Source organism: Podarcis raffonei, chromosome 3, assembly GCF_027172205.1.
Source record: "Podarcis raffonei isolate rPodRaf1 chromosome 3, rPodRaf1.pri, whole genome shotgun sequence".
Taxonomy (NCBI): Eukaryota; Metazoa; Chordata; class Lepidosauria; order Squamata; family Lacertidae; genus Podarcis; species Podarcis raffonei.
In genome coordinates this window covers 118,369,603-118,441,322 of record NC_070604.1, presented here as the reverse complement: position 1 = coordinate 118,441,322, position 71,720 = coordinate 118,369,603, and the positions used below count along the sequence as shown (strand labels likewise).

Below are 71,720 nucleotides of genomic sequence, written 5' to 3'. Positions count from 1 at the left end.
CCGGGTCACTCTTGAAAGAAAAGTGGTTTCGGGGGCTGTAGCCAATCCTGAGCGCAGAGTCCTCTCTCCTGTTTTGATACTCAGCTGGCCAGAGCTTAATTTTGTGTGTGTGTGTGTGTGTGTGTGTGTGTGTGAATATGCCAGTGTTTTAAAACTGTTCCTATAGATGCGGTAATTGTACATCTGCCTGTTTGTCGTGTTGTGAAATTGCTTTGAGATTCTCCATAGGAAAACGAAAATGAAAATTCGAATGCAGATTGTAGCCAAACAGAGATCTATGAGAGTGATGTATTCACGAGAATAAGATTTATGCATAAAAATACAAATGTATTTGAAAAGAAAATAATAATACGGTGGCAGCCGCATCCAGCTGCCTCGTTCCTTCAGAGCAAGGATTTTTGCGTGTGCCAGGGAACTTTGCCTGCTCTCCTCTCCCTCCTCCCTGGGTGCGCCTACTCCCTCCCCAAAACTGTCCTTTGAGAGAACCCCCGAAAGAAGATTTAAGGGGGACATGGCGAGGAGCAGAAGGGGAAACACCTAGTGTCATTTATAGTACTGCATTGCTGCTAGTCTGTTGTTGTGCGCTTCGGATTTAATTCGGTTTCTCGTGTGAACGTGGCTGGGCCATTTAACTGGGAGGAAAGTTGCAAAAGAACGAAATAGCTTGGAGCAAGTTGCTAGGGGTTCGACAGAGTGGCGATTGATGTAGCTTAAAAAAAAATGCCCCACTAATTGCACAATTTATGCATTAGGTAAGCTGAGGTTTAAAATTAAAACATCTCCAGTCCCATTGAACTGAATAGGGCTTCGCTCTGAGTAGACGTGCTTGCAGACCCGTCATACAGGCTGCAAGGAATTCTCCCCTGAAATCAAATGTAAATTTGCTTAGGGTTTACTCAGGATTTTAGCATATTTGTCTTGGGAACAAATTAGAGAACCTCTGTTGAAAGGTGGTCTGCGCATAGTGTCAACAAACAAACAAAAAAATGAGTATTTGTGGAGGGGGGAAAGAGAGAGCAACTATGTCCGTGGCGTTCTGCTTGGATATTTCTTCTTGAAAATGAGAGTCAGCATGAGGTCTATTGGCTAGAGAGTCGGACTACGACCTGCGAGACAGGGTTCAAATCACCACTCGACCATGAAGCCCCTGAGTGACCTTGGGACAGTCACTACCTTACAAGGTTGTTGTGAGGAGTCAAATGTGCCAGCGGAACTCCTTGCAGGGAAGGTGGGATATAAAAACAATATTTATTATTATTATTCAAAATTATAACAAGAGAAGACATATTATCCAAAAACATATTATCCTTGTTTCCCCCCCCCCCATTTTTCCTCCCTCCCACACAAAACCCACCCACCCACCCACCCCACCCCCCCGACTTGCCTCAGTTCCAGTCTTTGGTTTCTCTAAGAATGCTGTTTTCTGCATGTTACAAAGCTGTATAGATCCTCAAACTATTTAGCTGATTATTATCAATAAAAAGTTTGTGAATGTTTATTCAAAACCTGCCAAGGAGTCCAGTTCGCTTTGTTGCGTCTTCAGATACTTTGTAAACCCTAACCCTAACCCTTTACAAAGTACCCTTTACAAGATATAAAAATAATATTAATAAATGTAAATAACAAATAAAATGTGGGCTGCCATCACACTTAGTTAAGTCTCCACTGAATTCAGTCATCACTTACTTCTGAGTAAATATGTTTAGGATTGCATTAGTGGAGAGCAATAGTTATTGATGCCGAGCACTTGAAATGACTGACATCAGCAGAGATTTACTTTCAAGAAATGAAGAGTCCCTCTTTTATTTGGATATACCCCAAACTCACTAATTCACATTACAAACGTGAATTATACGAAGTAGCAAATCCCGCAGCGGCTCCAGATGATCTGTTTGTCTGTTTCTTCAAATGCATTAGGGCAGATAAACATTTTTACAGCCTGATGCTAAATATTTGATTTTGGAAAGATCAAACAAAGGGATCCCAACTGATCCTGTCTCTCTTTGCCAAGAAGTAAACCCCACTAAGCTGAACGAGTCTCTGCACAGTTTATTCCAAAGTAAAACCTATTGTGTTCAATGGTGCTTACTCCGTAGGAAGTACCGTAGTAGGATCCTGCCCCCTTTTCTCCCAAGAAAGTGTGCAGCGGATTAAACCCGAACACTCCCTCAAATCCTGTGCCTTTTTCTTAGAAAGCGAAAGCTGCAATTCTACACCCATCTCTCCTGGAATTCAATGGGGTTTAATTTTCAAAGGACAGGACTGCGCTGAAGTCTCAGAAAGATCCTATACACGTTTTCTCAGTGATAACCGCCCACTAACTGCAGTTGGATTTACTCCCAAGTAAACCTGGAGAGGATCACATAGCCTGAACTCACTCTTTCTTTCTTTCTTTCTTTCTTTCTTTCTTTCTTTCTTTCTTTCTTTCTAAAAATGAAAGCTGTATTTAATTGTCATCCCATAACCAGAAAATAATCTGCCAGCTAACACTATGTGAAAATGGGATCCTAACCTCAGTATCCCAATATAAAGCAGACGGGCCCCATCCGGATTAACAGTTAAATTGGTGCTGTGTTTGTAGGCGACTGGGCGGCGCCTAAGGCCGCGATCCTAAACGCTTTGCTTGGCGGTCGCGCAAGAGAATTTCTGCGTGCGCTCCTGGGGGATTTGCGCCCTCCCTCCTGTTTCTGAGTAGGTGCGCATTTAATTCCTCCCCACCGGATCAAGCGGCCTTGGAAAACCGGCCGCCCTCTAAACGTTGCTTTGATCTGTAACATCCACCCGCGGTCCCAGCCAGCTGAAAATCCAAAATAACCGGATTGTCGAAAGCTGCAATCCTATGCATACTGACTGATTGGGGAAGGCCATCCCGCCGAGTTCTCCAGGGAACTTGCGGCCCGGCCCAAACCCCGAAAATAAAACCCCATGAGGCTTGCTCCCAGCTAAGTGGGATTTAGGATCGCAGCCCTTCTCGGGGTTTGTAATGGGTGCGATCCTGTGCGCTTAAAACTTTGTATGGCTCACCTAACCGGCGCGGGTGGTGCCAAAGTCTTAGAAAGGGCGCCCCCGAATCTCACTGGGGCAGTTTCAATTCCACCCCGCCCCCGGACCTATTGGTTCTCTGATAGCAGAGGATCAGATTTGCTAAAGTGTTGGCGAAAATAATCAGAAGTTGGGAAATTCATCAGACTGGACACTCTTTTTTAATTGCCATACGGTGATATCAGTAATGCTCCGAGTAGACCTTTTGAAACCAATGGACTAAAGTTTCACAACCCCATTGATTTCAATGAGCGTATTTAATGACTTACATATCGCCCTTTTTACTATGATTAATTTTTTTAAATGTCGAGGAACCACCATCAACGCGCCTGTAAATAAACAGATACAGATTTTGCAAAGCCATTTCTCTAACTAAGCTTAACGTCCCACTGATCTCGGCGGGAGAGGTTTAAGCAGGTGCTTATATTTCCCCTCCCCCCCTGAAATAAATAGAACATGCACCACCATCTTGGCCACGTTTTCTCGGGAGTAAGCCCCACGGCTTGCGCTGGGAATCAAAAGGCATGAGACTGCGCCCTTGGCAATTTCTCTGGATGCAATCTTACTTGAAAGCAAGTCCCATACAACACATTTAATTTACTTAAAAATGTTAATTTTTTATATGACTTTCCTTGTTTTCTTTTATTGTATGATGTATTTATGATTATGTTTTTAAATGAAAGTCGCTTGCACTTTTTTTAGAGAACAGGCGGAATAATAATAATAATAATAATAATAATAATAATAATAATAATAAATAAATAAATAAATACAATAAAATAAATACAATAAAAACAATTGAATTTTCTTCCAAGTAAACGTTTCTTTCTTTTTCATAATTTGTCCTTTCCAAGTTTATTGGCACTTTTTCTTATCTCTACTTAACTTTCTTCGATTCTTTTCTTTCCCAGCAGAAATCAACTCGATCTCTTCCTATACGTGGTGTATATCTTTCCCGCAGCTTTCCCGCAAGATTTTCCCCCTTCTTTACACAAGACTGGGCGAAGTCCAAATTCATTTTTCTCGGTGTCAAGAGAAGCCCTCTTCTGTAAAAGGCGACAAAACCGCCAGCGCTGCAGATTTTACACTGTTCCGTCTTTCGTACGTGTGTCATGTTGTAAAAATATTACCTCTAAAGGAAGAAGCATTTTTCCTTAAAAGCCAAATTAATAACGAGGAAGTTTTGGAATAAATTTTAAGCGGCAGGGCTAAAAACCGAAAAAGTCATTATTTTCCATTGCATTCACGAAATTTACAGGAGTAAATTTGCATTTACGGGGGTTATTTGGTTATTGATTTTATTTTGATTATATATTTTGTGGTTTTATATTTTGATTTTGTTCTGTGAACCGCCCTGAGACCTCCGGGTATAGGGAGGTATATAAATTCTAATAACAATAATAATAATAGAGAGATTTCCTTATGAAATATCTACGGCTGTATATTTATTTGTTTGTTTAACGAATGCATTTAAAAATCTATTTTTCCCACGTATCTTTATATTCAGCAAAGATATTAAGAAGACTAGTTTGTTTTTATCTTATTACAATGTATAGAATTAAGGCACATTCAGTGTATTTGCCGTTCTTTCATTTCTTTCTTTTTTAAAAACAAAACAAAAACCCTCTTCTTATTGAATATTCCATAAGAAACTACAGTCACACCGTATAAATCCTTACTCGGGAGTTCCATTGATTTCAACGCATCCTACTACCGGGTAAACATGGGACTCCCCCATAGAAATCAACTGGACTTACTTCGGAGTAATCCGACGGCGGGCAAACCTGGCGCAACCCTACCGAGAAATCCTCAGTGGAATGAAGTTAACTTCCGAGTAAACGCATATAGTATGGATGGATCAGGCCGTTAGGTTTCTTAAGAGCAAAAATACCATCCTGTTATTTCGGAGTATGTGTATATGTTTTATATTCTTACAGCCACGTTCCGCGAGGACGGAGGATTCCCTTCGAAGAAAATGAAAGACTACTCTTACAGTTTATAGGAAATTCACCCATTTTCCTGGAGCGTCAGAAAAGCTTTGCTCATTGCAACGTTTCAAACAGATTCAGCCGGTCTTTCGACACCGCGCTCTGAAAAATATACAGTATATATATGCGTAATTTTGCGCCTTCATCTCTGCCTCCTTCAGCCTAAAGTTAGACCTCGAGACGATCGCAGACTTTCCCCCACTTCTTCTTGGCTGTTGTTAAAGAGTCTGTCTCAATTTCACAGCCGATTCTCTACTCTCTGCCTGTTTATCTCGAAAAGATTGTAGCTCCCCCCCCTCTCTTTTTTTTACACACCCGCGCTCAACTTCATACGCAACAGAAGCTGACCACCGTAATCACCGCGTGCAATTTTTCCAGACGCTGCGTTGAACACTATATTATGCAAGCCTCGATATTCTCCTTGGGAAAAATTAATTATTGCCTCCTGGAAGAGCAGAAACCACCATTAAAAAAAAAATAAGACATTTAATTCTCTCCCTTCGAATTGCAAAGCAAAATGTTGGCTCTGGAGCCAGATCAGACACCATTAAGTCATAGATAATGCATTCTGCAGCTCCATGATTAATGTCACAGCTCTGATATGAATGTGCTTTAGAACCACAGTGATTCTTTCTCCTATGAAGAATGCAGTTGTTTCCATTTCACAGAAAGGGCAAACTGAGACCAAGCGGTGGCAACTTACTCAAAGTAATGGAGGGTGTTGTAGCCCAGCCTAGAACCCTGAACTTTATAGCAGAAGTTACCAAACTGTGGTCCATGAACTTGGAAGTGGTCCAGGGCATGTCTGTGAAGAAAACTTGTGGTTTCAATTCTATTCTATAGGATTCAAACTGCAATACAATAAAATGCATTATAGGAGAGAAGGAAGGGATAAAAATGCAATTTAAAATCATACAGCACCTAGCACAGCACATTACAATTGCTACAACGGGCAGGGGAAAGTCATTAGGTGGTTCTCCAAAACTCTCAGCAGCTGTCGAGTAATCTGTAATAGGGGGTGTTGAGAACCACAGCCTTATTGGGTTTCATTGACTCTTGAGGGTCCCAGGATGTTAACACAATTCAAACAATCCACTTAAATACAATTGTAAACAGGGGTTTTTTTGGGGGGGTGGAGAAGCATAAGACCAGTTTACAATCTCATAATAAGCTAAACAGCAGGTCAGTTTAGTTTCAGGTTAGGAAATAAATCAAAGATAAACTAAAAGAAGGTATATCTGCAGCCCATGCTAGATCGCAGTTTGCATTTGATTTCAGTCTTGATGAGCTTCGAGACCCCAGTCTTAAATAATTTACTTCTACATAAAACTTTTTTGTAGCCGAGCGATTTACTTTCAGTTGATTTGTTTGGGTGGATCGTGGTCTTCTAAGTAGATAACGTTTTGATGCAACTCTTGTTCCTTTGTTATGTGTTTTATACCGTACTGATGCTTGTACACCAAAAATGAAGGAAAGCATTAAATCATAGAACTGTAGAGTTGGAAGGGACCCTGATGATCATCTAGTCCAACCCCCCCCCCAATGCAGAAATATGCAGCTGTCCCATACGGGGATCAAACCTGCAACCTTGGCATTATCAGCACCTCACTGTGACCATCCAGACAGTGTGGAAGGGAACCATTAATTTCAATAATTAAAAACTTTAAAAGCTTTTGTTTAGGCAGGCCTCTCCAAGCACGTAGAAGTCAGGTGTGTTTTAGTTCTTTTTGGCTACTGTTGATTTTAATCACATTTTGAATATTGATAATACCTGTTTTTGACTGTTTTTGACTGGTCAATGCATCCATGTTTTTTAGGACCTACCTTATTTCTATGATTTTAATCTCAAGTGTCCAAAGTCAGGGTAAAAAGGTGCATCTTCAGCATTTGCTGGCATCTGTACAATGAAGGGGCCAGGCGAACCTCTCTCGGGAGGGTGCTCCACAACTTAGGGGCCGCCACAGAAAAGGCCCTTATATGTTAGCTACTGAGAAGATTTGTAGAAATGCATAAATGATAAAACGGTATAGAATGAGGCAAGATCGGGGCCAGAATTATGGGCAGGCTAATTCTGCGCTGGGCTCAGGAGTTTAGGGTTTCCCCATCACAGATGATTTACTGAAACTTCCACTCAACAGCTGAAGCAAACCGTGCATATTCACTTGTAAAGATGAAGATGCAAAGCCAGCATTGCATTACCATTCTTATTCTATTTTTAAAAGGATTCTTATTACAGGATTATTAGTTACAGGGAACCTGGCAGAGGGCCTTCTCGGTAGTGGCACCCACCCTGTGGAACGCCCTCCCAACAGATGCCAAAGAGAAAAATAACTACCAGACTTTTAGAAGACATCTAAAGGCAGCCCTGTTTAGGGAAGCTTTTAATGTTTAATAGGTTGTTGTATTTTAGTGTTTTGTTGGAAGCCGCCCAGAGTGGCTGGGGAAAACCAGCCAGATGGGCGGGGTATAAGTAATAAATTATTCTTATTATTATTACTTAGAAGAAACTGTTGTAGCTCTGGAGCCATTCCACAGACTTGTAAGCAATCCTGCATGAGAATTGTGTGTCGGTTGCAAAATAAGCTGGGATAGAGGGTATTCATCAGCTGCTGAACAAACAGAGGGGCGAGAGGTGATATTGAAGATGCTAGGATCCTAGGGCGTCGTTTGGTCTAGGGATGGCCTCTGCCATGATGATGGGATTATATATTATTTTGACTTAGTCAATGGGTAGATCAGAACCAGGATCTAGGCACCCACCCCCTACCCCCAACAAAGGGACTTGGGTACCTCCAAGAGGAGATAATCTGAATTGTTTGAGAAGGACCTGATTAGGGTTGCTAGACCTTCAGGGTTGACCTGGAGTCTCGGCTTGCCTGCTGCACTCCAGGTGGCAGGGGGAGGGTTTGAATCTGGGTGAGAGCACCTTAACATTTTTTTTAAAAAAAAAAGAAAACTGCATGCAGATTGCAAGCTTCAGGCTGCAAATTTTTGCATAGACCCTTTGGGGAGTCTGATCTCCACCCTCCCTGTGGCTAATGGTTCATGTGATTTGCTTAATGACATCACCAGGGGCTGCCCCTGCCCCCATGAAATCACTGGAGACCCAACCCATGACATCACCAGGGCCTGCCCCTAGGCCTCAGGCGCTCCTGAACTGACAGTTCTAGACCTGATGTGGCAACAGACAGGCTCCTCGGGCATTATGCACAAACTGCACATATTGTTAAAAAAAAACCCTCTAAGAATTATTGCACATAATAGGTCAGATCATTGACCCATCAATCTCAGTTTTGTCTACACTGGTTTGCAGTAGCCCTTCAGGGTTTGGATTTGAATTTCAGGCAAGAAGTTTTTCCCAGTCCTATCTGGAGACACCGGGGATTGAACCTGGGACCTTTTGCATGCAAAGCAGAAGCTGTACCATTGAGCTATGGCCATTCGCCCAAACCATTCTGATTTTCAAAAGTGGTTCAGGAACCATTTCCAGCCCGTTTACTTTCTCCAGCCCATTGCATGGGCTTATGATGTATACCTCCCTGGGATCTTTTGATAAAGGACTGTACATAAATTGGAGACAGAGAGAGATAGAGATAGAAAGAGAGAGAGAATGACCTTCCCTCCTTCCTCAGAGTTGCTGCTTCTGCCCATCCATTCCACACACACCCCATTTATAAGGGCTGAGCACCAGATTCAGCCAAATCCCAAACCAAATTGGGCCAATTTGGGCCCTTGTCCAGGTCAGGCCAAGGCAACTGCAGATCACTATTGAGTGTAATGATTTGTGCCCATCGTAGATAAATATGGTCTCTAAAAAACCCCAGACAGACTGTCTCCAAACTGTTGCAATTACAACACTATATAAGGAGAATGCCAGGGTAAGGAGAGAGGGAGAGGGGGAGGAGAAGAGAGGGACTTTGCTTAATGAGAGCTGTAGCCTAGAGAGCTATCAAGAGACCCAACCCTCTCCATTCACAGGGCATGGGGGTTGCAGAAATGGGGAAATCTTAAAATGCAGAACTCTTTTGTAAGTTCTGTCTTGTGGAAAGAGTTTGATGGCATTTGTTTAGCTTGTCTTTTGTCTCCTTCCCAGTATATAGCTTTTTGTTTCCATCGTTTCCCAATCAATCCTAGCCCCACCCTTGTTTTAAGTTTGTTGTCTTAATAGTCCTCTTGCCCGCACTTCAAAAAAAGGCTCTTCTTTTTAGGTTAGGTTTACAGCTGTTTTCCACATCTGTCTTTATTCACACTTGAAAAAGAGAAACCTTTAAGAGTGTCTAACACACACACTCTCTTGAGCTACCTGTTTTCAGTTTGGCAGGGTTAATACACTCCTGAGGTCCTGTCATCTCCAAATTCCATCCACCTAGGTGAAGCAACAAAAAAAGTTGTGGCTTTTTAATTTTAAAAATTAAAAGGGGATAGCCACCAAAACAAAAACCCCTATACCTACTTGCCTGCAGTGTGACACAATACTATCCTGAGAGGTTACCATCGCTCCAAATTTCATGCCCCATATGAAAAAAAACAGAAACAAAACTTTATGGCCATTTTGAAACATGTTTAAGTTTAAAGTTGTTAGTATGAAAATTCCTTGATCTAGCTGTCAAAAAGCAACAACAACAGGATTAATCCCTTATGTAGGGACTAGCACATCTGCAAAATTCACAATCCTATAGACCCAAATTTATTGTATTCATATGTTTGTCTGTATACACCACTCTTCTTCTCAGGGCGGTTCACAGAACATTTTGGCCATTTGGGCTACCCAAAGAATGTCAAGGATTTGCATTTTCCAGACTGTGATCTGGATTCAGTTCCAGCGCAGGACAGATTGGGTCCAGTCCAAATCAGGTCTGATCTGGATTGACAAATCAGACCCATGAATCACACAAAGGCTACTTCTTTCTTCAGAGCAGTCTCCTTTGTATTTTTTGAGCTGCAGCGCTCTAACAAACGCATTACAGTGGTACCACTGGTTAAAAACTTAATTCATTCTGGAGGTTCGTTCTTAACCTGAAACTGTTCTTAACCTGAGGTACCACTCAGGTACCACTCAGGTTAAGAGGTAATGGGGCCTCACCCCGCCGCCGCACCACGATTTCTGTTCTCATCCTGAAGCAAAGTTCTTAACCCAAGGTACTATATCTGTGTTAGTGGAGTCTGTAACCTGAAACGTCTGTAACCGGAAGCATCTGTAACCCAAGGTACCACTGTACAACCACTGGGAGCTGCAAGAGAATGTTGCAGCATGGAGTCCCCCAGCCAGAACACTCCATTCCATTCCACCTCCCCACTCCTGGTTTTCTGCATTCTCCCCTCTTCCAGCTGTCTGTCAGTGCCTTCTGCGCCCATAACGAGTGCTTAACCCAGGGGTCAGCAAACTTTTTCAGCAGGGGGCCGGTACACTGTCCCTCAGACCTTGGGGAGGGGGCTGGACTATATTTTGAAAAAAATAAAATAAAATGAACAAATTCCTATGCCCCACAAATAACCCAGAGATGCATTTTAAATAAAAGCACACATTCGACTCATGTAAAAACATGCTGATTCCTGGACCGTCCGTGGGACAGATTTAGACGGCAGTTGGGCTGGATCCAGCCCCCGGGCCTTATGTTGCCTACCCATGGCTTAACCCTTGCTGGACTGCATAGTTACTTAATTCTGTTGTCCTTCTACAAAATTTGGGGGTTCCACTCCCCAACTTGCTTATCCCTCCCTGTGTGGATGATGCCTTTAGGGCTACTTAAGAACCAGCACACAGAGAATTGAGTTTGCATTTGTCATGGGTGCTTTAGTTGAGATTCCTGCATCACAGGGGGCTTGGATTAGATCACCCTCGGGGGTCCCTTCCAACTCTGCTGTTGTTGTTTAGTTGTTTAGTCATGTCTGACTCTTCGTGACCCCATGGACCACAGCACACCAGGCACTCCTGTCTTCCACTGCCTCCCGCAGTTTGGTCAAACTCATGCTGGTAGCTTCGAGAACACTGTCCCACCATCTCGTCCTCTGTTGTCCCCTTCTCCTTGTGCCCTCCATCTTTCCCAACATCAGGGTCTTTTCCAGGGAGTCTTCTCATGAGGTGGCCAAAGTATTGGAGCCTCGGCTTCAGGATCTGTCCTTCCAGTGAGCACTCAGGGCTAATTTCCTTCAGAATGGAGAGGTTTGATCTTCTTGCAGTCCGTGGGACTCTCAAGAGTCTCCTCCAGCACTCTTCCAACTCTACCAATCTTTGCTATCCCAGCAGACAAAGTTCAGAGTCATTGGGGGTGGGGGTATGGGGCTCTACTCCTCAGCAGTCTCTTATCCAGGCCTTGACCCCTCAGCCCCCCACTTTGCTTCAGCAAGGGATTGGTATCACGTGCCCTGAAGCTGTTCTCTGTCGTCCTTGGTTGGACCTGTGCATGTGATTATACGTCAGGCAGACAGAAGGGTCTAAAGGTTAATAGGGTAATAAGAGAGCAATATTGCTGCATTAAAAAGGGGGGGGAGGGAGGGATATCATCCATTATTATGCAGCCTTCAATATTGATAACAGGAAAAAGCAGCCCTTGATTCTGGGCAACCATGATTTATCATTTCCTTACTGCTGGTTTTCATACACTGGTTTTTTAAAAAATAAATAAATAAATGAAAAGTTGCTATCTTAATACATTCTGTCTCCATTTTTTTAAAATTTAATTTATATGCCACTTTAGTTGCCAAAATGCCAAACTCCTGTCTGCAAGTTAGCAGGGCTAAACCTCTGTTATGTACTGAGTTGAATAGGATCCAAAAGGCAGTGGTCTGATTGGTCCTAGAACAATAGGGCCCAGAATGCGGCAGTCTGATTGGTCCACAGGAGCCACCCAATCCAGCTCCAGGTGGACGTGAATCCGCAACCTGATTGGCCTACAGGTGAATCCCGGAAATAGCCAATCACGTGGGGCCCATTGTGTAACTTCCTAATGTATATAAAGCAGACATTCTGGGGGAACTTCCATTCCTCCTCACCACTATGAGCTGAATAAAAAGCATGAAATCCACTCTCGACTCCGAGCATATTTCAATCCCAAGTAGGAGGCTAGGCTGGCAAGTCTGCAAATCTCATGGACAAGAAAATTATGGCTATTTTGGTTCCTCAGTGCAAGTTAATGGGATTTCTGAAGACTTGTGTCCACGTAGACGGACTTTCTCTGCCCTTAAAAAATAACTGATATCGATTCATTGGAAACGTATAGCTCAGTCAGTACAACATGAGGCATTTGATCTCAGGATTGTGGGTTGAGCCCCACACTGGGCAAAAAAATTCCTGCATTGCAGGGGTTGGACTAGATGACCTTCGTGGTCCCTTCCAACTCTATTGATTGTACGAGAATACCATGGCCCCCTTCCATCAATGGCTAGAAGACATGACAGCTCTTGCAACATACAAATGGATTGCTTTTAGGCGCAGAATGTGCATGGATAAATATAACAACGTTTGGAATCCATTTTTAAATAGTATAATGACTTGTTCATAATCTTGCATTTGTTGGAATAGCTGTATTACTTTCACACCCATATATCATATTGGATCACAATTTCAAGCTTTCTTTGTTAGTTGCTTTCTTTCTTTTCTTTCACTTCCTCACTGAAAACTTTCAATATTTTGTGTGTGTGTGTGGATTAAGCTCTGGATATCAGTCCGGATGAAATAAGGTCTGATCCAGGTTTGCCAATCAGGCTTTTCAAATTTTATGTATTTAATAACCCTGCCCTGCATAATCAGTCACAAGACACAGTATTTGAATGGCAATGATGACCATCAACTTTTGGGGGACCCCAGCACCCTCAAATATTTTACGGTATGGGTGGAGGGACCTCAGCCCCTAGAAGTTGGCTTCTATGCTAGTAGCCATCCCTGTAAAGGTAAAGGGGCCCCTAACCATTAGGTCCAGTCACGGACGACTCTGGGGATGCGGCGCTCATCTTGCTTTATTGGCTGAGGGAGCCGGCGTACAGCTTCCGGGTCATGTGGCCAGCATGACTGAGCCACTTCTGGCGAACCAGAGCAGAGCATGGAAACGCCGTTTACTTTCCCGCCAAAGCGGTACCTATTTATCTACTTGCACTTTGACGTGCTTTCGAACTGCTAGGTTGGCAGGAGCTGGGACTGAGCAACGGGAGCTCACCCCGTCGCGGGGATTCAAACCACCGACCTTCTGATTGGCAAGCCCTAGGCTCTGTGGTTTAACCCACAGCGCCACCATGAATTTGCCTAACCTTCTATAAAAGCCATCTAGCTTGGTGACCAACACTGCCTCCTGTAGAACTGAGTTCCATAGCTTAACTATGCGCTGTATGTAGAAAAGGACTTCCTTTTATCTGTCCTGAATTTCCCAGCATCGAGCTTTCATGAGTTCAGTAGCATAGAAAGGCAGGAACAAGGTGGGAGGGGCACACCGGGGGTTCGCAGGGTGGCACGGGGGGGGGGGGATCTCAAGATGGCACAAGCGCTATGCTGGGCCCGGGGGTAACCCGTGAAATGCAGTCCAGGACCGGTCCAGAATCCAGAGGTTCTGCTAGGAGTCAGTCGGACAGGGCCAAGGAAGGACACGAGGCAGGAAACCAAGCAAGAACAGGTACAGAATCACAGGCAGGGTCTGGCATACAGCAATGTTGCTTCCGCAACCTGGGGCGGGGTCCGACAGCCTTTTATCTTTGTCAGGGTAACGCCAGTCCTGATCCCCCAGCGACTCACCTCCCTGTTTAGCCTGAAGGCGAGCACTCCTCCTGTCTGCAGCTCGGGAGACGGTGGGTTACTAGACCCAGGGACCACCTCAGCCTCCCCTGACCAAACCAGTAGTGGAGCAGCTGTAAGTGATGGCCCAGCTGGAGGCAACGAGGTCGTCCTGCATCTGGAGCCAGGGCAGGCTTAGGCCCCTGACTTGGCCCAGCTGGTGTTTGTTGCAGGGGAACCTGTGCAGACTGGGACTCTTCAGGGTCAGGTCCCAGACTTGGTTCAGATGATGCCTGAGGTTCCGAGTCCGAGCCAGAGTCCCAGGCCATCACAGGCGCTGTCCTTCCTACAAAAAGCTAGCTAAGCAAGTTCTGGAGATGTTCCTTCCAAAAGCTCAGCTTAACAACTCTGACTGCTCTCCTAAGAAAAGCTCAAAGACTTTGGGTGATCTCTTACAGAAAGTTCCACCTCTGTATCATTTCAGTTGCTCTTTTCTGAATCTTTCACAAAGCCACAATATCTTTTTGAGGTCCACACTCACAGCATGTTCCACTCCTGTCTCAGCAATATCTATCCTGGCTGGGTCATGTCCACAGAATGGAAAATTTCGGGATCCCCAAGGACTTGCTGGCCCGGCTGTGTGGGAATGCCACAAAACCTGGAGACAACCAGTAAGGTTACACATCCATAATAGTGACCAGCAGAAGAATGAGCACTGGGAAGAGTGTAGAGTTAGCCTTGGTGAAGACTTGACGTTTTCATCCCCCAAAAAGTTTTTGATTTGTGCTTCCATTGAAATGAGGCAGTATTTTAATGTTGTATTTTAATCTTGTTTTTAAGTTGTATTTCAATCAATTTGTTTTTATATCAGGTGTTAGCCACCCTGAGCCCAGTCTTGGTTGGGGAGGGCAGGGTATAAATAAAAATTATTATTATTATTATTATTATTATTATTATTATTAGGAATAAACCACTATGGGACACCTCTGTCTGCAACAAAGCATGCTTCTCCCGTAATGGTCTCTGCCAAGACAGACAGGTGCCAGCAACAATAATAAGAAGACCTTTATTTATTCAGGGACCTAATGAGAATATCCATTTAAAAAGTAACTGTACCAAAAGGAATTCTTGTGAAAATAAGTAATATTTAGGTGGGGGAGCGGAGTAATTTTGTCCTTGTTCAGGGTGCTATACTGTATTACCTAATAATATTGGCCCTAATGCCTGTCCATCTATCTATCTATCATCTATCTATCTATCTATCTATCTATCTATCTATCTATCATCTATCTATCATCTATCTACACATACACACAGTTTCCATCCCCTGCCCCCAAAGGAATGAAGATTGGCTCAGTTACACAGCAGACACACTCCCACGTCGAAAACGCATCTTTTGGAAAAGTGGAGGAGCAGAAGTTGCCAGGTTCAGTTCCCAATGGCATTTCCAGGCAGGGCTGGGAATCACAGAATCTTAAAGTTGGAAGGGACCCCGACGGTCATCTAGTCCAACCCCCTCTCAACCCGATGTGCCCCATCCAATGTGAAACCTGAGCAGACCCTGCTTGGCTTTGCAAACGTGCCAGCTTTTCCGTGGCTGCGACGCTAGCAGGGTGCCGCCTCCTTGCCTGAAACCCTGCAAAGCTGCTGCTGCCGGCCCGTGTAAACGCTACTGAGCTGGCTGGACCAATGGTCTGAGTCATGGGAAAGCAACTCCCTGTGTGTTCCTATGGTGTGGCGAGGCCAGGAGGCAAGAAAGTGGGGAAAGAGGAGGGGGAGGACGGGAGGAGGAGGGAAGAGGTGGGAAGCGCCTGCAGAAGTCCTGCTTGAGGTCCTGGCCGAGGGGGCTGGGCCGGAGGCGCCTGACGCCTTTGCCTCTCTCTCTCTCTCTCTCTCTCTCCTCTCAGGCAGGAGCGAGGCGTGTTGCTCCTGCGGCCGCCCGAGGCAGGCAGCCTGCAGAGACGGGCCAGGAGCCTCCCGCGGGCCACTTGCGGGCTTTCTCAGCTGGGTGACCAGCGTGATCAAGGCTCCCTGGCCCCCGGAGCGCGGGCGTTAGCACGGCAGGCTGCGCCCCGGCGCTGCTCCGGAGTGGAACCGGCTTCGCGGGGAAGAGCGCCCGACTCGGAGCAGGCAAACGGAGACGGAAGAAAGCAGGTCGGTTAGATCTCTCTCTCTTGCAAACCTCTCACCATTTTTCTTGATTTTCCCCCCCTTGCTCGCCGCCGCCACCGCTTCTCTCCTCGCCAACTGTTCTCAAATATATATATATATTTTACGCGCGCGCGTACTGGACCTTTATAGAACCGTAGACCTGTAGAGTGGAAAGGGATCTCCAAGTGCCATCTAGTCTACCTTCTGCCACGCAGTAATCGCAGTGAAAGGGCGCCCAAAGAACATTCCTCACCCTCAAAGAATTCTGGGCTCTGTAGTTTAGGATGGGCTACTGGCAATTGTCACACTGCGAGGAGGAAACTACGGTGCCCAAAATTCTTTGAGGGAAAGACTGCTCTTTTGATATATTAAATGTTCGCGGATCGGGAAAATCTGGTCGTCTTTCGCTTCGTCTGACGCTGGATTCTTAGGGCAGCACATGTCGCTCCCTCTTTGCGCAGGATCCACCGTCCCTTTGGATAGGTTCCGATATATTTTTTCTCCAGTCTCTCCGGCTCCGCAGCCAACCCGGCCTTTCCTTTCGCAACTGAAACTGTAACCTTCTCCATACGGATCGCTGAACCCAACGAGGCGAGTAAAACGAGCTTAGGATCGCGCTGCAAGGATTCCACGACCCCCAGCTTCCACGTTCTCGTTCTTTCTCCTTTCCAGTTTCATTTCGCCCCTTCTCGTTCTCTCTCGCTCCTTCTTCTCCTCCTCCTCGCCAGCTCCCTAGATCTCCGTTCGTTTTTATTTTTATATCATTCCCTTGCTTCGCACAAAGCAGACATTATTTTCGCTTAAAAAAAGAAAGGAGAAGAAATCAGAGATTGGAAACGCAACGAGGGTCCCTTTTTAGAAAAGTGAAAAATTAAACTTCTTAAATCCTACCCAATTTTTATTAAATAATCCCATCGCGGTAGTTTCGGCAGGATTTTATCTCTTTTTTTGCGCAAATCTCCTATACCTCTAGTTATCCCACTCTTAAGGTTAGTAGTGGTTGATGCAGGATTGATTCAGTCAAACGTGAAAACTTTTAAACTCCGATCTCAGCTGGATTGATAGATGTCGTGTAGAAATCGATGGGGCTGAACTGTGCGTAATAGGAATTATTATTGCTATTATTCTAATAGTCTCCCAGGTCTCCTTGCTATTTTGAAAGTCTTCCTTGTTTGCCTTCTTTTTAGCTACTTGCTACTATATTTACTTACTTACTTACTTACTTACTTACTTACTTATTTATTTAAAAGATTTGTGTAACAAAACCTATATGCCGCTCGGGAGTAATAAAACTTCTAAACAGTTTGCAATAAAATATCCAAGCGGCCTTAGATCATCATTGGCTACTTTGTAAACCGCAGGTTTTGCTGATCGAGATTCTCATTGAACGGGGAGGATTTTCATTTTTAAAGGGGAGCTCTTGTTCAAAAGGTGGTTTTTCTTCCTCTCTCGCTTCTCAAACAGGGATGTGTGTGTTTTGTGTGTTTTTTGGAGGGGGGGCGACAATAAGAAACATTTTTTTAAAAACGAAAATGTGCGGTTTCAAATGTAGAGCTACTATTTCTTTCTTCGCCACTAAGGCACCGCTCTGTAAAAAAAAAAAAAAAATAGTTAATTATTATTTCCTAAACAGTCTCTGTCTTTTTGTGATCGCTTTTTAAAAGCAGGGAGCAACAAATATCTGATTTTAAGCGCGGAAGTTAAAAACCCCTTTTGAGGGCGGCACGGAGCCACTCAGAGGATCTGATTCAGTATTCTTATTTTTACTATGATTTCCGCGTAAAAAGAGGGTTCCGTTCCGAGTAAATCGCTCGGTTCCAAGTAAAGCAGGGGGGCCAAGTGAGTGAATAAACCTCCGCTTATTCCCCGCGTTCAAATCTCCTTCGTAAAATGTAATAATAAAAACATTCCGTTCTTAAAAGAGGGAGATGGGGGGGAAACCCCTGTAAGGACAGATTAAAAAAAACAAAACCATTCCAAATATTTCTAGTATGTTTATCCTATTTGGATTCTCCCCCCCCCATACACATACCTTTAAATTTTGCAAAGTTTTCAACCCAACTCACTTTTTCTTCTGCCAACTATTTGCATCTACATATAAAGTGGGGGTTTCTTTATTTACATCTGGGTTGAAGTTAATTGAATTTCAGAATTGCAAAAGCACCTTTTTAAAACCCCGCTGGGAGAAATGTAGTGGGACACACATTCGTTTGCTAGGAAGTTTTAAGTCGACCTCCTGCTCTCAGTTTTGAAGTGTTCAAAGTTGGCTGGAGCGTGTTCGTGCTTCCTGTTCGTCGTGCTATTTTGTGTGATCACAACTTTACGCTTCTCAAGGCTGCAATGCAACGCTGAAGCTTATACCTTAAACCGCATTATTTTGTGCGTAATTGCACTATCGCCGTCCACAGATTTTATATTTGTGCACGTTGCAATTCAGGTTTGCTCCTGCGTCGTCAGAAAAATATTCATTATTTTGAAGAGTTTAGTTCTACAAACATTTTCTGGAGGAGATTGCTAAAATATATTAGATCAATCCGATTCATGAGTGAATCAATGTAAGGGTATGATTTATTTATTTTTAAAGGAAAAATTGTGGGGTTTTTTTTTAAAAAAAGGAACGCTGGCAGCCGATTTCTAATTATCTGCTTGATAAATCTGGAACAGAAACGGCTAAAACTTTGAACGAATGCTGCGAGCGTTTCGTACAGACAGACTTGTGTAAATTTCAAGTTACTTTTAAAGGAGGGGGGAGCTTTCCCCACTTAAGTTTATTTCTTCAGTTATTGAGCAGCAGGGGATAATTGGGGAAGAATCTTCGCGACGCTTGAATTCGGTTTCACCGACGGGGAATAAGGAGTGGGAAGGGGGGAGAGTGTTAATTCGTATTAACCTGGAAAATCTGGAAAGAGAGGGTTTGTTCGCTTCACCTTGGCGCAAAAACAGCGGGCATGCTGGGAACATTTTTTTTGGCAGGGGGGAGCTGAGACCGCGTATGATCCGATTTAAAAGAGAAGCCACCCTTATCCATAAAAATAAAAATCCTCTAAACTCCGTTTGCGTTTCATTTCCACGAGAATCTCCTTTGGGGCCCATTGGCAGGAGAGAGAGACTGAGGAGGGCGGCGAAGGAACCGGTCTCTAAATTCAAATCGAATTCAGTGTATTTTTGAGAAGAGCTCGATTTTAGACATGAACACTGGCCGATCTCTTTGGGAAAGAGGCTTTTGCGAGAGGTTTCAGGGACTGGATCTTGCAGTCCGGGCTATCAAAGTCCACGTGCTTAGATGGTGGGGGCGGGGAGCTGGAGAGTCCGGCAGTGATTGTTCAGCAGTCAGGGGATGACACTTTGCACATGCCCAAAGGTTGCCGGCCCATCGCCTTGCGCAAGAGTCAAGTGTGGAAAGCAGATTGTGTTTGTGTTCCAAGTAGGTTGCTAGTTCCTGTGTCTCCTAATGCAATCCTTTTCAGTGACCCCATCAGCCTCTGCCCTTTAGAAGATTCTAGTCCTCTCTGTTTCAGGCATTATGTGTTGAGGAGACCATTTGAGAAGTGAGTAGAGGTGGCCTCGCTCCCTTGGTAAAGATAAAGGGACCCCTGACCATTAGGTCCAGTCGTGGCAGACTCTGGGGTTGCGTCGCTCATCTCGCTTTATTGGCCGAGGGAGCCGGCTTACAGCTTCCGGGTCATGTGGCCAGCATGACTAAGCCACTTCTGGCAAACCAGAGCAGCGCACGGAAACGCCTTTACCTTCCCGCCGGAGCGGTCCCTATTGATCTACTTGCACTTTGACGTGCTTTCGAACTGCTAGGTTGGCAGGAGCTGGGACCGAGCAACGGGAGCTCACCCCGTTGCGGGGATTCGAACCGCCGACCTTCCAATCGGCAAGCCCTAGGTTCTGTGGTTTAACCCACAGCGCCACCCGCATCCCTCGCTCCCTTGGTGCCTGCTTGCAAAATGCAGACTGCTGAAGGGGACTAGTTTTTTGTGTTGTGGGGCAGGCTTCCAAAGGCCCTGGAGAGACATTGTGGCACAGTGGTTAGAGTTGTGATTACACTTAGGCTGGGGAGACTCTGGGTTCAAATCCCCCACAGCCACGAAGCTCACTGGGTGACGATTGCACCCTCTCCGTTTAATTCACCTCGCAGGGTTATGGTGAGGATGAAATGCAGGAGGCTTGGAGGAATGGTAGGACATGAAGGTTAAGAACAACAGGAAAACAAGACCTTCATATTCTCCTGCGTCAACAGAAGGACGAGCAATTCATGTTAGTTAGCCTGTCCTGCATTTCCTGCTGCTGTTTTGAACACGTAGATGTACATGCATTGTAGATGGGGGTCACACATGTGTTCCATGCATGTGTTGCAGTGCTCTTGCGCACAATTATACCCCCCCTTGCAGTATGCACATCCCACATGGGTCCTACTGCTTGCCTCTCTTAAGTGTGGTTGGGCAGAACTGGCAGATCTTAACTCCAAAGGAGAAAATCATGAGTCATTACAGTTGCCTTTTGATGTGTGCACAAATGTGCGTTTTGACAAGCGGGGAGAGGGGTGTTGTTCAAGGCTGCAAGGAATAGCTCTGTAATGAACATTCCTCGCCCTCTGAGCACGCACAGAAGTCATGAACCTGGGAGGAATTGTGGCCTGTGGCATTTTCATCCCTGAGCATGCGCACAGTTTCCAGACATCCCATTTCTGTGTTGAAGTGAGCCTCAAACAGAACTCTGGTACACAGAGCAGCAATTCCTCCCTCGAAGGGTTGGACTAGATGACCCTCGGCATACCCTCTCAACTCTACAATTTTATCCTTCCAGGAAAAGTATACACCTATAACACAGCACACCGGGACCTATCCGACTCCCATCTTTCTGTGTGCAAACCGTCTTATACTTTTGCTCACCTGCTTTCCGCTGCCTGCCTCCCCCCCAAAACAAACTTTTTCCATTTTCTCGCCACCCCACCAAAGACAAAGGTTGGATTCCACAATCGCTATTCTGGAGGACCTCAAGCCGTTCCTAACCTACCTAACTCTAGGCTCCAGTTTCAATCCTTTATTATTTTCACTCCCTTTCCCAAAAGGACAACCTGCTGCTGTGATGTGATTTCAGATCAAACAGCCAGACGGTCCAATTAACAGCATCTGCACCCCCAGGGACAAAGGTTTGGCTGTGCTGGTGGTGCCCTCTAACTGTCTCTCACCTTCCCTAAGTTTATTATACCTGCCTTAAGTGGGATAGTGCCTAGGATTTGCAGATCAGAAGGTTGGCGGTTCGAATCCCCTTGACGGGGTGAGCTCCCGTTGCTCGGTCCCTGCTCCTGCCCACCTAGCAGTTCGAAAGCACATCAAAGTGCAAGTAGATAAATAGGTACTGCTCCAGCGGGAAGGTAAACGGCATTTTTGTGCGCTGCTCTGGTTCGCCAGAAGCGGCATAGTCCTGCTGGCCTCATGACCCGGAAGCTGTACGCCGGTTCCCTCGGCCAATAAAGCGAGATGAGCGCCGCAACCCCAGAGATGGACATGGCTGGACCTAATGGTCAGGGGTCCCTTTACCTTATAGCCCCAGGGACAAAGGTTTGGCTGTGCTGGTGGTGCCCTCTAACTGTCTCTCACCTTCCCTAAGTTTATTATACCTGCCTTAAGTGGGGAGGGGAGCCTTTTTGAACCACCTTTTCTCTCCCTCTTTCTCTTCCCTCCTACCCACACTTTACCTGCATGTCTCATTCTGTTTCCCCTTCCTTTATAGGTGTGAACCAGGCCCAGAAGGGAGAGAAGAATGCCAGACCACGGAAGCCACTGCTGGCTCTGATGCCTGGAACCACCTTGAAAGTTAGGACCTGTTAGGACCCGGAAAACTGCTTCCCCACCCTATCCTCTCATCCTGGACCTGATTGGGAACGGCAGGGTCACCTCCTGTCTTGATTTTGGAGGTAGACTCTCTCTCCCTCTAACCCACTTGGATCTCGCCTGCTCCTCCAGAGATGTACCAGAGCTTAGCCATGGCTGCCAACCATTGCCCTCAGGCCTACGAAGGGGCGAGTGGCTTCATGCACAGCGCAGCTGCCACTTCCCCTGTCTACATCCCAACCACGAGAGTCGGCACCATGATTCCCAGCCTTCCTTACCTCCAGGGGTCTGCCTCATCGCAGCAAGGCAGCCCCTCCGGCCACTCCATCTGGACTCAGCCCGGAGCCGAAAGCGCCTCATATAACCCCGGCTCGACGCACCCGTCCGTCTCGCCCAGGTTCTCCTTCGCCACTGGCTCCCCCATCCCGACCACCACCTCCAGAGAGGGGGCCACATACAGCAACCCTCTCAGCATCACGGCCAACAGCAGGGAACAATACGCCCGCAGTTTCAGTGGATCTTACTCCAGCCCCTACCCAGCGAGCTACATGGCCCCGGAGCTGGGGGCCACTTGGACTTCCTCACCCTTCGACAACCCCATGCTCCATAACCTCCAGAACCGGGGGACCCCAGGAGGGACTAGACACCCCAACCTAGGTAAGATCTCTCTGTTACCTTTAGTTACATTTAGTTAGGGTCTTTCTAGAAAGAAGGAAAAAAGCTACATTGTTAAGCAGGTTTCGAGTACAGTGGTACCTCTGGATGCGAACAGGATCCATTCCAGAGCCCCGCTCACATCCTGAGCAGAACACGACCTGTGTCTGAGCGTGTGCGGGTCATGATTCGCTGCTTCTGTGCATGCGTGTGACATCATTTTGAGTGTCTGCGCATGTGCAAACGGCAAAACCCAGAAGTAACCCGTTCCATTACTTCTGGGTCGCTGCAGAATGCAACCTGAAAACGCTCAACCTGAAGCATATTTAACCCGAGGTGTGACTCTATGCTGATTTTGAACTGACCGGCATCTAACCAATTAACGAACTGAAACATTTATCTGGAGAAGAGGACATTTTGAAATAATACTTTTATGCTTAATGGCAAAATCGTAGATGCGAACAAATAAGGTGCAAGGAAGCAAATGAAAGCATCTGTTCACAAATGCTAACGGCGTTTGTGTTGGTTAGAGTGTGGTGCTGATAACTCCAAGGTTGCAGGCTTGATCTGCATAAGGGACAGCTTCTTATTCCTGCATTGCTGGGGTTGGACTAGATGATCCTCATGGATCCCACCCAACTCTGTGATTCTTTGATTCTTGAAATGGAAGGCTGCATAAGGTTGTGCTTTGCTGCTAAACTTCTTGTTCCAAAGCATTACGATGAATGCCCATCTTTCTATGAACTTGTTGGGTTGATTTATGTGTGTGCTTTTATAATATGTCATTTTTACTATAGACCAAACTTTTATCAAAGCATCCAATGTACTCTCCGTCCCTCAGTTCTTAACTATCATGATTCTTACTGCTGACTGCTGTTTCCTGCTCATACATTTAGGTGAACTCTGAATATTCTGCTACTTGGTTATTTGAAATACGTTATCTCTGAAAATGAGGACATTAAAAAAAAAAAATCTTTCTTTTCCATGAGTGTGAGTTAACTTAACCATGAATAGTAACTAAAAAGCTACTCTAGGAAAAGAATTGGGAGCATCGTACATTCCACTTTAAGAAAATATAAACAGAGCTAATTCTTTCTTTTTTAAAGTTCTGGATCCATCTGTCTTGCTAAGTAAAAACAAAAATCTGAATGATGCTGATTTCGGAGAGAATGCCTTTCCTTCAGTTTTTGGTTTGTTCCCCCCAAAAAAAAACCTTTTTATTCATTTTATAACACAAATAGACAACACAAACAGAAAAACAAACAATACAACCAAATTCTTGTCTTAGCCTTATTTTTTCTAAACATTGTTAGGTGGGTTTCCCCAAGTCCCCCCTACCTGATTTTCATTTTACTTCATCTGTAGCACTTTACATATATCATAATTTCTAACCATTTTTTTTAAAAAAATCATGCTTACCTTAACCATAAAAATCTTCACATTTTATCACTTACAAATAATACTATTCAGTTGTTGGTTTGAGGGAAAACCTGATTCAGTGCTATGAGGTTTCAAAGGTTTTTTTATATGCATATGTTTGTTGTTGTTCAGTCATTTAGTCGTGTCCGACTCTTTGTGACCCCATGGACCACAGCACGCCAGGCACTCTTGTCTTCCACTGCCTCCCACAGTTTGGTCAAACTCATGTTCGTAGCTTCGAGAACACTATCCAACCATCTTGTCCTCTGTCATCCCCTTCTCCTTGTGCCCTCCATCTTCCCCAACATCAGGGTCTTTTCCAGGGAGTCTTCTCATGTGGTGGCCAAAATATTGGAGCCTCAGCTTCACGATCTGTCCTTCCATTGAGCACTCAGGGCTGATTTCCTTCAGAATGGATAGGTTTGATCTTCTTGCAGTACATGGGACTCTCAAGGGTCTCCTCCAGCACCATAATTCAAAAGCATCAATTCTTCGGCGATCAGCCTTCTTTATGGTCCAGCTCTCACTTCCATACATCACTACTGTTAGTTCTTTTAAATGCAGAGGGACTGAACTTGAGCATGCCTTGCCTTAAGGCTGCTAAAGACCCAGCAGTCTGTGGGTGGGGCCATGATCTGGTAGCTCCAGGCTGAAAAAAAGCAAGCTTCCTGCTTGATTAAGGATACAAAGGGAAAGTGAAGAGTTTCTTTCCCTGTAAGGATGGAAGCAACTAAACACTTCATTGAGGCCATAGGGTGATTTTCAATCTGCTGCTAAAGATGCCATATTTTTCCCTCTCCCCTTTAACTTTAGAGCTTTTGTTGAAATGAATTAAAACTATTTGACAGGTAGGGTTCTAATCTCCAGAGACTTTGTTAGCAATGAGAAGGTTACCAGATTGCTCAAGAAATCCAGCCCACACACAAACACACCACAACATCCAGTTGCAAAGGAAGAAATTGGGAGTGAAATCAACTAGGGAGACTAAGCATTTTGATGTGGTTCTGATGTGTCTGAACCTGGGAGACAAAGGTTGGATTCCACAATCGCTATTCTGGAGGACCTCAAGCCATTCCTAACCTACCTAACTCCTAGTCCTAACCTACCTCTCAGGGTTGTTGTGAAGGTAAAATGGGGAGTGGGAGACCTTGAGCAGCTTGGAGGAAATGTGAGAGGTACATGTAACAAAATTAAAATGTGAATTGGAAATCATGTTTTCAAACAGGCAGAAGCAACAAACTTGCAGCACCTTAAGACTTGGCATGTTGCAAATATATCTCTTCCCTGTATGGCAGGACAACATTGTAGTTGGTGCTAGCCAAATCTCCTGCGTGAGGGGTAGGGAGGAGACATTGAATTAGTGGGGTCCCATTATTATTATTATTATTTATACCCCACCCTCCCCAGCCAGAGCCGAGCTCAGGGCAGCTAACACCCATAAAATTTCAGTAAAAACATAATAAGGGGGGGGGACACACAAGTTAAAATAAAAGTTAAAATGCAATTTACAATGCAGCCTCATTTTAAAAGTAGCCCATAGATCAAAACCATAAGGGGAGGGAAACATAAGGGTCAGACTGAGTCCAAACCAAAGGTCAGGCGGAACAGCTCCATTTGCAGGCCCTACGGAAAGATGTCAAGTCCCGCAGGGCCCTAGTCTCTTGTGACAGAGCGTTGTGACAAGTTGGGGCCAGTACTAAAAAGGCCCTGGCCCTAGTTGAGACCAATCTAACCACCTTGCGACTTGGGACCTTCAAAATGTTGTCATTTGTGGACTTTAAGGTCCTCTGCGGGGCATACCAGGAGAGGCGGTCCTGTATGTACGTGAGTCCTAGTGTTATGTATTGTTCTTTGTTTTTCTTTGTTTAATTCCTATTTTTTGAAAATAATAATAATAATAATAAAAGAAAGCACTTCTCTGCACAGTGGTGTAGTTCAGCTGTGGAACTCCCTCCCACTTGAGACAGGGATGGCCATCAATTTGGGTGCTTTTAAAAGAGCATTAGGCAAATTCACGGAGGAGAGGTTTTAATGACTGCTCTGCTCTGCCTGGAAGTGATACTTCCAAATACCAGTTGCTGTAAACCCCAGGAGGGCTCTTGTGTTCGAATCCAGAAGGCTCTTCTTATGTTCCTAATCGTTTAGACAGGCTGGTGCAGGAGTTGAGTGTGGTCAGTCCTTTATCTTTGAGGATAAGGCTGTCCATGGATGCTGGCCACAATGGCTATGTTCCTAGTCCCGTGTCGGAAGCACGATGACCCTGAGTGCCATTTGTGGAAATCCCCAGTGGGGAGAACACTATTGCTTGTGGGATTCTGTAGGCATGTGGTTAGCTACACAAGATGCTGGAGAATTTGAGCCTGTGGCATGATCTGACGGGGTTTTCTTTAGGTGTGTATGAAAACACTCAAGACTGCTTAGTGTCTGGGCCAATAGCTGTGTTTAGGGCAGTTGGGAGAGCATGAGACTCTTAACCTTAAGGTCACGGGTTGAACCCCACGCTGGGCAAAAGATTCTTGCATTGCAGAGGGTTGGACTATGTGACCCTCGCGGTCCCTTCCAACTCTATTACAATTCTATGATCCCAAATGCTCAGAAACATTTCCATAGGATTTAGGTTCTGTTCCAGTTCTGATGGGGTCAGGGCCAGATTTAGGTTTGACGAGGCCCTCAGCTACTGAAGGTAATCGGGCCCTTTATTTAGATTCTGTTCCAGTTCTGATGGGGTCAGGGCCAGATTTGGGTTTGATGAGGTCCTAAGCTACTGAAGGTCATGGGGCCCTTTATATGTCCAGCTGTCCTTTGTCAACAGCAAATTGTCACCGTTTTTGGTGTTGAATATATGCTGTATGGTAATTTACGGACCTCATAGGTATCTCAAGCCATTTGCACATGTGGCCATGCAACCAGTCCATGCAGAATGTAGGAACCCTATATATAGAAATGAGCAAACCAGTGATATTTTAGGGAGCAGGCGAGCAGGAGGAGCCCATTACTTGCACCATAGGTGCCTACACAACACAAAACACTGTTGCTGCATGTAGGTTTCAATTTGTTTGTTTTTTATCTTATATTTTGGAAATGTACATCCAGTTTTTCGCCCTTTAAAATTTTTGGGGGCCCCCAAGAGAGTGGGGCCCTAAGCTATAGCTTTTTTATAGCTTATATGTAAATCCAGCACTGGATGGGGTTTGTATTCAGAGTGGGTTGGACTTCCCAGGATACGCTCAGACATCTCTGCTGTTTAGAGTGTTGGAGTAAGACACAGAAGACCGAGGTTCAAATATCCACTTGGATATTTGGGGTGACCATGGGCCTATCATGAACTTTCTGCCTAACCCACCTCGCTGGGTTGTTGTGAAAATAAAATGGGGAGGGAGAGAAACATGTACGTCCCATTGAGCTCCTCGGGGGAGAGGTGTGATATAAATGCAATTGATATAAGGAAGGGCCATGGTTTAGTGGATAAGCATCTGCTTTGCATGCAGGCTCAATCCTGCTGGCATCTCCAGGTAGAACTGGGGGAAACCATTGCCTGAAACGCTTGAAGTTTGCTGCCAATCAGTGTAGACATTACTGGACTCGATGGACCAATGGACTGGCTTGCTATAAGATAGCTTCCTACATGGTTGCCATCTGTCTGAGTGCAGGAGTATGCCTTTGGGAGTGAAGTCAAACTATTAATCATCATCATCATCATCATTTTTATTTGTACCCCGCCCTCCCCAGCCAAGGCCAGGCTCAGGGCGGCTAACAAGCAATAATAAAAACAAGTTGAATGAATACAACTTAAAAACAAGATTAAAATACAACATTAAATATTGAAACATTAAAATATTAAAATGCAGCCTCATCACAGGAGGAGAAAGGAAAAAGAAAAAAGAAAGAGGGGGAGGGAATCAAATTGGCTCCAAGCCAAAGGCCAGGTGGAACAACTCTGTCTTACAGGCCCTGCAGAAAGAAATCAGATCCTGCAGGGCCCTGGTCTCATGAGGCAGAGCATTCCACCAGGCCGGAGCCAGAGTTGAAAAGGCCCTGGCTCTGGTTGAAGCCAATCTAACTTACTTAGGGCCCGGGACCACTAGGGTGTTGCTATTTATGGACCTTGAGGCTCTCTGTGGGGCATACCAGGAGAGGCGGTCCCGTAGATACAAGGGTCCTAGGCCGTGAAGGGTTTTAAAGGTCAAAACCAGCACCTTAAATCTGACCCTGTACTCCACCGGGAGCCAGTGCAGCTGGAAAAGCACTGGGTGAATATGCTCCCATGGCAGGGACCCCGTGAGGAGCCTTGCTGCAGCATTCTGCATCTGCTGGAGTTTCTGGGACAGCTTCAAGGGCAGCCCCGCGTAGAGCGAATTACAGTAGTCAGTAATTGGAGAGTTACAGCACTTGCTGCGACTGTAGAGACTGATACGGGAGAAGCATGCTCATGTTGCACCTGGAGCAGACAAAGTCATCCAGTTTCGCTGTTACAGATGCAAGTTTATACAGTGGTACGTTGGTACTCAAACTTAATCCGTTCCAGAAGTCCGTTCGACTCCTGAAACATTCTAAAACCAAGGCACAGCTTCCGATTGGCTGCAGGAGCTTCCTGCACTGAAACGGAAGCCACGTCGGACGTTCAGTTTCCAAAAAACGTTCGCAAACCGGAACACTTGCTTCTGGGCTTTTGGTGTCCGGGAGCCAATTAGTTCATCAACTAAGCCGTTCGAGAACCAAGGTTCCACTGTATACATTAAACCTGCAACTTGCATGCATTTAACTCATGTACATTCAGCTTTACGCGCTGGGCAAACTTTAAAAATAAAAAGGATCTGTTGTCTGGGGCGGGGGGGAAGACTTTGGCAATCCCACCCACCGTTGCACCCAATGTGTTTTGACTATATGCGATTCTGGGTTTAGGTGCAATCCCCGGGACATCACTGCCTCCTAATTTTCAGGCTCCCCGCCGATTTTCTGCTGGGATGCAGCTGTTTGTTCCTGGGTCTGGCCTTCAATCCGTAATGCCTGTGACTTTGTACTTTGCTGCAAGGCCTGATAGGTTAGCCCTTCCAAGCGCACCCAAACATGCAACACAAACACACTGCGTTCAATCATGGCCTTTTGTTGATGTGACAAGGACAATTTATTGGCTTGTGTTGGAAAAAGAGCTGGCAGAGTTGTAAAAGGAACATGCAAATGTTTGCTTGGGCCGGCTGAGAAGGAGAATAGGACCCACCCCCCCTTAGAAACCTGGCTCCCTTCCTTCTGTAATTATACATCATTCAAACAGCAACTCCAGCAACCTCTGACTGGTAGGCAGGAGGTGTTGCTTGCAATTGGATATGGCTGCTCTCCTTAGTAGGGATTTAAGGAAGGCAGGAGTTGGGTTTCTCTCCCTTCTTAAATGGGAGGCTCCAGAGATACCATACTTAAGCTATGAACTTAAAGAGTCTTTAAGCTTACAGTTGCTACCAATTTGCACTTCTTATAGGTTCTCACTTGTTGGTAGCTGTGGGCAAGGGACTTAGCTTGGTGGTAGAGGGTTGCCAGAAGACGATTTCAGGTCCCATCCCTGGGTGTCTCCAGGTAGAACGAGTGTCCGGCCTAGATGGGCCAATGGTAAAACCAGCTTCCTGTGTCAATCGGAATTTGAAAACCCATATTGGATGCACCTTGACCATTCCGCTCCCTCCCACGCTCTGAAGGCAGAATTGCACACCCAAGCCAACTGGAAATTATCCTGTCTTTGCATCTCTGTGTTTGTCTGTCTAGCTGCTGCTGCTTCTTTGGCGGTCACTCATAGCCGAGTAAGGTTGTCTTCCATAAACACGGTTTTAACAATGAGTCCATAAGTGACTGTGGAGGCCAATTCTGGATCCACATGTCCTTCCACAGTGGGGACATTGGTTTCCGGGCGGGAGTTGATAATGGTGAGGATTTGCCAAGTGTGCCTTCCTCTTAGCACGTTTCTCCCTTGTGTTCTGAGTTCGAGTGTCTTCAAAGCCCATGACACCTTTGGTAAAGGCTGTTCTCCAACTGGAGCGCTCATAGGCCAGTGTTCCCCAGTTGTCGGTGTTTATACTACATTTTTAAAATTTGCCGTGAGAGGGTCTTTAAACCTCTTTTGTTGACCACCAACATTACACTTTCCATTTTTAAGTTCGGAATAGAGTAGTTGCTTTGGAAGACGATCATCAGGCATCCGCACAACATGACCAGTCCAGTGAAGTTGATGTTGAAGAATCATTGCTTTGACACTGGTGATCTTTGCTTCTTCCAGTACACTGACATTAGTTCGCCTGTCTTCCCAAGTGATATGTAAATTTTTTCGGAGACACCTTTGATAGAATCTTTCAAGGAGTTGGAGATTAAATAACTAACCATTTGCTGCCATTTCAAAACAGCCCATACAAGGCCATTTTGGTGAGATGAGATGGCTGCCTGAATAGTAATAATAATTTGTCTGACTTCTGAAATGTTTGAAAACCAAGGCGCGGCTTCTGATTGGTGCAGGCGCCCCAGAAACAATAGCCAACAGCTGCATCAGATGTTTGGCTTCCAAAAAGCGTTTGAAAACCAGGTTTTTGGCGTTTGGGAACCAAGCCATTTGAGAACCAAGGTACCACTGTATGCATCCCCACTGAAGACCATTAGATCATCAGGCTGGCTCATGATTTAGGAGGTTTAAAGTGGTCATCCTAAATACCCACAGCGTGCTAGTGGAGGGCTTTGCCATATACATAATTCTTAAAGGCAGACGAGCGTCATTTGTTTGGGATCTATGAGATCTCCTCTTCTGTACTGCAGTAAGTCCAATGGAAGCCAGCAGTGCTAATTCAACTCAGAGTGTTGTTGTTGTTTGCCTTGGCACTGAATGTATTTCAAATAACCAGCCTCTGGTTTCGGTTTCTATCGCCTTCCTCTACAAGCAGAAATCTAGGATTCGGTCGACAGAAGGCCATAATCTGAAAACAGTTCCCTTGATTGTGGCAGATTCAACCCACAATTTTTGCTATAGCTGCAGCTGCCTTCATGTCCAGCTTGGCTCATGTGAAAATAAGCAAGACCATGATGATTTTTTTAAAAAAAAATGAAAGGTGCCAGGATTTGAAGTCAACACTCTTTGGCCAGAGAGCAAATTCCTAAATTCAAGAGGTGCACTGTCAATGTTATTGTTGCTTCTTCTGTTCCTGGTGTTCCAACATGGACCTCAAATAGAATCTAAGGCACTAGTCCTCAGTGTGGACTGGCTGCTGCATTACGGTGACTGGCTCTCAAGTGAGCTGCAACAGTGGCGCTACCATGTTGCAGATATATGATGAAAAATCGAGAAACGGGTCCCTAAATGCATGTTTGCGGGTAAAGGCAGGTCTGGATGACAAAACGTTGAAGATTGCTGTTCTAAGAGCAGATTTCAACTGAACAGAGTCATTTTCAGATATGTGTTGGGGAGGTTTCTATGTGTGACGTTCAATGATAATTAGATTGCTGCCGTTACGGTTAAATTAAAGACATCATTTTTAAAATGTGGTTTGCTTAGGGGTAGTGTGCTTCCTGATACTTTCTTTTATATATATATACATTTTTATTAATTTTTTAACATATCCTTTCCAACAGTCATTTAACATACATTTTTATCTTATACAATTTTTTTAGACTTCCGCCAACTACCTCTGAAGATTTTCCATTCTTTATCACTTAATCTGCATTTCTTAATTTCTCTGTTACTTTTAATTATCCCTAACTAATATTCTCTTCTTAATCTTCCTTGCAATGTTTTGCATAATCCTGCTTACAAAACTTCTTGCAGGCCTACTAGCGTAATCTGTTTATTACAATTGCTTTTCAGATAGTTCAAATATTTACTCCAGTCCTCTAAGAATCATTGGTCCTGCAGGCTTTGAATCCTTCCTGTCAATTTGTCTAATTCTGCACAGTCCAATAATTTCATTTGCCACTCTTCTTTCATCGATAATTTGTGTTTCCTGATACTTTCAGCGTAAGCTAGAATAATTTGTGTGCGTGTTTTTTTCCAAAGCAGTGCTTTGTGTCTTTTGTGACTGGACCCCATTGGTAAAACTGGTTGTGGCTGATGGGAGTTGGAGTCCCACAACATTGGGGAGGGGGTGTATAGGTTCCCCTTCCCCGTTTTACCGAAATAAGTGGGGCGTGCTCATCATGACTAATGGGGTAGAGGGAGAGCTGGTTCTTGCTTCCTTCTAGTTGTGTATCCCTCAAAATTCTGCAGCCGCCGTGATCAGCTCACCAGCCAATTTTTCATTTGTTTAAAATGAGCCTTCTTAAAATATTGGGGGACTGCGGGCAGAATAAGTCCAGATATTTCAAGTTAAGGCACCTGTGCACTGCTGTAAATGCTATTTCATTCTTGTACCTCGTACACAAGGGCCCGGGTGGCACTGTGGGTTAAACCACAGAGCCTAGGGTTTGCCGATCAGAAGGTCGGCGGTTCGAATCCCCGCGACGGGGTGAGCTCCCGTTGCTCAGTCCCTGCTCCTGCGAACCTAGCAGTTTGAAAGCACGTCAAAGTGCAAGTAGATAAATAGGTACCGCTCCAGCAGGAAGGTAAACGGCATTTCCGTGCGCTGCTGTGGTTCGCCAGAAACGGCTTAGTCATGCTGGCCACTTGGCCCAGAAGCTGTACGCCGGCTCCCTCGGCCAATAAAGCGAGATGAGCGCACAACCCCGGAGTCTGCCACGACTGAACCTAATGGTCAGGGTTCCCTTTACCTCTTACACATCCGTGGCTACCCAAAGTCCGCTGAACTTCGGAGCTCACTTGTGAATTATAAGCAACCGCAGAGCAGTTTTATGAATAGATGCCTACACTTTTAATTGTTTGGGAGGGGAGAGAGAGATGTACCCCAGTGAATTCTTGACAATCAAATTTAGGGAGCTGTTTGGTTGTAAGTTGCTTTGGGTTAAAGGTAAAGCCACCAGCAAATTTTGTAAATGAATTAATAAACAAGCAAGCAGAGAGTGTGACATTGTAGCTCTGAAAGAAATGTAAAACTTGCTGCAGCACACGCAGTCCCACACTCATCCTTGCCAAGCAGCTAGCCCTCATTGTTTTGCATCCATTCCCTGTGCTCTCCATGTTTCTCTGTGCTTCGGAATAGGGGTCAGGGGGTCATCCTGAGCGTTGTTTTCAATCGAGGAAACCTCTGAGCTTTCCTTGGCTGGAAACAGTTTATTCTAGGAGAGGGTTCAGCTCTGCAGATAACAACAATGAAGTCCTGTTCATGTTGCAATTGCCAGAACTTTTTTATATGCCACTGCCAGAGATATGTTTGAAATACACGAGCCAAACGGGGTGAGAATGAAAGGAGACCACTCTTGGCAGATTGCAAAAAAAATTAATGTTTTGGGCTTTTAAAGCGCCTATGATGTGAGTCCATAAACCCTTTCAAGGTCTTATATTTGCAAGGACACTTGTGAATCTCCCTTTCAATCCAAATTTCTCTGATGGTCCCCAGGACGTGTGGATCCAGAATTGGCCTCCACAGTGAAATATACTCAGAGTCGAGAGTGGATTTCATACTCTTTATTCAGCTCATAGTAGTGAGGAATAGAAGTTTCCCCAAAGTGTCTGCTTTATATACATTATTTACACAATGGGCTGCACATGATTGGCTAATTCCGGAATTCTCCTCTAGGCCAATCAGGTTGTGGATCCACTTCCATCTGGAGCTGGAATGGGTGGCTCCTGCAGACCAATCAGACTGCTGCATTGTTCTAGGACCAATCAGACCGCTGCATTTTGGATCCTATTCAACTCAGTACATAACACCATCTCTTATGGACTCATTGTTAAAACCGTGTTTATGGAAGACAATCTTACTCGGCTACGAGTGATCACCAAAGAGAAGAGAAAACTGAATCATACAGTTGGAGGACGATCTCAAATAGCTTCTAATCCATTTCACTGCTCCTATGTTGTCCTGTTTTTGCTTTGAGGGTTTCCTTCTTAAAAGCGCAGTAGTATACACATCCATGCATCAGAGCTGCTTTTTTTTAAAGCTGGTCCTTGTTGTCAATCAGCTTGCGTAGCATTTTGCTGAGAATAGGAGGGAAGTCAGGTCTCTGCCCCAAGGAACCTGCAATCCAAAATTTGACAAAGTGGAGATGACTGAGGAAGGGGAGGCAGGGATAAGCACCATGGAATTGCTCCAATTATACATTCTTGAGCAGGGGCAACACGCTCTGCCCAACAGTGAAATTGGGCTTTTCTTCTTTCTTAATAATAATAATAATAATAATAATTTATTATTTATACACCACCCATCTGGCTGAGTTTCCCCAGCCTCTCTGGGTGGCTTCCAACAAAATATTTAAAATACAATAAAATATTTGATTTGGATTTGATTTTAATGTTTGAATCCTGCTTGAGCTCAAAGCAGCTCATGATAATCACAGTAGCACTGAAAACAACAAATGTAGGAATCACGATAATATCAAATACAGTGGCACATAAATAAAGGAAACAGCAACAACAAAAAATTCATCAAGGCAACCAATACAATTCAATAAAGTCGTCATACTTTCTTGTTTTTAACCACTGCACCATACTGTCCCCTGCCAGTGTTGGAGAATCTGTTTTTTTTAAAGTCATCAGCACTTCCCTTCCAAATGAAGACTCAAAACTAATCTCCTAGACCCAGAAGCCTTCCTTGAGTAATGCGTCACCAAGTGGCACAAAGAGTGCTGTGCTGTTTTTATCATGTGTATTTTAATTGATTTTTAAAGTATTTTTAATTACTTGCGAACCAATTCTCTTTTACATGTTTTTAGCTTTCTGTATTTTATCTGTGTTGTAAGTTACTTTGAGTCCTGGTCTGGTGGAAATGTGTGATTATAAATCATCATCATCATTCAACCAGGATATTTCAGCTGCAAATGGGCATTGTATGTTCAGAGTGTACATATGTGTTTAGAGTGGCTCAGACAGTAGAACACAAGACTTTTAATCTCAAGAGTCAAGGGTTCAAATCCCACCTTGAGCAAAAGATTCCTGCATTGCCTGGGGTTGGGCTAGATGACCCTCGCGAGCCTTTGCAACTCTACAGTTCTGTGATTCTATGATTGCTACTCCAGGAAAACAACGAACCATGCACCTCCAAGCATCGCTGCAATTCTCAGCCCCAAGGCTGACTCTCAAGGTGTTGGAAGGCCAAAAAGTTGGAAGGAACAGCTAACGGTGGTCATTAAGGGGGGAAATTGAGCAGCTGTGGGGAAGGAAAGGTGCAAAAAGAACCCTGGAGTGATTTTAGGGAATTAAATGTCAGCGAACATATGGAGAGAAGCATTTTTTCCATTTACCCTGCTTGTGTGCTTTTTAAAAATCCTCCTAAGGCAACTGAACAAGAGGAATGCCTTTTGCTGTGGCAATCTCTACAGCACCTCTGCCTAACTTCCTATTTAAAAAGTCAAATAACCGCAGCACAAGACATCTGCTTGAACACTGTGAGTCACAGGCCTTTGATCCTAAAATTTCTTGCATGCTAATAGGTGGAACCTCATAGCTGGATTTTCAATGCCTGACATAGGAGATATCATCTATCAAGGGGTCCATTCTACCTCCCAAGAGGTGAGATGGACCTTTCTCCTCCCTAGCAGGTTTTAAATTCCAAGACGGAATTAAGATTGCCAGAAGAAATATCAACAACCTCAGATATGCAGATGACACAACCTTGATGGCAGAAAGTGAGGAGGAATTAAAGAACCTTTTAATGAGGGTGAAAGAGGAGAGCGCAAAATATGGTCTGAAGCTCAACATCAAAAAAACGAAGATCATGGCCACTGGTCCCATCACCTCCTGGCAAATAGAAGGGGAAGAAATGGAGGCAGTGAGAGATTTTACTTTCTTGGGCTCCTTGATCACTGCAGATGGTGACAGCAGCCACGAAATTAAAAGACTCCTGCTTCTTGGGAGAAGGGCAATGACAGGCCTAGATAGCATCTTCAGAAGTAGAGACGTCACCTTGACAACAAAGGTCCGTATAGTTAAAGCCATGGTTTTCCCAGTAGTGATGTATGGAAGTGAGAGCTGGACCATCAAGAAGGCTGATCGCCGAAGAACTGATGCTTTTGAATTCTGGTGCTGGAGGAGACTCTTGAGAGTCCCATGGACTGCAAGAAGATCAAACCTATCCATTCTGAAGGAAATCAGCCCTGAGTGCTCACTGGAAGGACAGATCGTGAAGCTGAGGCTCCAATACTTTGGCCACCTCACGAGAAGAGAAGACTCCCTGGAAAAGACCCTGATGTTGGGAAAGATGGAGGGCACAGGGAGAAGGGGACGACAGAGGATAAGGTTGGTTGGACAGTGTTCTCAAAGAGACCAACATGAGTTTGACCAAACTGCAGGAGGCAGTGGAAGACAGGAGTGCCTGGCGTGCTCTGGTCCAGGGGGTCACGAAGAGTTGGACACGACTAAACAACTAAACAACAACAGCATGGGTGTTTTAGTGGAGATTCCTGCATCACAGGGGTTGGACTAGATGACCCCCAGGGTCCTCCCAACTCTATGATTCTATGAATGAATGAACTTCTGCCCATGGAAGGAGGGGGCAGGCTCACAGAAGCCAGTAAACACTACTCTCCTCCCATGGATATAGCGGAAACGGAACTATAAAAATGGTTCGTTTTCTTCTTCCAAATCCCATCTCTCAGACTGTAAACCGAGAGACCCTATCTGGGTTTATAAAGCAGCATTGCATCGCTTTAAACAGCCATGGCTTCCCTCAGAGAATCATGAGAAATGTAGTTTGTTAAGGGTGCCATGAGAGATCCACTGTTCCCCTCGGAGAGCTACGATTCCTTTTTATTTATCTATTTTTAAAATCATTTTTGAATTGAAAGTTTTTCACTTGATATGCAATAACAGCCAAACTAATCTAAAAAAAAAAGATAGGAAAGAAACTGGAAAAGAGAAAAAGAAAGAAAGAAAGAAAGAGTAAGAGAGAGAGAGAGAGAAAAGAGTAAAATAATATCAAGCTCTTCACATCTTTATTCCACATACAGAAGAGTAAACTTGCCCAGCTTTCACCTGGGAGCCTCGCCTCGTCCCCTTCCCTCAGCCTCCCAATTTGAGGGGTCCGAAGAACTACAATTCCCAGAGCTCCCTGGGAAAAGGAGTTAATAGTTAAACCAGTGTTCTTTCACTCAAAGTGCTCTCTTTTGCACCAGGATCTGGTTGGTTGCATGGCAAAGAGTTCTGCTAAAAAACAAGTTCTACATTCCCTGGTTTACATTGCATCACACACCACTTTTAACAAGTCACGGTTTCCCCAAAAAGAATTCTGGGAACTGTAGTTTTTTAAAAAGGCACCAAGCATTGTTAAAAGACAGAGCACAACAGTTCCTAGGGAAACGGGATTGATCTCATCATTTTGCAGGATATCTGTGCTTTTTTTCTGTGCGCAGAGTCCTCTGCAACCAAGGAGCAGTAATTGCTCTCTCTCCTGCATTTCTTGACATTTAAATGGCCCTTTGCCTTCAGCCAGCAGGAGATGGAAGGGGTTTTGCTAATGAGGACAGTCAATCTCCAAGTGTTGATGACCAAACCTGACCTGGAGGTTTGCTGAGCCAGTGTGAATGTTTGGGATCAAGGTGCCAGTCTAATTTAAGAGGCAGGCGCCAAGTCTTCTGAGTTTAGCTTCCCTGGAGGGGGAATCCTAAATGTAAACTGCTAATGGGTACACAGCAGGCCTTAATTCTCAAGGAGAAGAGGAGCAGCTGAGATCTGGGGCTGGTGGTGCTTCGAGGTTGTTGTACATGAGTAGCTAAGGGTTAGAATCAAGTTGGAAGGGACCCCAAGGGTTAACCAGTCTAATCTCAGCTAAAGTATCCAGGTTGCTCACTGGGGATGGGGGAAGTTACAGTGGTACCTCAGGTTACAGACACTTCAGGTTACAGACTCCGCTAACCCAGAAATAGTACCTCAGGTTAAGAACTTTACCTCAGGATGAGAACAGAAATTGTGTGCCAGCAGAGTGGCAGCAGTGGGAGGCCCCATTAGCTAAAGTGGTACCTCAGTTTAAGAAAAGTTTCAGGTTAAGAACAGACCTCCAGAACGAATTAAGTTCTTAACCCGAGGTACCACTGTACTCTTTTTCTGTTTTTCTTTTAAAAATATTAATACCCCACCCATCTGGCTGGGTTTCCCCAGCCACTCTGGGCGGCTTCCAATAGAATATTAAAAACACGATACAACATCAAACATTAAAAGATTTCCATATACAGGGCTGCCTTCAGATGTCTTCTAATAGTAAGATAGTTGTTTATTTCCTTGACATCTGATGAGAGGGTGTTCCACAGGGTGGGTGCCACCACTGAGAAGGCCCTCTGCCTGGTTCCCAGTAGCCTCACTTCTCACAGGGAGGGAACCGCCAGAAGGCCCTCGGAGCTGGACCTCAGTGTCCGGGCTGAATGATGGAGGTGGAGATGCTCCTTCAGGTATACTGGACCGAGGCCATTTAGGGCTTTAAAGGTCAGCACCAACACTTCGAATTGTGCTCGGAAATGTACTGGGAGCCAATGTAGGTCTTTCAAGACTGGTGTTATGTGGTCTCGGCAGCCGCTCACAGTCACCAGTCTGGCTGCCGCATTCTGGATTAGTTGTAGTTTCCGGGTCACCTTCAAAGGTAGCCCCAAGCAGAGCGCATTGCAGTAGTCCAAGCGGGAGATAACTAGAGCATGCACCACTCTGGCGAGACAGTCTGCAGGCAGATAGGGTCTCAGCCTGCATACCAGATGGAGCTGGTAGACAGCTGCCATGTTCGGGTGCCATTCGAGCTGTATTTTCACCTACTTCTCAGTTTCCCTGGCTGGACTGTGGCATTGAAAGCAGACCCTGTCTCAAAAAGGTGGGTGGCCTGTCCGACGTGGGAGGCCACAGACCAGGGTTCAAATCCTCACTCAGCCATGAAGGGTCAGTGGATGACCTTTACCCACTCACCTATCTTGCAGGGTTGCCATGAGGGGGAGAACCATGACTTGAGGGATTGCCTGTGATATCAGAAGTAACGTATGTGATGCTCTTGCACTCAGGTCCTGTTTGTGGGCATCTGGTTGTCTACTCTGAGAACAGGATGCTAGATTGGGCCTGATCTAGTTGGGCAGCTTCTCTTATTGTTTTATTGCATTCATATCCTGCTTCTTCCTCCAAGGAGCTCAGTGAAGTATACTCCTTCCCATTTCCTTCTCACAACAACCCTGTGAGGTAGTTACAGGTAGGTAGGTGTGTTGATCTGCCGTAGTCGAAACAAAATAAAAAAGTTCCTTCCAGTAACACCTTGTTGTTGTTGTTTAGTCGTTTAGTCGTGTCCGACTCTTCGTGACCCCCCTGGACCAGAGCACGCCAGGCACTCCTGTCTTCCACTGCCTCCCGCAGTTTGGTTAAACTCATGTTAGTAGCTTCGAGAACACTGTCCAGCCATCTCGTCCTCTGTCGTCCCCTTCTCCTTGTGCCCTCCATCTTTCACAACATCAGGGGCTTTTCCAGGGAGTCTTCTCTTCTCATGAGGTGGCCTCAGCTTCACGATCTGACCTTCCAGTGAGCACTCAGGCCTGATTTCCTTCAGAATGGAGAGGTTTGATCTTCTTGCAGTCCATGGGACTCTCAATAGTCTCCTCCAGCACCATAATTCAAAAGCATCAATTCTTCGGTGATCAGCCTTCTTGATGGTCCAGCTCTCACTTCCATACATCACTACTGGGAAAACCATAGCTCTCTCACATGGAAAACCATGTGAGAGCCAGTGTGGTGTAGTGGTTAAGAGCGGTAGTCTCGTAATCTGGTGAACCGGGTTCGCTTCCCCGCTCCTCCACATGCAGCTGCTGGGTGACCTTGGGCCGGTCACACTTCTTTGAAGTCTCTCAGCCCCACTCACCTCACAGAGTGTTTGTTGTGGGGGAGGAAGGGAAAGGAGATTGTTAGCCGCTCTGAGAAGAAGCTAATGGCTACATGGAAATGCCTGCTATCTGCAATGTGGCCTTTCTTCCTCATGCATAAAAATGTAAGGCTGTCATCACGCAACCTCCATTGGAGGGTTTTTGTAGTGTCATGTCACAATCTTGGGTTTGGTTGAGGTCAGGGTGGAGAAAGGGAGCAAAAAAGAAGGCAGGTTGCACAGCAGGGGTCAGCAAGGTTTATCTTGCCTAGGCCGGTCCTGAGGAGATCCCTCCGTGGGCCGGATCGTGCGCGTGCGTGAGTGTGCGTGCCTGCGATTTTCAGCTTCTGCGTCTGCTCACATGCGATTTTCGGCACCGCAGAAGCGAGTCCCCATGCCGCGCCGGTTTAGCACAGTGCAAGAGCAGGCACCTCGGTTCAAGGGCGGCTCGTGGGCCGGTCAAACACGGGCCGCTTTCGGCCCATGGGCCTTAGGTTGCTGACCCCTGCACAACAGCATGGCAAGGGAGCGAGAAGGGAGGAACAATGAGAGGCAGGAAGTGATGGATTAAAACAGTGGCAGAAGTTCGAGTACAGCAGAGATGGTGGAACTTGCATTCTGCATTTCAAAAACAGCTAAGTTCTGTTATCTGTTTAGATTATGCCAGCAAAGCAAAGATGGGTCGATTAAATAGAAGGCAGAGGAAAAGAAAGAATTGTGTGTGCATCTTTCATAGAATTATGTCTTATCACTGGAAATCCTGCTGTGCAAACTCATTGAATCCAGAGCTGGCATGCAACTAGGTATTAGTGCTGCTATTAATAGATCTAGCACACGTCATGTTCATTAATTTCAGTGGGTCTACGCTGAGTAAAACGTAGCTGAATGCCAACCGCTGGATGCCAACCGGGTGTTTGTAAGGGGTGAGGTGGGGCGGTGAATGATCTCTGCTGAGTGCTCTGCACGCAAGGTCCCAGGTTCAGTGCAGTTTAAACGGAAGGGGGGGGGTAAGCTTGAGAACCAATCTTCTCATTTTGGAATTCCTGAAGAGCTTCTGAGGAATCTGAGGGTTAGTGTTGCAAGAGCTATAGCGTGCTGTGTAGCACTGTAGGACTTTGAGAAGCTGGTTATCACTGGATCAAGTTCATCAGGTTTTTAAAACTCAATTTTATTAAAGGTTTTCAACATATACTACAATAAAAACCAAGTAAATCTCATATATATATACAGTGGTACCTCGGGTTAAGTACTTAATTCGTTCTGGAGGTCTGTTCTTAACCTGAAACTGTTCTTAACCTGAAGCACCACTTTAGCTAATGGGGCCTCCTGCTGCCGCCGTGCTGCCGGAGCATGATTTCTGTTCTTATCCTGAAGCAAAGTTCTTAACCTGAAGCACTATTTCTAGCTTAGCTGAGTCTGTAACCTGAAGCGCATGTAACCTGAAGCGTATGTAACCCGAGGTACCACTGTATACACACACACACACACACACACACACACACACAAAATACAATAAAAACCAAACAAAGCTAATATCTAAAGAGAACAAAATAATAAAAAGGGGAGAGAGAAAATAAAGAAGAAAAAAGAAGCACTCCCATGCAAACACAAAAGCTCATTGAATAATAATAATAATAATAATAATAATAATAATAATAATAATAATATACCCCGCCCATCTGGCTGAGTTTCCCCAGCCACTCTGGGTGGCTCCCAACAGAATATTAAAAACACGAAAAAACATCAAACATTAAAAACTTCCCTAAACAGGGCTGCCTTCAGATGTCTTCTAAAAGTCAGATACGGTAGTTGCTTATTTCCTTGACATCTGATGGCAGAGTGTTCCACAGGGCAGGCGCCACTACCAAGAAGGCCCTCTGTCTGGTTCCCTGTAAACTCACTTCTCGCAGTTCGCCAAAAGGCCCTCGGTCCTGTAGCTTTAGGCCATCTAAAGTTGTATGAACCCAGTTTGCTAATCTGTCAAATGGGTATAATAGAAATCTACTTTCCTGGAGCTGTTGAGAGGGGAAGATCTATATCCCCAAACATTTGTCTACAAACAAATACTACATTTCACCTCCGCAATTCCTGGCTACTTTCAGCTCTCCTCCTTCCCAGTTTTCCCTCTCCACCCAAACTATTCTTCTGACTTCTTCTCTGTCATTTCTCCCAAGTCCCAGTATTAATTTCCTTTGATCAGTCATGCTTATTTCTGACTGCATACGTTTGCCTTGGAAAGCAGGCTGGAGCCACTTAGTTTAAATTGCAATGCTACCCATTAGCTTTTATCAGAAATGCAAACAATTTTTTGCAAAGAATGGGTAGCCTTTATAAACCACTAGTGTGAAGATGGAACCCACTTTAAGAAAAGGAAAGAAGTACCCAGCCTCTGCTTGATTATTTTCCTTTCACTTCCTCTATGCTAATCTGCCACAGACAGTAGTAATGCTTGAAAGCTTCTTCATCACTTCATTCAGTGCTTAGGGAAAGTAAGGTCTGTCAGTCAGCCGTGGAAGATGGCATCATCTTTTCAAAAGAGTCCTGGATCTGTGCTCTCCAGCATCATCTCCCACCTACACCATGGTCTATGCCATCTTTTGGACCACTCTACTGCCTTTTAAGTCTTCTGCATCTTTCCCCCTCTCCTTTCCTCTTCCCTTTTGCCTGTTTTTCTTCCCTCTGCAATAGCAGCAGCTCAGCCAATGGCGGCCTTCTGCCTGCCCCGTTTCTCTGTGACATCAGCCAATCAGGGCCGTCTTTCTCCACGGAATGTTCCATTTGGGAAGCTCCAGGGGTGAGCTCCCGTTGCTCGGTCCCTGCTCCTGCCAACCTAGCAGTTTGAAAGCACGTCAAAGTGCAAGTAGATAAATAGGTACCACTCCGGTGGGACGGTAAACGGCGTTTCCGTACGCTGCTCTGGTTCGCCAGAAGCGGCTTAGTCATGCTGGCCACATGACGCGGAAGCTGTACGCCGGCTCCCTCGGCTAATAAAGCGAGATGAGCGCCGCAACCCCAGAGTCGGCCACGACTGGACCGAACAGTCAGGGGTCCCTTTACCTTTACCTTTAGGAAGGTCCATCTCTCCTTCCCCTTGCTCTCATCCTTTGCCATCTTTCTTCATCCCTTCCTCCCCTCTTCTCTCGTCTCTCCGGCACCTCTCCTCCAAACAACTCATTCAAACTTTGGCACCTCCATTCTGAGACTTGATCGATAGGGACCAGCTTACCAAGTTAATGATAATCGCAGAATAAACGCTGGTGTTTCAAAGTTCACCCAACTTTAGCAGCGGTTCGGATTCCCAACCCCCTGGCAACACACATAACCAAATGACCCGAGCCACGAGGATTTCATCGATCAGCTTGGGCGGGTGGAGGAGTTTGAACTTGCCTTGCACTCCTCTCTCTCTCTCCTGCCCCAATCTGATCTGGGTTCAAGACTGCTTTGATTCTCTTCCTTATCGAAAACCTTTCCCCCTATCTTATAATGTCTGTTATTTTAGATAAAAAGCCCAATCAATTGAGCCCGAAAGTTTTATTTCCTTCTGATAACTCCGGTCCGGGCTATTTTAACGGGGAGGTCAGTGTATTTGCAGAGTTTGGAACTGACCCCTGCAGATACTTGTCAGCTGTTGCCAAAAAAAAAATGCATGTTGCTGTTGTTATTAATAATGTTAATATAGCCTTGCACCAGTTGTGAACCAGATGCACTGCTTGAGCCATGCATTTATTCATTTCTTCTTTTGTGGACTAACATAAGGAGAGCATGCTGGATTGGCCCAGGTATCCCATAGACCTTAGTGCAGAGGTCAGCAAACTTTTTCAGCAGGGAGCCGGTCCACTGTCCCTCAGACCTTGTGGGGGGCCAGACTTGTGGGGGGGGAATGAACGAATTCCTATCCCCCACAAATAACCCAGAGATGCATTTTAAATAAAAGGAAACATTCTACTCATGTAAAAACACACTGATTCCCGGAACATCCGCAGGCCAGATTTAGAAGGCTATTGGGCCTGATCCAGCCCTCAGGCCTTAGTTTGCCTACCCATGCCTTAGTGGGACAGCTGAACATATGCTTAAATACCTCTCATTTAAAGGTAAAGGGACCCCTGACCATTAGGTCCAGTTGTGGCTGACTCTGGGGTTGCGGTGCTCATCTCGCTTTATTGGCTGAGGGAGCCGGCATATAGTTTCTGGGTCATGTGGCCAGCATGACTAAGCCGCTTCTGGTGAACCAGAGCAATGCACGGAAACGCTGTTTACCTTCCCGCCGGAGCGGTACCTATTTATCTATTTGCACTTTGACGTGCTTTCAAACTGCTAGGTTGGCAGGAGCAGGGACCAAACAACGGGAGCTCACCCCGTCACGGGGATTCGAACCGCCAACCTGATTGGCAAGTCCTAGGCTCTGTGCTTTAACCCACAGCGCCACCCGCGTCCCTTTACCTCTCATTTACAAAGGCTTAAACACCTTGGGATTTAGGCCCTTAGCAGGCTGATGCTCCCGGATGCAGGTTTCTCTCAATCTTGCTTAAGACTCTTCAATCTTACGCATGCGTGTAAATCTGGGGATTGTAACTCAAGGGCAGTTTGAAGCTCCTGTTCACTTCCTTGCATTTCATGAGAAAAGCTGGCTGCTCAAAATGCGCAACGCCTCCCTTTCTCAGCCCCGCCCACTTTCTCAGCAAACCCCGCCCAGGCTCTCTGGCAAGACGACGCCCCTTATTTTGCTCTTCCTTCCGTGTTTCCTGCGCAGGAAACACTCCAGCAACGCTGCTGCCAAAGTTCAAGGGCAGCCGTGTGAGAGGAGGAGAGATGGTTTTCTTGGAAATGTTTTTTCCCTCCCGTCCCAGGAAGTCAACAGGATGTGATCTTTTTGCCTTGATCCTTAAAAGGGCTGGCTCTTAGAATATGTGCTGTCTTGAAAGAGTAACTCCACGTGATTGAAATAACCAGATTGTCCTTTCAGCTGAATCCTTCTGCTTTGCGATGGTCTATAGCAGGGATCGGCAAAGTTTTTGTGGCTTGGGCCGGTTCACGGTTCTGCAGACACCGCGGTGGGCCGGAGTGTGAACGCACACATGCGCAAGCGCTATTTCCGGTGCTCCTTCCAGTGTGGAGGAGGCGTGCGCAGCTTTCCATTGGCTGCAGGCCCTTGTTGTGGAAGGCGGTCTCCGCTGTGCTCCACGCCGGTGTAGTGTGGCGCACGGGAGCTGACCAAGTGGGCGGCAGGGATCCATGGGCAGTTAAATGACCCCCATGGGCCTCTTGTGGCCCATGGGTATTAGGTTGCCGACCCCTGGTCTATAGGGTGTGAAGCAGATGAATCAGCCATTAATGGCCCCCCATTTCGCAGATGAAGAAGCTGAGCCTGAGATACTTCTCTGAAGCAGGACTGCGGCCCTGTGTCTTCTGGGAATAAAGTAGGATAGTAAAGGTAAAGGGACCCCTGACCATTAGGTCCAGTCGTGGCCGACTCTGGGGTTGCGGCGCTCATCTCGCTTTATTGGCCGAGGGAGCCGGCATACAGCTTCCGGGTCATGTGGCCAGCAGGACTAAGCCACTTCTGGCGAACCAGAGCAGCGCACGGAAACGCTGTTTACCTTCCCGCCGGAGCGCTACCTATTTATCTACTTGCACATTGAGGTGCTTTCGAACTGCTGGGTTGGCAGGAGCAGGGACTGAGCAACGGGAGCTCACCCCGTCACAGGGATTTGAACCGCCGACCTTCTGATCGGCAAGTCCAGGCTCTGTGGTTTAACCCACAGCGCCACCTGTGTCCCACAGCGATAGCTGCTCCCAATTAGTCTACTTTCAAGGAACAATCTTCTATGTAGATTCAACTCCCTATGGACCCCTGCATGTCTACCAAGCAACCACTTTGTGGATTCTGCAAAGGATTCTGGGGGATGTTCTAGGGCAGGGGTTGGCAAACTAAGGTTCACAGGCCAGATCAGGCCCAATTGCCTTCAGGATCCGGCCCCTGGACTGTCCGTGGATCGGCGTGGGGATTCTGAAGGCTGGAAGACTCAGGACAGAGAAGGAGGTGTTTCTTCACGCAGTGGATAGTTGTACTGTGGAACTCCCTGCCACAGGAGGCAGGGGTCAACCTGGATGGCTTTGATTAGATTAGACAAAAATCATGGAGGAGAGGGGTATTGCTGGCTCCTGGCCATGATGGCAGCGCTCTGCCTTCACAGTTGGAGGCAGCAATGCTTCTGAATACCAGTTGCCTGGAAACCACTGGAGGAGAAAGGGCTCTTGTGTTCGAATCCTGCTTGTAGGTTTCCCACAGGAGTCTGGTTGGCCCTTGTGGGAAAAGGATGCTGGACTAGATGGACCATTGGACTGGTCCAGCAGGCTCTTCTTGTGTTCTAGGGACACAGGTGGCGCTGTGATCTAATCCACTGAGCCCCTTGGGCTTGCTGATCGGAAGGTCGGCATTTCGAATCCCCGTGATAGAGTGAGCTCCCGTCACTCTGTCAAAGCTCCTGCCAACCTAGCAGTTCAAAAGCACACCAGTGCAAGTAGATAAATAGGTACTGCTGTGGTGGGAAATTAAACAGTGTTTCTGTGCGCTCTGGCTTCTGTCATGATGTCCCATTGGACCAGAAGCGCTTTAGTCCTGCTGGCCACATGACCCGGAAAGCTGTCTGTGGACAAACGCCGGCTCCCTCGGCCTGAAAGTGAGATGAGCACCACACCCCCCATAGTTAATAATAATAATAATAATAATTTATTATTTATACCCCGCCCATCTGGCTGGGCCTCCCCAGCCACTCTGGGCGGCTTCCATAGAAACCAAAAATACAGTAAAATATCACACGTTAAAAACTTCCCTGAACAGGGCTGCCTTAAGATGTCTTCTGAATGTCAGGTAGTTGTTTATCGCTTTGACATCTGCTGGAAGGGCGTTCCACAGGGCGGGCGCCACTACCGAGAAGGCCCTCTGCCTGGTTCCCTGTAGCTTTGCTTCTCGCAATGAGGGAACTGCCAGAAGGCCCTCGGCGCTGGACCTCAGCGTCCGGGCAGAATGATGGGGGTGGAGACGCTCCTTCAGGTATACTGGACCGAGGCCGTTTAGGGCTTTAAAGGTCAGCACCAACACTTTGAATTGTGCTCGGAAACGTACTGGGAGCCAATGTAGGTCTTTCAAGACCGGTGTTATATGGTCTCGGCGGCCGCCCCCAGTCACCAGTCTAGCTGCCGCATTCTGGATTAGTTGTAGTTTCCGAGTCACCTTCAAAGGTAGCCCCACGTAGAGTGCATTGCAGTAGTCCAAGCGGGAGATAACCAGAGCATGCACCACTCTGGCGAGACAGTCCGCAGGCAGATAGGGTCTCAGCCTACGTACCAGATGGAGCTGGTAAACAGCTGCCCTGGACACAGATTTGACCTGTGCCTCCATGGACAGCTGTGAGTCCAAAATGACTCCCAGGCTGCGCACCTGGTCCTTCAGGGGCACAGTTACCCCATTCAAGACCAGGGAATCCTCCACACCTGCCCGCCTCCTGTCCACCAAAAACAGTACTTCTGTCTTGTCAGGATTCAACCTCAATCTGTTAGCCGCCATCCATCCTCCAACCGCCTCCAGACACTCACACAGGACCTTCACCGCCCTCACTGGTTCTGATTTAAAAGAGAGGTAGAGCTGGGTATCATCCGCATACTGATGAACACCCAGCCCAAACCTTCTGATGATCTCTCCCAGCGGCTGCATGTAAATGTTGAAAAGCATGGGGGGGAGGACAGAGCCCTGAGGCACCCCACAAGTGAGAGCCCAGGGGTCTGAACACTCATCCCCCACCACCACTTTCTGAACACGGCCCAGGAGGAATGAGCGGAACCACTGTATGACAGTGCCCCCAGCTCCCAGCCCCTCAAGACGGTCCAGAAGGATGTTATGGTCGATGGTATCAAACGCTGCTGAGAGATCCAGCAGAACTAGGAAACAGCTCTCACCTTTGTCCCTAGCCCACCGGAGATCATCAACCAGTGCGACCAAGGCAGTTTCAGTCCCATGATGAGGCCTGAATCCCGACTGGAAGGGATCCAAATGGTCCGCTTCTTCCAGGCGTGCCTGGAGTTGTTCGGCAACTGCTCGCTCAATCACCTTGCCCAAGAATGGAAGATTTGAGACTGGGCGATAACTGGCCATCGTGGCTGCATCTAAAGATGGTTTTTTAAGAAGCGGTTTAATAACCGCCTCTTTCAGCGGGTCTGGGAAGGCTCCCTCACGGAGGGAAGCATTCACCACCCCATGAAGCCCATCGCCCAGTCCTTCCCGGCTAGCTTTTATAAGCCAGGATGGGCAAGGATCCAGGAGACAGGTGGTTGGTTTCACTCGTCCAAGCAGCCTGTCCACATCCTCGGAGGTAACAGATTGGAATTGATCCCACTCAACTTGACTAGACAGAACTCTAGCACTCTCCCGCCCCGGCCCTGCTCCCACGGTGGAGTCTACTTCTTCCCGAATCTGAGCGATTTTATCTGCAAAAAAAACTTTGCAAAATCATTGCAGGAGAACATGTGGCCCGTACTGGGCCCCGATGTTGCAGGTGGTTCCGCTGAATTGTGAACCACCTGAAAAAGTCTCCTGCTGCTGTTTTCTGCAGATGCAATAGAGGCGGTGAAGAAATTCTTCTTCGCCGTCGCTATCGCCACTTGGTAGGCTCGACATTGAGCTCTAACCTGTGTCCGGTCAGATTCGGAATGAGTTATCCGCCACCGGCGCTCTAGCCGTCTCAACGATTGTTTCATTGCCCTCAGATCCGTGGAAAACCACGGGGATGTCCGGGCTCCATGCAATCGGAGAGGGCGCTTCGGAGCCAAACAGTCAATAGCCCTGGTTAACTCCACATTCCAGCGGGCCACCAGGGAATCAGCTGAAAGGCCATCAACATGGGATAAAGCATCCCCTACCACTCTCTGGAAACCATTTGGATCCATTAAGTGGCGGGGGCGGACCACCCGAATTGGTCCCACCTCCCTGCAGAGGGGATGGGTCGCAGAGAAGTCCAGTTGCACCAGGAAGTGATCTGACCATGGCACTTCTTTCGTTTCGCTTTTACTTAGTGTGAGATCACCAACATCCATAGAGGTAAACACCAGGTCCAAGCCATGTCCGCGGCTATGGGTTGGGCCAGACTTATTCAGGGACAGCCCCATAGAGGCCATGCTTTCCACGAAGTCCCGAGCAGCCCCTTGTAAGGTCGTGTCGGCATGGATGTTAAAATCCCCTAGGATGACCAAGCTAGGTGTCTCCAGGAGAACATCCGCCACAACCTGAAGCAGCTCGGGCAGGCAATCCTTGGTGCAGCGGGGAGGTCGGTACACCAAAAGGAATCCTGTACTGCCCCTATTGCCCAACTTCCAGAACATGCACTCGGAAAACTGGGTCTTCCCAATAGGACGCCTGGTGCAAACTAATGACTTCCTAAAAATAACTGCAACCCCCCCTCCCCGCCCGCATAACCTGGGTTGCTGTGCGTAAGAGAAACCTGGTGGACAAGCAGCCTTTGACTGGACTTAACCGTCCAGGGGTCCTTTACCTTTCTTGTGTTTTTAAAAATAAAACTCTGTGTATTTGGCTTCAGACCAATTTATTGTTGTTGTTTTCAGAAAAACACATCTGCCTATACGATCAGCTATGTTTTCCATAATTGGGTGACGGCTGAATTTTCGTTCAGTTGTAAGCTTCTGGGAAGTGTTGATCTAATCTTAGCGGTGGAAAACATTATTTTATTTCTACATTCGTTAGAACTCTTTTTAAGACGTGCCCCGAATTGAAGGGCTATGGGGCCTGTGCAGACTGTGTCTGCAGATTGTGGAAGCAAAATTTGGGGACTTCTCCAAACCTGTGCCAAAGTTTTGCAGAGGATTTTGGGGGGGGTGGCAGTGTTTTAACTGCAAAACTTTGGCACGGATTTGGAGAGGATCCCAAATTTGGGGGTTCATGGGGCCGATAGTGGACTCTTGTGGGAAGATCTTCAAGTTGTCTTCCAGCGCTTACATTCTGTAGGAGCACCTGAAACGCACAATTGGTGGCTAGGGTGTCTTGTGACAGGCAGACCTAAATATGTGAACTATTTCTGATAAGGCCATCAAAGGTCGGACACAAAAGTAATCCTGTTTGTTTTAACGTACAAAGGCTCCAGATTCTTCAAGACTGGGCTGGTATCAAAGGAAAGCTCTGGTCTGATGTGTCCTACACATTCACTCAACTGCTGGTCCTGGGACAGAATGAGGAAGCCTCCTTCTTGCTGGGCTTGTCTCCTCACTGAGTGCTCTTAGTTAAATTTTAACCGCTCAAACCTCCAGACTGCCCATCCCAGCCCCACCCTATAGCTCTGCAGACATCTGGCGTAGGAGCTTTGCAGAAATCCTATAGGCAATTGATTTGTATCAAGAGCTCCTGGTTCAAAATGCTGCCATGCAACTTTTTCAGACTTTGGTCTCCTGCTCCAACCTCCCGGTCAACCCGGCCCATTAAGTCCTATGCTTATGTGAGCGATTGTCAGCTTTCATGTATTTTCTTTTCCAGGCTGTGCGAACAAAGCTCTAAATAAGGCCGGCTTAAGTGAAACCTATTGACTTGGAGACTTAAAAGCATTCTTTCAAACAAAAAAGCCGGGTGGGTGGAAATCTCATGATTCTAAAGCTAGGCTCGGGATTTTTTCAACGTTCAGGTTGCAGTGTGTTCAAGACATCCCTTTGCACGCAGTACTGCCCTCTGCAGGATGAAGTGTTGAATTGCGAGCCTTCGATGATGAGAATTAAGACAAATCCATCACAGAATGGGTGAGATTCAGCCTTAGATGGGTGGAAGATTACAGGGCTGAGGTCGCCATGGCAAAACTCTTGATTCTGGACACGAAGCATGACTGCAGGTCATTGGCACTAAAGGAAGCAGTGATTTCTGGTGATTTCAAAGCTTTACTGCTTGTATCATTTGTTTGTTTTTCATTTCATAAATTTGGTTATACTGCTGGATTGTAGACAAACAAACCTCAAAGTGGTTACTACTTCTTCTCCAGCATGGATAGTTCAGTTGGTTAGAGCGTGGAGCATGTAAACGCCAAGGTTTGAAGTTCGATCCCTGTATGGGACAGCTACAAATTCCTACATCACAGGGGGGGGTTGGACTAGATGACCCTCGGGGTCCCTTCCAACTCTTCAATTCTTTGATTCGATTCTATGATTTATTCCAGTATTTTGAACAGGAGGCTGAACGAGATGTGCCATTGGCCGCACCCAGCAGTCGCCTTCTTATGTCCTGACATAGAATGTAGACGTGTCTTTTAATCTGGTTTTTAGCTTATCCTTGATTTTAATTATTTTGATCTTTCAGGGTTTAGAATTCTTTAGTTCATTGTTTTATTCTTCTTGTAATCACTTTTGAGGTTTAGTGGGAGGGGGCGTTCTCCTAACAATCAAATATATATAAAGGTAAAGGGTAAAGGGACCCCTGACCATTAGGTCCAGTCGTGGCCGACTCTGGGGTTGCGGCACTCATCTCGCTTTACTGGCAGAGGGAGCCAGCGTACATCTTCCAGGTCATGTGGCCAGCATGACTAAGCTGCTTCTGGCGAACCACGAGCAGCAGGTAAACGCCGTTTACCTTCCCACCAGAGTGGTACCTATTTATCTACTTGCACTTTGACGTGCTTTCAAACTGCTGGGTTGGCAGGAGCAGGGACCGAGCAACGGGAGCTCACACCGTTGCGGAGATTCAAACTGGCAACCTTCTGATCAGCAAGTCCTAGGCTCTGTGGTTTAACCCACAGCGCCACCTGCATCCCATCAAATATATATAGATAGATCTATTTGAAACAAGTAAACAATAAATGGTAGCCCAGAACATCTGGAGAGCACTGAGTCGGTCTAGGCTGGCTTTACTACTACCTGTGATACAGTGCCTTAAGCCATCATTTAAAAAAAAACTAAAAGACCCCAGAACCATATGAGCTTTATTTTATTTTTTAATGTCAAAACCAGCTCACATCCTGGATAGTTTGAAAAGGAAACCTCTAGGCAGTCTCCTTTTTCTCCAGCAGACCAAATCAATCATGCGTGGGGGGTATTTTTTCTGGACGTGTTTCCAAACACAAAAGTGTTGAAGGAAGAAAAGGAGGGCACTGGGTTTTCCAGGGCAGGTGTTTGCACTTAATTCTGCAGAATTCGAAAGGTGGATTTTTATTATTATCATTCCCAGCCATGCGGAAGGAGGCTGAGTATCTGAGCCCATCCTGAGAGTAGAGCTCCGTTTTCGGGTTGAACTGAGGGTCACCAGGACCAATATTAAGTTGCCAGTAAAAACACACTGATTCCTGGACTGTCCGCGGGACGGATTTAGACGCGATTGGGCCGGATCCGGCCCCCGGGCTTTAGGTTGCCTACCCTTGGCTTAGCCCTCGTTGGACTGCTTAGTTACTTAATTCTTTGCCTACCCATGCCCTAAGCTACTGAAGGTAATGGGGCCCTTTATATGTCCAGCTGTCCTTTGTCAACAACAAATTGCCGCTGTTTTTTTGTGTTGAATATATGCTATATGGTAATTTATTTTGGAAGTGTGCATCCAGGTTTTTTTTCCTTTAATTTTTTTGGGGGCCCCAAGAGAGTGGGGCCCTAAGCTATAGCTTGTTTAGCTTATATGTAAATCCGGCACTGTTTATGTGGCCCTACTTAATACGCCAGTCCTTTTCATTTAAACCAACACTTATGCAATGTGCATTCAGCAGAATTTAAGCACCGAGTTCGTTAATTGCACACCAGGCCTGATACCTAAGGAATTGGGGTTACCCAAAACAGCCAGAGAACAGGTGTGCACAGATTGGATGCTCTGCAGCCGGGATATTTTCCACGTTGCAGGAAGACCTTGACATTCGTCTCCCTTTCCCCCAGCCCTTGCTTGACATTCATCTTTGCAGGATTTCGCAGGGCTGGGCACCATTGCACCAAGGCCACCCCCTTATCGTAGCAATTTGTCGGCGGAAGAGCAGCTTCTCTGGGTTTGAGGACTCTGTGGAAGTGCTCCTCTCGAGATCTGTTTAGGAGAGCACAAATCCCTCCTCCGCCGAGGCGATTTGCCCATCTGGGTGTGTTGATATTAAATTTCCCTCTGCCTGTAAACAGAGCGCCAGGGGCAGGATGAAGGAAGGCCCGTTGGTATTGGGGAGGAGGTTTGAGATGAAAGCAGCTGGGATGATGAAAGGGAGTCCAGATAACTGATGGGGGAACAGGCAGATTCCAGCCATCAGTGCCTGAACTGGGTATCTGGGATGCAGCTCACCAACCCCCTCTTGTGGCTGGACTGTGGATTCCTTTTTTTGCGCAAAACTTTCTTTCTCTCTTTGGTTCCTGGGTGGCTAAGAAGAAATTGAAAAATAATGGCAATTAGGGCCTCAAATAAAAACGGTTGCCGCACAGAGTGCTGCTGTTTATTTTTATTTTTCTCATTTTCACTATTTTCACTGTCTCGCCAGAGTGGTGCATGCTCTGGTTATCTCACGCTTGGACTACTGCAACGCGCTCTACGTGGGGCTACCTTTGAAGGTGACCCGGAAACTGCAATTAATCCAGAATGCGGCAGCTAGACTGGTGACTGGGAGTGGCCACCGAGACCACATAACACCGGTTCTGAGAGATCTGCATTGGCTCCCAGTACATTTCCGAGCACGATTCAAAGTGTTGGTGCTGACCTTTAAAGCCCTAAACGGCCTCGGTCCTGTATACCTGAAGGAGCATCTCCACCCCCATCGTTCAGCCCGGACACTGAGATCCAGCGCCAAGGGCCTTCTGGCGGTTCCCTCATTGTGAGAAGTGAGGCTACAGGGAACCAGACAGAGGGCCTTCTCGGTAGTGGCGCCCGCCCTGTGGAACGCCCTCCCATCAGATGTCAAAGAGATAAATAATTACCTGACATTCAGAAGACATCTTAAGGCAGCCCTGTTCAGGGAAGTTTTTAATATGTAACGCTGTACTGTTTTTAACACTGATTGGGAGCCGCCCAGAGTGGCTGGGGAAACTCAGCCAGATGGGCGGGGTATAAATAATAAATTATTATTATTATTATTTTATTATTTATTAAATCTGTATTATTTAACAAATGTCATAACTTTTGTACCCTCCTGGATCATAAAAAAACAACAACCAACCAACCAAATGAAAAAACCTCAAAGCGGTTTACAAAAAAATATATAAAACAATAAAAATCATCTGTAAGAAAAATTAACGACAATAATTTTGACAACTTTTTAAAAGTTTTTTTAAAACAAAAAAGGCTAAAACAAAATTAAAATTGTTTTATATATGCCATAAGCTGCTCAGAGTGGCTAGGGAAACCCAGTGAGATGGGTGGGGTATAAATATTATTATTATTATTACTATTATTAAACCTGCATCAACTTTCTATTTTTTATATATATTTTTATTAGTTTTTAACATATCATTTTCAACTATCATTTAACACAATTTCATATCTTATCCATTTTTTTTTACTTCCATCAATCACATCTGAAAATTTTCCAGTCTTTTTCACTTAATTTACATTTCTTAATTTCACTATTACTTTTAATTATCTTAACTAATAACCCTCTTCATAACCTTCTTTGCAATATTTCATATATTCCTTCTTACAAAACTTCTTGTAATCCTACTAGCGTAATCTGTTGATTACAATTGCTTTTCAAATAATTCACATATTTATTACAAAGATTTTGGGTATAATATACAGTTAGAAGATTGCATCAACTTCCTAAACATCTGGGTAGGCTTGTCTGAGCAATATTTTTTTAGCAGGTGCCTTCACTGTGCTCTTTCCAGTGTCTGCTTTGAACAGCTCTCCTGGCTAGTAGCCATCAATGGATCAGTCAAGTCCTCTTTTAAAGCCATCCATGTTTGTGGCCATCACTGCCTCCTGTGGGAAAGGGTTCCACAGTTTCTTCTTTTGCAATCACTCGTAGCTAAGATTGTATTCCACAGTCTTAACAGTGAGTCCATAAGTGACTGTGAAGGCCAATTCTGGATCCACACGTCCTTTCACAGTGGGAACATAGGTTTCCAGGTGGGAGTTGACCACGGTGAAGGTTTGCCAAGCGTGCCTTCCTCTTAGCACGTTTCTCCCTTGCGTCCTGAGTTCAAGTGTCTTCAAAGTCTGTGACACCTTTGGTAAAGGCTGTTCTGCAACTGGAGCGCTCGCAGGCTAGTGTTTCCCAGTAGTCGGTGTTTATACTACATTTTTAAAAAATTGGCTTGAGAGAGTCTTAAAACCTCTTTTGTTGACCACCAGCATTACGCTTTCCATTTTTCAGTTCGGAATACAGTGGTACCTTGGGTTACATATGCTTCAGGTTACAGACTCCGCTAACCCAGAAATAGTACCTCGGGTTAAGAACTTTGCTTCAGGATGAGAACAGAAATCGGGCTTCGGTCATGCGGCAGCAGCAGGAGGCCCCATTAGCTAAAGTGGTGCTTCAGGATAAGAACAGTTTCAGGTTAAGAACGGACCTCTGAAACGAATTAGGTTCTCAACCCGAGGTACCACTGTAGAGTTGTTGCTTTGGAAGATAATAATCAGGCATCCGCACAACATGACCAGTCCAACGAAGTTGATGTTGAAGAATCATTGCTTCGACAACTGGTGATCTTTGCTTCTTCCAGTACACTGGCATTCGTTCACCTGTCTTCCCAAGTGATGTGTGTAAAAATTTTCAGAGACAAAATTTAACTATGTGCTGAGTGAAGAAAACCTTTCTTTTAACCATCCTGTATCTTCCAACATTCGTGGATGTCCACGAACTTACTGTTAAGTTCTTGACTCTCCTGTTGTTGTTGCTGTTGTTTAGTCGTTTAGTCGTGTCTGACTCTTTGTGACCCCATGGACCAGAGCACGCCAGGCACTCCTGTCTTCCACTGCCTCCCGCAGTTTAGTCAAACTCATGCTGGCAGCTTCGAGAACACTGTCCCACCTTCTCGTCCTCTGTCGTCCCCTTCTCCTTGTGCCCTCCATCTTTCCCAACATCAGGGTCTTTTCCAGGGAGTCTTCTCTTCTCATGAGGTGGCCAAAGTCTTGGAGCCTCAGCTTTAGGATCTGTCCTTCCAGTGAGCACTCAGGGCTGATTTCCTTCAGAATGGAGAGGTTTGATCTTCTTGCAGTCCATGGGATTCTCAAGAGTCTCCTGCAGCACCACAGTTCAAAAGCATCAATTAGCGGAAGAGCAAATATTCCCTGCGACAGAAAGGGTTTTTTTAAAAAAAAGCTCCAAGAGCAACATAAATCTTTTCTGAATGGAATGTGCTTGCCTGCTGCAGCTATTGTTCTGTTGCTGGACAGGAGTTCTCCAGACCCTTTGCTGCCTTGAATAAGCATTTCCTTTCCAAGTTGTTGGGACACCCACGGGAAAGAATCGGTGTCAAAAGGCCTCATAATGACAGGATTTAGAGCCGGTGCCAGAAGCCGAAAGCCATAAATTGAGATGCCTTTGCCTGCTGCTCTTGGCACAGAGAACCAGGCTTCTGAGTCCAATGGCCTCTGCAGCTCCTCTTTTAAAATTTGCAAGAAGCAGGTGAGGGGTTTGGCACTGTGGCTGGATCTGCGCTATGAAAAACGCTATAAAAATGCAGTTTATCGTTGGAGATGGACTGCTGCTCTACGGCGCCCTCTTGTGTCACATTTTTATAATGCATTTTAAACGTTCTAATTGACCCATGTACCTGAAAAGTAAAGAATCCTTACTTGCTGCCATAGGAGACAACTCCTAGGGACCGAGGTCCCTGCAGGGGCCAGGGCCCCCCAAATTTGAATGCCATTGCCATTTAAATAGTGCGCGTGCGCCATGTCATGTGATGGGTTCTGTGGGGCGGAGCTTACCTGGACCCCCCAAAGTTTGACCCAAGTTTGACCCAGCCAGGCTTTGCAAAAAGGAGAAGAAGCTGGCCAAGGCATCAAAAGAGCCTCCCCAAAGATTAGACAATCCACTAATCTACTAATTGCAATGGCCACAGCGGGTGGTGCAGTGGGTTAAACCACAGAGCCTAGGACTTGCCAATCAGAAGGTCAGCGGTTCGAATCCCCGCGACGGGGTGAGCTCCCGTTGCTCGGTCCCTGCTCCTGCCCACCTAGCAGTTCGAAAGCACATCAAAGTTCAAGTAGATAAATAGGTACCACTCCAGCGGGAAGGTAAACGGCGTTTCTGTGCACTGCTCTGGTTCGCCAGAAGCGGCTTAGTCATGCTGGCCACATGACCCGGAAGCTGTATGCCGGCTCCCTTGGTCAATAAAGTGAGATGAGCGCCGCAACACCAGAGTCGGCCACGACTGGACCTAATGGTCAGGGGCCCCCTTTACCTTTACTATGTTCTACCTGCACAGCAATGCCATATTTCATAAAGTGGAAAACCGGACACATAAGTTGTTCTCCAAAAAGAAATTGAGTTTTTGAGCTATTGGGGGGGGGGGATAAAAAGAAACACTTCCAACATGGGTTGCCATACGCCCAGGATCTCCCGGATGTTTTACCAATTTATGCGATTGATGCCCGGATGCTATTTTTGACAGGCAAATCCCAGGTACGTCTGGACATATACACCAAAAAAAAAATCCCGTGTTGCTAAACAGAACAGTCTGAACAGCGGACAGTACATGGCCATGGATCAGCTATCACTAAAAAATGTACACTTTTTAGTAATAGCTGATCCATGGCCATTTGATGTGCCTTTGGTGACTATTAATTTGCTGATGAAGGTTTATCATTGAAACAGTTCATTATCCTGGAAGAACTGTACTGTCTGCTGCTGTGCTTTGAGCATTCTATTGCGATGTTTGGAGCACCCAGGCCTGCAGCTGTTATTTTTAAACTGTTCCGCTCCACAGCCAGTTTTTCCCCCCCTTTGCAAGTGATTCCAGCTTCTGTCTGGCACAGGACTGAGGCTGAATTTCTTCCAAAGAAAAGAAGAAATGCGTTTCTTATCAGCTTGGGCCTGGACGTTATGTATGCTCTGCCTAAGAATGGCAGTGTTCAGCACAAACAGCCCTCTGTTACCGCTTGGTTATGAATCCTGGGCCACATATAAATCCAGAGCATATCAGATGGCAGGGGCATCGCTTAGGATTATTTTCCTAATAACATAAGAAGAGCATACCCTCCAACATTTTCCTGATGAAAATAGGGACGTCGTATTCTATCATTATTATCATTATTGTACTATTTATACCCCACCCATCCAGGGCCAGATTTAGGTTTGATGAGGCCCTAAGCTAGTGAAGGTAATGGGGCCCTTTATATGTCCAGCTCTCCTTTGTCAACAACAAATTGTCACTGTTTTTTGTGTTGAATATATGCTACATGGTAATTTATGGACCTAATAGGTATCTAAAGCCATTTGCACATGTTGCCGTACAACCGGTCCATGCAGAATGTAGGCACCCTATATATAGAAATGAGCAAACCGGTGATATTTTAGGGAGCAGGCTAGCAGGCGGGGCCCATTACTTACATCATAGGAGCCTACACAAACACTGCTGCTGCATATAGGTTTAATTTAATTTTATTTTTATCTTATATTTTGGAAACGTACATCCAAGTGTGTTTTTTCCTTAAATTTTTTGGCCCCAAGCTATAAGCTTCTTTAGCTTATATGTAAATCTGGCACTGCACCCATCTGACTGGGTTAGCCCAGCCACTCTGGGCAGCTTCCCACATATATAAAAACATAAAACATTAAGCTTTTTTTATTAAAAAAAGCCCCTTCCCTTTACTGGGCTGCCTTCAGATGTCTTCTCAAGATCTCCATGTCTCAGGGGTTGCATAACTCCCTACCCTCCCAACATTTCTCCAGTGGAAATAGGGACGTCCTAAGGAAAAGCGGGACAGAGGTGGCGCTGTGGGTTAAATGACAGAACCCAGGACTTGCCGATCAGAAGGTCGGCGGTTCGAATCCCCACGACGGGGTGAGTTCCTGTTGCTCGGTCCCTGCTCCTGCCAACCTAGCAGTTCGAAAGCATGTCAAAGTGCAAGTAGATAAATAGGTACCGCTCCAGTGGGAAGGTAAATGGCGTTTCTGTGCACTGCTCTGGTTCGCCAGAAGCGGCTTAGTCATGCTGGCCACATGACCCGGAAGCTGTACGCCGGCTCCCTCGGCCAGTAAAGCGAGATGAGCACCGCAACCCCAGAGTCGACCATGACTGGACCTAATGGTCAGGGGTCCTTTTACCTTTACCTTTAAGGAAAAGCGGGACACTCTGCGATCAAATCAGAAATCAGGACGGCTTCTGTAAATCTGGGGCTGTCCCTGGAAAATAGGGGTGCTTGTAATAGATAGAATGGACAGAGGCTTTTAAGTAGAGGTTTTGTAATTGCAATTCCTGCAATGCGAGGGTTTTGACTAACCCAAATACCTGCAGGAAACTGGCAAGCGGGACAGGAGCACAAGAGCAGTATCCCTTCTCGCAGTTTCAGTATTAATAGCTGTTCAAAGCAACTTAGGACTGCAGAAATAAGCTGGGTCCTAAAAATGTGCACAAAACCACCAGGAGCTTCTGTGTGCAGAAAAATTTCTAATAAATGCAAAAAAGTGGGGGCTGGGACAGGACTTTTTACACATCTGCACCTGGGAATAACACCCTTGAGACTTTTCTCCTGCTGTCTGAAACATTTGTTTAAGCAGTAAACCTCCACCAGTCTCTCACAAACCTATTTTTCGCGCTGGTACCTCAGTTTTCGAACAGCTTAGAGCTCGAACGGCTTGGAGCCTTGCCTGCAAGCAGGAGTAGCGGCGGGGATCTCTCAGAAGTGGAGCTGGCTGGGAGGCGGGGGCGACATCCCTTGCCTGCCCACTAGAGCTGCAGGTTTTGGATGCACGCATTTGGCACCACTTGGCTAGGTGACCCTCGGGTTCCCTGCCAACCTGACAATTCTAGAATTCTCTATGAAACTTGCCCTGTCCATTCTTCTGGCCTAGAATGGGATGATGCTGCCCCCTAGTGGCTGCATCGTTAGCAAGCAGGCAAAGTTAATTTGTGCTGGTGATTCTATACAGTGTTACTTCGGGTATATACGCTTCAGGTTACAGACTCCGCTAACCCAGAAATAGTACCTTGGGTTAAGAACTTTGCTTCAGGATGAGAACAGAAATCATGCAGCGGCGGTAGCAGGAGGCCCCGTTAGCTAAAGTGGTGCTTCAGGTTAAGAACAGTTTCAGATTAAGAACGGACATCCGGAACGAATTGCTGTATTTTTCGCCCTATAGGACGCACTTTTTCCCCTCCAAAAATGAAGGGGAAATGTGTGTGCGTCCTATGGGGCGAATGCAGGCTTTCACTGAAGCCTGGAGAGCGAGAGGCGTCGGTGCGTACCGACCCCTCTCGCTCTCCAGGCTTCAGGAAGCTATCCGCAAGCCTCCCGTGCCCGGCGGGAGGTCCCGCCAGGCGCGCGAGGCTTGGGGCGGCAGCTTGCAGCCTGAAGCAGGGGGCGAGCTGCGGAGCCCGCCCCCTGCTTCGGGCAGATGTCCGCAAGCCTCGCGCGCCCGGTGGTGCGTCTCACTGGGCACTCGAGGCTTGGGGCGGCAGCCTGTTCTGGGGTCGGGGGAAGCTCAGGCTTCCCCCGCGCCAGCCCCTGCGCCTGGGGGGGAAAATAATTTTCCCCCCTTTATTTCCCCCCCCCAAAAAACTAGGTGCGTCCTATGGGGCAGTGCGTCCTATGGGGCGAAAAATACGGTAAGTTCTTAATCTGAGGTACCACTGCACAAAGAAGTCCTGTACAGTGGTACCTCAGGTTACAGATGCTTCAGGTTACAGGCATCTCAGGTTACAGAACCCAGAAATAGTGCCTTGGGTTAAGAAGTTTGCTTCAGGATGAGAACAGAAATCGTGCGGCGGCGGCGGGAGGCCCCATTAGCTAAAGTGGTACCTCAGGTTAAGAACAGTTTCAGGTTGAGAACGGACCTCCAGAACGAATTAAGTTCTTAACCCGAGGTACCATTGTACAGCTTTGGGACCAGGATACCTAAGATAAGGCCGCCATACATTCAGAGTTTTCTGGACGTAGCTGGGATTTGCCCTGTGAAAATGGCATTCAGGCAGAATTTTTGAAAACCGACTAAAATGCCTGAGAAAACCCGGGCATTTGGCAGTCTGTATTGGAAGTGTTGATTTTCGGGGGGCAATTTTCCTAAATAAATTGGTGGAAACTTCATTCTGGGGGCAGATTCTGCAAAAAAACAACAACCCAAAAATTGCAACAAATTTGCCCACCCCACCCACCAAGAAAAGCTCAACAATTTTGCCAAAAAAAAAAAGCTCAAGGGATTTTCACTTTTTGGAATTTATCTCCTTATGTTGTACCCATCTGCACTCCTGCATCTATCATCTTATCGGGAGATCCATTCCATACAATGTAGGAACAGGTCTTGTGCGGCACTCAGCCTTTAGAATACCTTCCTGTAATATATCAATACAGTTTTATTATAGTTGCATTTTGTAATATATTTGTATCATAATTCTGTGTGTGTGTCCCCCATGCCTATATTTTGCTCACCGTCTTGGGTACACCTGGTCCAGAAAGGTGGCTTATAGATTTTTACGTTGAAAAGTGAAATCAAGAACTGTAATCTCTTTGAATGTTCCTTCCTGGAGCTATATGCACATAACCTTGATTGGCCTCAGGGCAGGAGAGTCAATTGGTTCAGATTTGCCTATGATTCTGCATATCACCTGAATTGGAAATGCATTTCCAGACCAAACCTTATGAGGAATAGTTGAGGGAGTTGTGTATGTTTACCCTGGAGAAGAGGAGACTGAGAGGAGATTGGATGTTGTTGTTTAGTCGTTTAGTCGTGTCCGACTCTTTGTGACCCCCTGGACCAGAGCACGCCAGGCACTTCTGTCCTCCACTGCCTCCCGCAGTTTGGTCAAACTCATGCTGGTAGCTTCAAGAACACTGTCCGACCATCTCGTCCTCTGTCATCCCCTTCTCCTTGTGCCCTCCATCTTTCCCAACATCAGGGTCTTTTCCAGGGAGTCTTCTCTTCTCATGAGGTGGCCAAAGTATTGGAGCCTCAGCTTCACGATCTGTCCTTCCAGTGAGCACTCAGGGCTGATTTCCTTCAGAATGGAGAGGTTTGATCTTCTTGCAGTCCATAGGACTCTCAAGAGTCTCCTCCAGCACCAGAATTCAAAAGCATCAATTCTTCGGGGATCAGCCTTCTTTATGGTCCAGCTCTCACTTCCATACATCACTATTGGGAAAACCATAGCTTTAACTATACGGACCTTTCAAATATCTTAAGGGCTGTCCCATGGAAGAGGGAACAAGCTTGTTTTCTCCATCTCTTGAGGGTAAGACTCGAACCAATGGCTTCAAATTACAGTGATACCTTGGTTCTCAAACGCATTGGTACTCAAACAACTTGGAACCCAAACACTGCAAACCTGGAAGTAAGTGTTCTGGTTTGCAAACTTTTTTCAGAAGCCAAATGTGCTTTGTTTTGAGTGTTACGCTTCTGTTTTCAGTGCCACACTTCGGTTTTGAGTGTTTATGCTGAGGTCTGCCTGTTTTTGCTATTTATTTTGCGTTTTTGTTTTTGCCGCTCTTTCAGTTTTGTTTTTGTGACTGTGTGGGACCCAGTTCAGCTACTGATTGATTGATTGATTGTGTGTGTGACTGCAGTGCATTTTTTATTGCTTTCATTTTATGGTTCAATGGTCTCGTTAGATACTAAAATTCATGTTAAATTGCTGTTATAGGGATTGTTTTTAAAAGTCTGGAACGGATTAATGCATTTTGCTTTACAGTCATACCTCGGGTTACAGACGCTGCAGGTTGTGTTTTTTCGGGTTACAGACCTGCCGAAACCCGGAAGTCCTGGAATGGGTTACTTCCGGGTTTCGCGCATGCGCAGAAACGCTAAATTGTGCTTTGCACATGCGCAGAAGCGCCGAATCGCAACCCACGTGTGCACAGGCAGATTAATCCATTTTGCATTACTTTCTATGGGAAAGCGCACCTTGGTTTTGGAACGCTTTGGTTATGGAACGGACTTCCGGAGCAGATTACGTTTGAGAACCAAGGTACCACTGTATGAGAAAGATGATTCCGACTTAACATCAGAAAAAGCTTTCTGAGAGTAAGAGCTGTTTGACAGTGGAACGGTTTACCTCAGGATGTGGTGGATTCCTTGGAGGTTTTTAAGCAGAGGTTGGATCTGTCAGGGATACTTTCGCTGTATTCCTGCATCGCAGAGGGTTCCTTGCAATGCCAGAACTCTATGATTCTGCGTGACCAACTTTTGCTTCCTCTTTCTCTCCCACTTTCCCTCTTGCTCCTGCAGATTTTTATGACGATTACTCCGAAGGCCGGGAATGCGTCAACTGCGGAGCGATGTCCACCCCGCTGTGGCGGAGAGACGGGACCGGCCATTACCTGTGCAACGCTTGCGGTCTCTACCACAAGATAAACGGCATTAACCGACCGCTGATCAAACCCCAGAGGAGGCTGGTAAGAAAACGCCTGCGGAAACCTAGGATGCCATCTCTGAACTCAGCCTGGAAGCGTGATCTCAGTTGCTGGCGGTGAATTAGAAATTCCTATTCACTAGTTTATGATATTGCATCATTGATTGCTATATTTTTGTGTGTTCAGACCCAGAAACCTCTCCCCTAAATAAATTCACACTTGACTCAATTTTTGGTTTTTGGCAGAATTTAGGCCACAACTTTATTGATTACAGAAAGTGACTGGTCGCATAGGCTCTGGTTCGACTAGCTCCCTGCCATGCAGGTAGCGCTGACCCAGGGTTCCAGTATAGCTCAGCCTAGGGTGAACACCTGGATAAGCACCACCCAAATGTCCCCCTGGACTCAGGCACGGGCACAACCCCCTCACAGAGGTTGACCAAACCATCGAGTCCCTGGATTCCTTTAATGGAATACCCTTCACATAGGGATGGCGAGAGCGTTCTCCCATCCCTATCACCTGAACCAGAGCCTATCCGCAACCTTACAAGTTGTGACGATTTGCTCCGCGGCAGGCGAAACACAAATGGCAACAGCCAATCAGCCAAGTGGGGAAAATTCCTGCCGTGCCCCTGTCCCAACGACAGACGACACACGACAGCATAGCAAGGTCAAGCGCAAAGCCCTAAAAGTAGGGAGAGGTGGGCGGGTGTTCCGAATGCACGCACCGAAAGAGGAAGCTCTGGGTCACGTGCATGGGTATAAATAGGTCCCTCAAACCGTTTGGACTGCGTCCTATTGGCCAGATTGCACCCAGCTACGAGGGACCTACCAATCGGGTGTTGTGGCTGACCAATTGTACCCACCCACAACACAGGGAGTCAGTTGTCCAGGTCTCACCGCAATAGGTGCCCTCTTTAAGGGAGGACCCGATTTAATACAAAGGTTCCCAACGTGGACAGTAGCACTCCCTAGTGGTGGTGGAATTACCTAGGAGGCGCTAAGATGCTTGAAGACAGTAAAAAGTAAAGTAAAAAAGACAGTAGGCGGTTTCTGGAGATGTAAATGACTATCAGATTCTGAACATCCCTGGATCAAGTTCATCAGTTTTGTTAAATTAATTAAACTAGTTTTCATTGGATTTTGGAGGAACATGCAATTGATGGTTGCTGTGTTGTTTTATTGCCTTGTTAGTGGGTCGTGCAAACTGACATTCTGAATAATACCTTTTGTAAGGGGTTGCAGGGACAGGAAAAGGGTGGGCCCTGAAAACACACGTCTCAGATGTCCAAAGTCAGGGTAGAAGGGACCCTAAAGATCATCCAGTCCAACCCCCTGCAATGCATTAATATGCAGCTGTCCCGTAAGTGGATCGAACCTGCAACCGAACCTTGGCATTATCAGCACCATGCTCTAACCAACTGAGCTATCCAGGTTGCATCTTCAGCATTTGCAAAAGCTGTGTAGTGAGGAAGCTAGGGGCACCTCTATGAGGAGGGAATTCCACAACTTAGGGGCCGCTGCAGAGAAGGCCCTGTCCTAGGCCACTCCAGCTGAGCTTCTGAGGGTGAAAGAACGACCAAGGGGGGCCCTTCTGCAGATCTTAATACCTGAGGGGATCTGTAGGGAAGGAGCCAGTCTCTCAGATGCTTAGGGCCCGAGTCGTTTTGGGCTTTGAACCCAAACCGTGCGCACCTTGAACTGGGCCCAGAAACAAACTGGCAGCTGCCACAGCTGTTTTAGAACAGGGGTTGTGTGAGATCTAGAGGTGAGCACAGCCAGGAACTCGACCTCTGCAGACTTTAGGTATTCTTAAATAAGAATGGTTTGTCCAGGGCCACTGGTGAGTTAACAGCCATTTGTTCTCGCTTCCGACCCTTGTTCCCACAGTCGGCTTCCCGTCGGATCGGGCTCTCATGCGCCAATTGCCATACCACTACGACCACGCTGTGGCGCCGGAATGCAGAAGGCGAGCCGGTCTGTAACGCCTGTGGTTTATACATGAAGCTCCACGGGGTAAGAGCAACGTTCCAAAGCAGAGAATTCATTTTGCAGTCTCTCTGGAGCATGGGATATGTAGTGTACAAAAATGGCTTTTCCTGCGCGTTGGGGAGCCATTTTATTTTGTTCAGTCCTTCCATTTGTTTTCTCACCCTCCATCCACGAGGTAAGAGCGACACACCAAAGAAGAACATACGTCTTGCAGTCTCTTTGGAACATGGAATATGTAGTGTACATGGCACCATGGAACTACTGCCCGTGCTTGGCTTTGTGACGTGACGTGACATGCGTTGTGGAACTATTTGATTTTGTTCGGCTATAAAATGAAAAGAAAACACTTATTCAATTAGTGCACAGTTACCATATTTTTCGCTCCATAGAGTGCACCGGACCATAGGGCGCACCTAGTTTTTAGGGGGGGAAATAAAGGGGGGGAAATTTTCACACACACCCCCAGCCCCAAAGAGCAAAGAAGCCAAGACAGCGAGTGGGATCCATCCCGCTGGCTGTCTTGGCTTCCTCTTTAGCCACGCGCAACCTCTCCAGCCAGGAGAGGCTGCGCGTGGCTTTGTTTTTAGCCGCGGGGCTGGGGCGGGGGAAGCCCGAGCTTCCCCCGACCCCAGCCCCCAAAACAGGCAGCTATCCGCAAGCCTTCCGAGTGCAGCAGGAACTCCTGCTGCGCTCAGAAGGCTTGTGGATACCTGCCTGAAGCCCAGGTAGCGCAGCGGCAGTTGGCTTCAGGCTGCAGGCTGCTATCCGCAAGCCTTCGGAGCGCTCCGAAGGCTTGCTGATAGCTGCCTGAAAGCCTGCATTCGCTCCATAGGACGCGCACACATTTCCCCTTCATTTTTGGAGGGGAAAAAGTGCGCCCTATAGAGCGAAAAATACGGTAATACTGTGGAACTCCCTGCCACAGGATGGCCACCAAGCTGGATGGCTTTGAAAGAGGATTAGACAAAATTCACAGAGGAGAGGACTGTTGATGGCTTCTAGACACAGTGACCATGCTCTGCAATTCACAGTTGGAGGCATCAATGCCTGGAAACCGCAGGAGAAAAGGCTCTTGTGTTCGAATCCTGCTGGTGGGTTTCCCACAGGCATCCAGTTGGCCCTTGTGGGAAAAGGATGCTGGACTAGATGAGCCCTTGGCCGGATCCTGCAAGCACTTTTTACATTCAGATGTTCTTAGCTTGTCTTCCTTGCGGTGAGATGAAAACCTGCTACGAAACAGTTCTGCCTCAGTTCCTGGATTTGCAGTCCAGCTCCCATTAGCCATGAACTGTTGTAATATTGGGAGGGGTTCATGTTCCTGGGTTTTTGTGCATGCTCTAAAAGGTTGGTGTCTCCTTAGGTCCCGAGGCCTTTAGCAATGCGGAAGGAAGGAATCCAAACCAGGAAGCGGAAACCGAAGAATTTAAACAAATCCAAGGCTCCAACAGGTGACTGCAACATCGCTTGTTTCACAAAATATATATACTGCTTCATAGCCCAAGTCAGAAACAATCAATTTGTACAGATCACAGAACCATAAAATTTTAGTCCCAACTAAAGAAGAATGGCAATTTAAGCTGATGGAATATGCGCAACTTGCCAACTCAACATATAATAATATACTAATAATAATAGTTTATTATTTATACCCTGCCCATCTGATGATGATGATGATGATAATAATAATAATAATAATAATAATAATAATAATAATAATAATACCTTTATTGTCAATGTACAATCTGTGTACAATGAAATTAACAAAGCCACTCTGGGCGACTTCCAACAAAAGATTAAAAATACATTAAAACGTCAGTCATTAAAAACTTCCCTAAACAGGGCTGCCTTTAGATGTCTTCTAAATGTCAAGAAGAAGAACATACATTTAGAGAAGATTGGAAAATGTTTATTGAATATGGGGGGGGGGATCGTATACACTTGAAAAAGGTTGGCAGCATTTAGATAAAGTCAACCGTGTGAATAAGTTTTGATGGATGTAATAATGGAATACTGAATGGTTTAGTTTATGTAAAATACCCAGGGATCTATGACATGCAAAATGAGCCATGGAAAGAGAAGAAGGGAAGTCATTGATATTTTAAGGATGTTCAAATGAGTGTTCTAAATTGTAAAACAGAAAATTCGAACCACCAGCCTTCTGGTTAACAGCAAAATCCATTGCGACACACAATTAATATTCCATAAATGATCCATAAACATCTTTCCGAACATCACAACATTGCAATTTATGTAATTTCAGCTGATTCCAGAGGACCTTTGAGCTGGAGTTCTAAAAGCCCAAGGGAGAGCAACCAGATGCCCAGTTTGTTATCTTTGCAAAAAAACCGGAAGGCTCTCCATTCCCCCCCGGATGAAAAAATTGACCACAACAGAATCTGGCACAGTCTCAAGACAGACCTAGTTTAACGCATTGTTGTCTTCTCCCTTCTCTTCTGCCATGCCCAGGGTCCGCCAGTAGCGACAGCCTCCCCTCGTCCGTCAGCTCTGCCCCCTGCACCAGCACGACAACCACCACAACTGCCATGGAAAAAATGCACCCCATCAAAATGGAACCGGGGATCTGCTCTCATTACGGGCACCCGGCGCCCATTCCACAGGTGAGGAAGGAAGAAACCGCCGCAGGAGGAATGGGGCAAAAGGAAAAGATTGTGGGGCGATTATAGAATCGTAGAACTGTAGAATTAGAGGGGACCCTGCGGGTCATTCCTGCAATGCAGGAATCGCACCTAAAGAGTCCCTGATGGATGGCCACCCACAGGGCCAGATTCAGCTTTGATGTGGCCCTCAGCTACTGAAGGTAATGGGGCCCTTTATATGTCTAGTTGTCCTTTGTCAACAACAAATTGCAGCCGATTTTTGTGTTGAATATATGCTATGTGGTAATTTAGGGACCTAATAGGTATGTCTAGCCATTTACACATGCAAGATGTAAAGGTACCCGACCATTAGGTCCAGTTGTGGCCGACTCTGGTGTTGGTGCGCTCATCTCGCTTTATTGGCCGAGGGAGCCGGCGTACAGCTTCTGGGTCATGTGGCCAGCGTGACAAAGCCACTTCTGGAGAACCAGAGCAGCACACGGAAACGTTTACCTTCCCGCCGGAGTGATACCTATTTATCTACTTGCACTTTGACGTGCTTTCAAACTGCTACGTTGGCAGGAGCAGGGACCGAGCAACGGGAGCTCACCCTATCGCGGGGATTCGAACCGCCGACCTTCTGATCAGCAAGTCCTAGGCTCTGTGGTTTAGACCACAGCGTCACCCGCGTCCCTTGCAATAGGGTATAATTCATCTCTATTAAGCGTATTATTGTGTATAATTGCGAGTTGTTGCTGTTAATTACTTCCTTCCCCTGCACTTCCATTGATAATCTGTTTTTCTCTCTCTTTCCACCTCCACAACCCCCCAAAATCAGGCATTCTCAGTCGCTGCCATGTCTGGACATGGACCTGCTCTTCACTGTCCCATGCCAAGCCTCAAACTTTCTCCACAGAGCTACCCGGTATCTATGAGCCAGTCTCCGCAGCCCAGCTCCAAGCAAGACTCCTGGAACAGTCTGGTCCTGGGCGAAAGCCACGGAGACATTATCACGGCATAACTGTCTCTGCGCCGCAGCTTCAGGCTCGGGATACGAAGGCGTCTTTCCACCATCAGACGACACCGGGATGCTTTCTTCGTTTCCTTTCCCTTGCTTTCTCCGGCCACTTTCCTGAGGGCTGTAGATCCCGATCCGACGGCTGGGCACAGGCCGTCCCTTGAAAGCCTCCCTGAGGCGCATTCTTTCTCGCAAAGGATTCTGGGTACTGTGGTCCGCCCCTCACAGAGTCTGGATTCCCAGCAACCTTTGGCAAACTACCGTGCCCAGAATTCTTTGAGGGGAACGAATGTGCTTCGGAGGTGATCGAAGTGTACACAACCGTTATAGATCGTCCCGTCGAAAGGTTTTGTTTGGGGGCTTGCTTTGAAAAAAGACTTTGGTGAAGTTGCCGCCACACTTGGAACGAACGAGGTCTTCAGTCGCTTCAGAGCCTCAAATGACAACTGCCTTCAGAGAAGCTGACAGAAACTCCAGTTAAAAGTATGTATACACATGGACAAATCCGGCCCTGCAGTCTTTGACAGCACCCTTGTTGGCTTTTGCTATTAAATTCCCCACTCTGGCCCGGCAGGAGGAGAGAAGATTCCCTTCCGCTGGCTTTCCCTGAAATACAGAATCCCAGAACCAGAGAATTTTAGAGTTGGGACCCCAAAGCTTCATCTAGTCTAACCCCTTGCAATGCAGGAATGATGATCATTTCCAAGATCTTCCTGGGGCAAGCATTGGCTGTGTGAATGTGTTTTCCAGACATCTGATCCTCATTGAAATACCCAAGGTCAGATACCTGCAAGATTGTGTGTCTGAGCTGTCAACAGATCTATCCCCTCTGATGGATCTTTCACCTTGCCCAATGTCCCTGGCAACCAGGTTTTTCCACACAGCTTAACGATCGAATCTTGGAAACGCAAAGCGATGGACATGAATTGTGCGAAGGCAGGAGGAGAAGAGAGAACATGTGGACCAAACTATACCCCAATACTTATGAATGATTGGGGGGACGGTCAGCGGCTGGCATCCCCCATGCACAAATCTGGCTCCTCTCAGTGGTGATATTTGCCCACTCGGTTGCCAGCAGTCGATTTTTTTGAAACGAGGGGTTAGCAGACTCACGGGGGACTAGCTGGGGCGTTATCCCTTCATGACCCCCGTTCGATTGTCAAAATGTCCCCACCCACAACGCAAAAGAGCACTTGTTGCTGGGCAGGACTCTCAAGGTACCGTCGCTGACGACTGCAACGCCGAATGAATACTTAAGATTTATTTGGGGTTTTCTCCTTCCCTGAATGGAGGACTGCAATCCCATAATAAGCCAGAATAGAAAAGGAGCTGCATTGTACAGCAAATGCCACAAATAAACACTAAGTGGTGTCGGAGCCAGCCGTCACAAATGGCGCTTGTTTAGCATAAAATAACGACACAGAGAGCCAGCAATATTTTCATGGACGGAGGGCAGCTCATTCGGACTTCTTCTCTCCTCTCGCGTCACTTTTTTTTGTCCTTTGTTCTCTCCTGTAGCATGGCCGTTTGCCAATGCCTCATGTTACTTACATCCGGTCATGGCTTAAACCCACCCACACCATATAGAGTCATCACTGCCCAGAGGAAACACAACTCCATTTAAGGTCAATACATTCCAATACATGGTAAAGCTCAGAGTGCTGGTCAGCCGAGGTCAGGGGGCACCCTGCAATATTACAAGCCTTTGCCGTGGCTTTATGACTCCCACAAAGTGGGAGACTTCAGGGTCTGGAAAAAAGACACGAGAGCTGGGATAGAATTGCCGGGTTCTGGATACCACGGCTAGTGACTATCGCAAGAGGAATCTTGTGCACCCAGCAGTTTTGCAACTGCCTGCACTGTGCCAGTGTTAATTTAATTGCTTTTCCGACTTCTTGATTATGCCTCCTCCTCTTCCTCCTCTCCCCACCCATTGCTATCAATAAATCTTTATTATTATTATTATTTTCAAAGCAGCTGTTCCAAGGTTCCCACCAGGAATGGATCTGAAAGAGGGATTTCCTATCGCCCTTAGGAACACAGGACCTGAGTCAGACCGCCGCTCCATCTATCTCAGTACTGTCGACACGGACTGGCAGCAGCTCTCCAGGATCTGCAGACTGGGGTCTCGACCAGCCCTATCTGGAGTTGCTGGGAATTCATAGAATCATAGAATTTTAGAGTTGAAAGGGACCCAAGGATCATCTAGTCCAACCCCCTGCAATGCAGGAATCTCAGCTAAAGCATCCATGACAGATGGCCGTCCAACCTCTGCTTAAAAATCTCCAAGAAAGGAGAGCCCACCACCTCTGGTGGTATTCTGTTCCACTGCCAAACAGCTCTGACTGCCAGAAAGGTTTTTCCGAATGTTTAGTCGGAATCTCCTTTCTTCTAACTTGGAGCCATTGGCTTGAGTCCTACCCTCCAGAGCACGAGAAAACAAGCTTGTTCCCTCTTCCATGTGACAGCTCTTTAAATATTTGAAGGTGGCTCTCATATCTCAGTCTCCTCTTCTCCAGGCTAAACATACCCAGCTCCTTCGACCGTTCCTCATAAGGCATAGTTTCCAGACCCTTGATCATCTTGGTTTCCATCCTCTGGACATGTTCCAGCTTGTCAACATCCTTCTTAAATTGTGGAGACCAGAACTGGATGCAGTATTCCAGATGTGGTCTGACCAAGGCAGAATAGAGTAGTACTATGACTTCCCTTGATCTGAACACTAGACTTTGAACCTTGATTGAACCTTGGCTCTTCTGCATGCAAGGCAAATGCTCTCTCCTTGTGCTATGGCCTCCCCAAATTAAATTCTCTTTCATTCTCACACAAAACACTCTTGCTTTTTAGAAAGGAAGAGTTGAAGCGTAGGTCACAGGTGGCACAGTCCTTAAACAGCAGCTCGCTTGATCGGTCATCAGCTTTGTTTGGACACAACGATTACCATCATTTAACCAACGCTAATCCTGGCATGTTTAAAAAC

At 46.3% G+C, this 71,720-nt stretch overlaps 1 protein-coding gene across 1 annotated transcript; it reads left to right on the top strand.

The window, feature by feature from the left end:
• The first annotated feature begins 15,624 nt into the window (after nucleotides 1-15,624).
• On the top strand, nucleotides 15,625-70,103 carry GATA4 (GATA binding protein 4). Its single transcript, XM_053383731.1, has 7 exons — nucleotides 15,625-15,885; nucleotides 21,625-22,382; nucleotides 63,010-63,176; nucleotides 65,024-65,149; nucleotides 66,486-66,573; nucleotides 67,592-67,743; nucleotides 68,561-70,103. The coding sequence occupies exons 2-7, from the start codon at nucleotides 21,860-21,862 to the stop codon at nucleotides 68,741-68,743; spliced, it is 1,239 nt and encodes a 412-aa protein (XP_053239706.1). The 5' UTR covers nucleotides 15,625-15,885; nucleotides 21,625-21,859; the 3' UTR covers nucleotides 68,744-70,103.
• The last annotated feature ends 1,617 nt before the right edge of the window (nucleotides 70,104-71,720 follow it).

What these genes read in the sequence shown, in the direction of transcription:
- GATA4 (XM_053383731.1), top strand. Translation starts at nt 21,860, where the DNA reads ATGTACCAGAGCTTAGCCATGGCTGCCAACCATTGCCCTCAGGCCTAC. An exon ending in TCAAACCCCAGAGGAGGCTG is followed by an intron (nt 63,177 to 65,023) that starts GTAAGAAAACGC and finishes TTGTTCCCACAG; the next exon opens with TCGGCTTCCCGTCGGATCGG. An exon ending in ACCCGGCGCCCATTCCACAG is followed by an intron (nt 67,744 to 68,560) that starts GTGAGGAAGGAA and finishes CCCCAAAATCAG; the next exon opens with GCATTCTCAGTCGCTGCCAT.